General features: G+C 40.5%; 1 protein-coding gene across 1 annotated transcript; it reads left to right on the top strand.

Annotated features, from left to right (window-relative positions):
- Positions 1-2,985: 2,985 nt before the first annotated feature.
- LOC148032677 (uncharacterized) lies at positions 2,986-31,625 on the top strand. The gene is made up of 7 exons (XM_087683305.1): positions 2,986-3,320; positions 6,017-6,143; positions 6,242-6,361; positions 7,429-7,565; positions 7,852-8,254; positions 30,636-30,754; positions 30,926-31,625. Exons 1-7 carry the CDS (start codon positions 3,292-3,294, stop codon positions 31,032-31,034), a joined length of 1,044 nt encoding a protein of 347 aa, XP_087539431.1. The 5' UTR covers positions 2,986-3,291; the 3' UTR covers positions 31,035-31,625.
- The last annotated feature ends 31,509 nt before the right edge of the window (positions 31,626-63,134 follow it).

Below are 63,134 nucleotides of genomic sequence, written 5' to 3'. Positions count from 1 at the left end.
AAATTGAAACTTGACCCTGAATGTTACTCGCTATAGCAAGTCCTGATCCATCTTATGGCCTAAAATACGTGTTTTAGATTTAACACATTAGAAGGCTAATCCAATCCCATCTAGGATCTCTCTTTTATCGCTACATTTTGAGAATAGTTTATATGCACCTCAATGTTAGTGCATGTGTTTTGCATAGTATGGAGGCTTTTGCAGCAAACAAGAATGTGCCCATAGCAAGTGTTGTACAATGCACTCCCAATGTGCAGGTGTGATAGTTTTGGAATTCGCAGTTTCTATTTACTCTATGAAGTAGAGGTAGTTTCCTATTCGACTCACGTTTACTATGATGATCAATAAGTCACAAGGCCAGACTTTGTTTATTGTTGGTTTTTATTTAAAGGCACTTGTATTTACACATGGAGAGTTATGTGTTGCATTTTCAAGGGTAAAATCCTCATTTGGTATGAAAGCCTTGCTAGATGAAAATGATGAGGCTATGAATGCCATGACAAACATTCTATACAAGGATGTACTTTAGAAGGTGCAATTATATGGATTGCTTTTTTTGTAGAGATATATACAGATATGTATTTTTGAAAGGTGGAATGATATGTATTGCTTTTTTGCAGAGATGTATCTATTGAAATTTGATGGCTTTGTAAGGTCATTGCTTGGCACATATGTGAAATGCCCTTTATGCCATGTTTGATTGGCATACACTTCTTTGGTAGTAGTGGATTGTTTCATATACTATGTTTAAGTATTTACTTGACTTTTTCCTCCAAGTTGGGGCTATTATCTACCCTCCGAGTATCAAAAGTAATTGCAACACATCTTACATGTAGTAACAACACATAATATTGTAAGAACGCTTGCAATGGTCATTGAGTGTTTATATGATGATATCAATATAGAGATTTTACTTCCAATTTTTATTGAGGTGGTACATTGTGGATATACTCAGTGTTTTCAAGTGCATATGGGTGAAGTTGACTAGGATAAGAGCTTTCAATGATCTCACACTGAAAGTATACCAAGGGGATAGCCGAAGTATGAATTTAAGGACCTCGGTTATTTTGTGACAGTACATCAAGGTATGACAATGCTTACCAAGTGGTTTATAGATATTAGGCAAGGTACTATTATTTTGAACTTAAATAATCTTTGTCAATTGTTAGATGTACTTATATTTACATTGTGGCTTTCTACAATTTTAGGTGCAAGAAAGAGAGGAAAGACTATCATATCCCCTATGCTATCTCTAGGACAAGGGGTAGTGATGGGACCACTTCACTTGTACATATATCTCACATTTTGAGAAAGTGGAGTCATTGTTGCTATTTTCCAATCTCGCTGACGCATCCAAATCACCCGATCGCTATATTGGAGAATGAAAATTTTTCTAATGATTCCTCGAAGAAAAGAAAGCTTTATTTTGATTAGCCCACATGGAGAATTTTTACTTTTTTTATTCACGTTAGGGCCCTTTTTGTAACATTAGGATACAAATTGCATAGGGACAATCAAAGAGTAATGCTTTGTGCTTTGTTGATAGATATAAGATTTGTAATTGATTTTAGAATGATGTATACTTGGGTTTGTGGTGCAAAGTTTTTAGTGTAGCCTCTAGAACAAACTATGGCTTTAGGCTCTACTTAACCTACATATGTTATCCTTGAATATAAAAATAGATCCTTGAAAAGGAAGAAAGTTTTGTTTTGGTTGGCTCATTTAGAGAAAGTCTTATTTTTAATCAATACAAGGATTCTCTTTGTAATGCTTGGATATGCTGACTTTGTGGTGCATTTCATATATATTTCATTTATGGTCCATTTCAGCATAGCAATGTTATTTCTAATTGTAACATCCAAGGATTAATGTTATGCAAAGCAAGTATGGATACAAGTTTACAAGATTGGTGCATAAAAGGCATGAGGTTTGAAATTGATTTTAGAATGCCGTATACTTAACTTTGTGGTGCAAAGGTTTTAGTGTAGTTTCTAAAACAAACTTTATAGAGGAGAGGGATAAAAGGGGTAAGGGAGGGAGGGGTGGAAAGGGGAGGAGAGGACGAGATAGAGATTGCAAAGAGAAGAGAGATAAAAAAGAGAGGAGGGGAGAAATGATATGAGACAGGGAGAGAAATGGGTAATGAATATGTGAGAGATAAGTCACAAAGAGAGGAGAGAGTTGAAAAGGGTTAGGGAGAGAGAGGTTGGCAAAAAATAGTGAGAGAGAGATTCAAAAAAGATAGAAGATAGTGAGCAAGCATGTGATTTCTTATAGTCAAGGATACAAGATATGCATTTTGTATATCTTTCGCTTATAATTTGGTGCAATGTTATTCCTAGGATCATATAGAGCTACTTCTAGATGTCATGCTAAGCAAGTATGAATACAACTTTACATGTCTAGTGTATAAAAGGCCTTGCATATATATAAGAGTCTTTATACTCCCAAATGCAAATGCATGTCTAGCCTTTTATACATGCATGAGAGAGAGAGAGAGAGAGTGCGTGTGTGTGGGTGTGTGTATAAAAGGGGAGGGGAGAGATGTAAAAAGGGTGAGAGAGCTAAGGTTACAACTAGAGGAGAGGGATAAAAAAGGGGGGGAGGGAGAGGTGGAAAGGAGGGGACAGAGAGAGATAGATGTTGCAAAGAGAGGAGAGACAAAAAGGGGGGGAGAGAGAGAGAGAGGAGCAAATATGTGAGAGAAAAATCACAAAGAGAGGAGAAGGTGAAAAAAGGTAGGGAGAGAGGAGAGATTGGCAAAAAGTAGCGAGAGGGATTCAAAAAAGAGAGAACAGTGAGCAAGCATGTGATTTCTTATTTTCAAAGGTGCAAATGAAGAATATATATGCTTGTTATAGTTGTGTATATGAGCACATGTTACAGTTGTATATAGCCTAGTATATGATACTGAAACATGTGTTTTTTAACACTCAAGAAGTTATCGTGTAAGCGGGAAGCGAAGTTGTCGTGAGATGTGTCTTGCACCGCGCTTTGCGGCGGCAACAAAGGTGGATAACAAAGGTGGATAGTGTTCCTTGCACGCTTCCTTGAAGGCTAGTATGGGTTATGTAGAAAGAGCAACTGCCTTTCCCCTCTCTCGGACCCAGCCCAAAAAGAGAAAACGACTCTGTTTTGCTCCTCTTGTTTCTGGTTTTCACAGTTCCAATGGGGCGTCCATGGCCTTCCTTTGAGCCCGGCAACAGCAGCAGCGGCACCGCCATCAGCACCACCATCGCCTTACTTTGACTACCCCCGCCGCCGCCCCTTCTGCCACCACAGGGGTGCCTCATGCCGAAGAATTCACACCCTCATTCCAGGTAATCCTAAACTTTCTCTCTGCCAAAATGTCTTGCTCCTCAGAAATCGCCACAACATCCTTCGGATTCCACTCCATAATTGGATGTAAAAGAAAAAAAACAGTTCTTTGACTTCCTAGTTCTAAAGGCTTTGTATATAGTCTGATTGTATACATGTCCTATACTTTCAGGCAACCTTTCTTTTGAACATAGTCTTGGTGAGCGATAGTCAAATTTGTCCGTTTTCAGAACAGTTTTTGTGACTTTTGCCTGTGTCACATTCACTGAGGATAGAGTGACTTGGTTCGTCATGGTTCTGCAAAAACTGAATGGCTTTCCTGCCGTGTATCTGACAATCAGAAATTAAGACCTGGATTCACAGTCAGAAAATAAGGCCCAAAATAAGCAAGAATATCGGCGGATATAAAATGTCGCTCAAAAAACCTTAAGCCAGGAAAATTCCAAAATGTATAGGCAGGTGTAATTGGTTCGATTGGATGAGTGACTACCCATGAGGTTTGAAATACAGTCTGTGCATATGTATAGGCAGTTGTAATTGGTTTGATTGGCTGAGTCACTACCCATGAGGTTTGGAATACAGTCTGTGCATATGTATAGAAAGAAGATAAAACTCCTGTAGCCTGGGAATAAGAATTTCTTGAGGAGGTAAGGGAAAGGGCTGGCCACAAACAATAAGAGGAAATTCATTTTGCAGTCGCTAACAAAAGAGCAGAGAAAAGAGAAAAGAAAAACGTTTTTATTGGGAATAAAATTTGGGATTGTGGAACTACTGATTTTCTCAAAATTTCGAATGCTAGACAAATCCAAGTGACTTGATTTGGGTATTGTGATATTGGTCAACTCTATATGTAGTAGATTTGTGAGATTCAATGCCCAGCTCCACCAAGAGTGGCGGAAAAATGTTGAATTTTATTATCTTATATGGTGCTTGTTTAGGAAAAAAACAAGGAATGTTCCAAAGGTGATGGCCTAGTGATTGAAATTTGGGCTCATGATAGGTGAGGTTGTGGTTCAAGTCTTGCAAGTGTATCTCTTGGTTGGACACTTGTGTCACTTCATGTGTTTATGAAAGGCCAAGGTATTGCCCACTCAAACACTTGGTTGGTTGTCCTCCTCATTAGAGTGATTGAGGAGGAAGGTTCAATGTGATCAACCTCCTTTGCTCACTTGGCTTGTGAGCTATCCTATTTGCACATAGGAACAATGCAGCATGGCTCTTTCCCATGCTCTTGGTGATATTTGGAGAGGAGGCACCCCCTTACCACCATTTGGTTGTGCATGTCTTTTTTCGTGGGTCAGAGGAAGACAAGGAAAACTCAAGAAAACTTAGCTTTAAATAATATTGTATGAACATTATCCTAAAACTCAAAAAGTTGTAGTAAAACACTATTCCTAGCTCACATTTTGTGTTGGTGCATCTCTTCGACTCTTGAGTCACTCTGTCTTTATTCTTTTGCAGCTTAAATCTTGCTTATTATAGTGGGTGCTGTGCATGAGATTTCTCTAAGTAAGTAGTGGAATCAACTTAACATGCTTTGTCTTGTGATAATGTTTGCCACGAAGATGTGGGATTAAAAGGTCTAAATGTAAAGAGAAAGTAGACAAGGCCTTAGCACTATCAATTTGAGTTGGCATTTCGAGGTGACCATTCTGAAAGAAATACGAAGTGAGGTAGTTCCAATGTATTGTGAGGATTCGGTCAGTGATTGATGTTCGGGGATTGAAGACTACAAGGAAGGATGTGTAAACATGGAAAAATGCTTCGAAGACTACAAGCAAGGATGGTTGGGGATTAAAGAGTACAAGGAAGGATGTGTAAACATGGAAAAACGCCATTCAAATGCAAGGCCTTTCCTTGAAGAATGCTAATTGATGGCTTGCCCCTTGCTTTGGCCATCTCTAGAAGACATATTTCTAATGGCACCTACTTCTTTTGCACTACTAGTATGGAGTCTTCCTAACACAAGTTTATCTCTTGTCCATTGGCCAGGAAGATCTTGCCTCTCCTGTCTGAATCTAGCAAAAAGTGGTGGGACCTCTTATGTGTCTCTCTGGTTGGGTGTTTGGCAAGGTGAAATCTTCTACTCTTGTGCAGCCACACATGAAGATGATGTTCCATTCTCAGATTCTAGGGTTATTGGCATAAGTGGATCACCCAGAATACCTTTATTTTTTATTCTAGTTTTGGTGTTCAAGGTCATGTTGCTGGATTGAAAGGTCTTCTCCATTGGCAGTTGGATCTTGTTCAGCATGCAGGTCTTCTCCCTTGGGAGGATTTAGTTCCTTGGCATATGGCAGTTTCCTCAGCTGTTCTGCTGTCTCTTTGGTTTTTTTGTGACTCTTGTACTCTTGTACATTTACAATAATGAATATAATTACTTTTTATGGGAAAAGAAAGCCTAGAAATAATCTGGTGAGGAAAAGTACATGTCATCTTGGGTGATATGGCAAGTTCTATAATTTTGCAGATAGATGCCAAACCTCCTTTGTGGAAGAGGAAATTCATAATTTGGAGATCTGTGAGAATTCATACTGTTGACAAGCTGTTTTTTTGGTGACAATGTGTGCCCTGTTGTGCCAACCAACATGGCATCTTTCCTATTATAGCTCATGTTAGAAGCTTGTTGATCCGTTTCACCTTTCTAATTAGCAGGTTGAAGTGTTTTCCAATCTTTTAATATGCAAGTATCCTGCAGAATGCATGAGACGCCAGAGCAGAGGGGTCCAGAAACTTGGAACAAACAACCACGGCCACTTGAAGATGGGAACTGGGTCTGTGATGATCCGCATTGTGGAAATGTTAACTATCCTCGCCGTACAGAAGTATGGTAACAATATATGATTATGTTAGCCACAGTAGAACAAATAGCCTGGTTAGAATCTTAACTTCAAGCTTTGTGTAACCATACTTCTCTTTGCAGTGTTTCAAATGCAGGAAGCACCGAGGTCCCATGGGTGATGCTGTTGTCAAAGCCTACATAGACAAGTTAAAGTTGGTCAAGGGTGGATCACAACATATAACTAGAAATTTCCATTCTGTGGTAATGATAAACAAAATTTCCCGGGTGGTTTAAGAAAAACATTATCTGAAGCACATAGGAAAGTCTGTTTCTCCTAAGGATTCTGCAACTTTGCCAAATGTAAACTAAAATGGTGCAGAACTTTTGAGCTAGATTGTTGGCATCTACTCTTGGAATATGGTTGATACTTGATAAGGGTAGGGTATATCAAAGATCTATAATCATCTGCGTGCTAAAATGTAAGCCTTCAAATTCAGAAAGAAAGCAAGATGTAATCTGTTACAGCAACCTAGCCAAGCTGTATAGACAAAGTTTTTAGTCAGCAGTCACAATGCTTGGAGGGTGGGCTAGAGTTAAGCGCATTGAAGGAAACCCTGAAAGTATATTAGCTATTGGTTGATGAGAAAGTGTAAGAGCTCAATTTTAGACATGTAAGAGGATATCCTTTCAATTAAGTGGCAATCTATACGATTAATCTGCTGTGAGTGTTGAAACTTGATAGTTCTATTAGAGAAAAACTACAAATTTTATAAGGTTCTTGGAAAAATAGCTGCTTATTCTCACAATGTATTCAGGAATACACACTTTAAAAGGGCCTATTGGATTCTTTGCCCCCAATGATATTCATTTGTACTCTATCGTCTAGTCTATCTAATCTTCCCGTTGAAAAACAGAGGATTTGCAGAAATTTTAAGCTTCTCTTGCAGGCTGCAAACAATCATCCTGCTTATTGCTTTTATGCTCTGGCATTTTTGGTGTTGTACATGTCTTGTACTTTGACATATGGAAACTCATCTGTGCAGTTTCACCATGAACTATTCCTGTAGTTCTGCCTCACTGGATTTTACAGTTTAGCATACATTGCCATACAGTCTTTGTTTTTGTTCTGGTAGATCTGATTAAGCATCTTTCCTGAGAGGCGCACACACACACTCTCTCTCTCTCTCTCTCTCTCTCTCTCTCTCTCTCTCTCTCACATATGAAATCAGGATTCGTATTAAATTTTTGACTTTGTTTACTTCTTTGCCACACAAGGACTGTAATAGTTTTAGATGTGTGCTTCACTTTGTATTTTGTATATGCTGCAGAGGGGAGTTATTCCATCAGGTCCGGCTTTACTCAATGAGCTTGATCCATGGTTAGGACTAGGAATTGATCAGATGCAATTTGGATCTCTACGTTTTGATGATGAAAGATGCTATTATGGTCGTAGGCCTACTATAAGGTATGGTCTTCTTCTTTCTTGAGTAAGACTTAGCAGAGTTGAGAGACTATTTAATGGATTGTTTTTAAAGAGTCAAGGCAATCAAATCATGGAAAACAAGTTGTAGCTGGTCACACAGAAATGTCTAATTATTGCAAAATAGACATGTGTATCAGGTTTCATGCCTCGGGATTCTTTCAATCTGCAGTGTTGTCATTATGATAAGTCTAAACACCTTCATTAGTTCACACAATGCCTGATTACACAGAGATCTAAGTTCTGCAGATTTGCATGCTTATTTTCACAGTGCTGGAACAGAAGGAAAGCATCTGGCGGAACATTTGATTGCTTGTTTTGCTGCATCATCTGATCCTATTGGAGATGCAGGGGAATGTTTAGCATCTGCAGCATTGTGGCTTCAGACTCTGAAATCAAGGTTTCAGGCAGAAGAGCACACATTATCCACTCCACCATTGATGTCTACGGGATCTTCTCCTTTAGGAAACCTGCAAATGAGTGGAAACGGCCCTGTAAATATGCTTTCTCAGTCACATTTTGGAGCAAACATGGGTACTGGCACTGTGTTGAGCATGGGAAACCTGTTGAATCGCACTAATTCAAGTATGAGCAATTTTTCAAGTTCTCAAACATTACTGCCAGCTAGTTTAAGATGGGAAGATTACAAAGACAGACCAAGTGATTTCCTCAGGGTACTTTCAATATCTTACTGTTTCTTTTGTTATTTCTGGATTGCACATTAAAAGTTAGTCTTCAGAATTGAGGTTTGGAATAGAAAAAAAGTTGCACTATGAAGTGGACGGGCAGATTTTATGCATTTATATGCACAGTTCTACTTGGAAGCTGAACAGTGAACAAGAGATTTGTCCCTATAAGCTGTCTTACAGCCTCTGAATGCATCAAGTCTCTGAGAACATAACTGCTGGTTTTTCTCCAAAAATTAGCATTATTGAAGGTTTTCACAAATTGGCGCCAAAATGGTTAAGGATGATCTACTTAATTTGTAAAGACTAAATCACTTATGTTTCATCTTGTTTGTGGCTTAACCCCACCAATTGTTTCCTTTACTCACACAACCTTGCTTCAATCAACAGCATCCCACCTTGAGGTAAGCAGGCAAGTTTTCCCATGGATTAATTCAGCCTTCTCCAAGTCCTTGCTATTAAGACCAAAGGATGCTGAGCAATACATATATTCTGAAACAATGCCCACTGCAAGCGAACATGTGCATTCACACATCCAGCAGAGTTACTCCACTCATCCTTCAATAGAGAAATGGTCCCAAGAAACCCAAGCCTGACCCCCTCATGTTACCCTATTTCTTTTTTTCTAACCATGAAATGCATGGGCTCCATGAGCTTTTTGGACTGTAGTAAAGGTAAGAAAAGAGAGATCATGCTGATCATGATGAGGCATGAGCTGAGGCACCTACAAACGGCCATGTAATGGTCAAACTTGAGATTTCCAGTAAACAAATTTATGCTTATTCTTCCAGAAATCCAGTCCAACAAAGCCTGAATTGCTATGATGAATAATTTCCATTTCCATCCAATGGTTTTGTAAGGATTCCTCGGTGCAGCGCAAGAGGACTGATTCTGCATATGAACCTGCAGTGCTGCATATAAATTCCATGCATCCATAGCTTTGTCTATGTTCTCACTCTCTGCATGTAAAAACATTTATGAATCATCAGCCAAAGCATGCCCCACTAGTGCCTTCTAATAGGGAATCTGAAGCCCACAGTTTTGCCATCAAGTGACAATTCACCAAATAGACAGAGCAATAATGGACTGATTGGACATCTTTGTTGCAAAGCAGGTGGGTAGATGATGGGATCAATAACCCAACTATTCAGCATGACTGCATTAATGCTAATGCTATGCACAACCTTGTAATATATATTCAGCCTCTGTAATACGTAGTGCTACAATTTTCTGCAACCTTGAACACTAAGAAATAGCCTCACTAGCCAAAGTAAAGACATACCCACTGGTAGATTTTCTAGTGTCAAGATCTCCTGCCATGTCTGAATCACAGAATCCCTGCAACTCTAGTGTACCCTTTCCGTAGCATATACACTTGTCTTGTGTACCTTTTAAGTATCTAAAAATACATTTCACTGCTTCCCAATGTGGTTTGTAGGGTTAGACATGAATCTACTAACAACTCCCACTGCATGAGCAATGTTTGGATGAGTTGCAACCGTGGCGTATATCAGAGAACCACAATTGATGCATAAGGTATGCCCTTCATAGCAATACTAGATACATCATCTTTTGGGTAATCAGCTTTACTAAGCTTTATATATGGCAGGAAAGGCACACCAAGAGGCTTAGCATTAGCCATATTAAATCTGTCAAGTACTTTGCTGATGTACTTGTTTTGTGACTGCCCTCTATCTCTTTTAATGCGCATGCCCAAAATGTGTTCAACTGCTCCTAAATCTTTCATTGAGAAGGCTAAACTCAGCTGCCTTTTAAGAGCATGTAAAGTACTCTTATATGCTTTCCTGCAATCAATATGTTGTCTACATATAAGACCAGCACAATAAGGCTTGCATCATCGGTCTTTTTAGTGTATAAGCAGTGATCTGCATGACTACGTTTGAATCCATGGGTGAGCATAAAAGTATCAAACTTTTTATACCATTGTCTAGGGGCTTGTTTTAGCCCATATAAGCTGCGTTTCAACTTACAAACTAAATGCTCTTTCCCTGGAATAGCAAAACCTTCGGGCTGTTTCATATACAATTCTTCATCCAGGTCACCATGAAGAAAAATTGTCTTCACGTCTATCTGATCAACTCTAAATCCAAGGATGCAGTGAGAGCAAATAAAATACGGAGCGTAGTCATCTTCACCACCGGCGAAAAAACCTCCTAGAAGTCTATGCCTTCCTTTTGTGTATAGCCCTTAGTAACCAAATGTGCCTTGTATTTGGGCTTCCCATCAATACATTTCACCTTATAAATCCATTTATTAGGAATAGCTTTCCTGTCCCACTGCAAAGCTACAAGCTCCCATGTGTTATTTCATCTCTTCTTGCATAGCAAGCTCCCACTTTCTCTCGTTTTCACAAGATCGTGCCTCTCTAAATGTCAGCGGCTCACCTTCATCAGTCAATAAAATGCAATCCAAAGATGGCTGAAACCTCTGTGGCTGCCTTTTGACATGTGTGAACCTTCTTACCCAATGATCTGTATTGATGGGCAATGGGCCTACATCCTCAGGTATGTGCACATCATCATCTGGTGGTTGATTTTCAGCATTTTCTTGCTGCTGTAGCCTGTTTTCAGCATGTTCTTCTTGCTGTCCTATTCTATCATGTGCATCAATTTGTTGTCCATTATCTTCTCGTTGTAGCACACTAGGTTGTTGCTTATTTTCAGCATCAAAAGGGATAGAATCTTCAGCTAATGGTTGTTAAATGGTTGGCTGTTAATGCTGAAATTTGACCTCCTTTTTGTCAAGATCACTATGTGTAGCATTTTTCAGTAACTTTGCCTCATTAAATACTACGTCTCGGCCGCGTACTATCTTCCTATCTTGAGGAAGCCAGACTCTATATTCCATCTCTCCCTCATCTCCATATCCCATGAAGATGCCCTTGATGGATTTCATGTCTAGTTTAGTCCTCTGATTTACAGGAATATGGACAAAAGTATCACAACCAAAGACACGCAAATGGTCATATGAAGCAGGTTTGCCAGACCAAACCTCTTCAAGAATGCCATTTTCCAATGCACGATTGGGAAAGTGATTGTACACATGAATTGTAGTTTTAAGAGACTCTCCCCAAAACTACTACGGGAGATTAGTTGTGGACAACATGCATTTGACTCTCTCACAACTGTGTGATTATATCTTTTAGCCATGCCATTTGATGCAGGATTGTAAGGGGTTCTCAACTCTCTCTTAATGCCATGCATTTCACAAAACTTTTGAACTCATTTGAAACATACTTGCTTCCATTATCCATTCTTATAACTTCTAACTTAAGCCCTTGCTGTATGGTAACAAAACCATGAAACCTTTTAAAGGCATCCAATACTTCCTTTTTGCTCTTTAATACATATATCCATGACTTTCTACTAAAATCATCAATAAAAGTGACAAAATACAGTGTACCTGTCACTAAATTGATTGCTTATTACACAATCTCTATTTAATAAATTCATGTCAATAAATTAATGACTCACTTTTCTTTAAGTGTTGATGATGATCTAGCATGGCCATGAGACCATTTAGAGACCAATATTTCTAGTGCATCACTTAATGGGGTGACCAGAGCACTGTGACGGGGATATCTAGTATAGGCAGTACAAGTTATGAAGGGGAAAATAAGTATCTGCCAAGTGTAAGAGTTACACAAGAACCAAGGAGTTACACATAAATGAAGATGGATTAAGTTCTAAGAAGAGGAAGTGTATTAGCATTGTGTATATGTATTTATGTGTGTATCCGGGGATGCCTGGAAACGTTTACTTGTGTGTAATGAGCATTGCATTCATTTAGGGTCATCCTCTCCCTTACAAGTCAAGGTTTAAGGTCTTTTCTTTCATTAAGAAAGACAAGAGAGGTAATTCTCTCACTAAGAAAGACAAGAGACGTGATCCTCTTGAAGTGAGGAGAGAAGTGATTTTCTCTTTCTAAGGTCTAAAAAGACACAAGATTTTGTGTGGAAGTCAATCTTAAGGTTGAGGCCCAAGGCAATTTAATGAACTCTCCTTAAGGTGGTTATATGGACCACAAGTTAAGAGTACAGTTTGAGAAGCTGTTCTTTTAAAAAAAGACATGGTGAATCTATTTTTAAAATATCTCGCGATAGAAAGATGATCTCTTAAAACAGGCCGTGTGGGTTATCGGAAACAACGAGATCTACAACTTTCGTATTGGAAGTTTTTTCATCCGAACAACGCACAGAGAGATATCTCGAAATTAGTGCTCCAGAGTAGGTCCTGGAACAACCACATCTTGTATGAAGATCATCTCAAGTCTCTCTCCAAGAAGAGAAGCCCTTGAAAGCCTATAAAAGAGGAGGCTCTCCTTGGGTGTGAGAGAGGAAAAGAAAGCATCACTTTGCATGCATCCAAGAGGAGAAGAGAAGGTGCAAGTGCTGGGGAAGCTCTGCTGAAATCAAGTGCTGTGGAAGCTTTGCTGAAATTAAGTTCTAAGAGGAGAAGAGAAGGTGCAAGTGCTGCGGAAGCTCTGCTGAAATCAAACGCCAAGAGGAGAGCCCTACACATAATATTGTGTAGGAGAGAAGGAGACTCAAGAAGGATCAAAAGGTGCCAACTTCCAAGTTGTGTAAGTGTTAGCCGGTTGTATACCGTGCAAGGAACCTTGATCTTGTTTCCAAGATCTACAAGTAAGAACTGGCTTATGTGTAACGGAGGAGCTTGCGCCTTGTCAATAATATAACTCCACAAGGGGGGGGGACTGGCCCATGGCCCATCTTCCAGTCCCTAGTGTGTTGCCAATTTCTCTATATATGCATCTCTCTCTCTCTCTCTCTCTTTCTCTCTCTCTCTCTACATCTTTTTTTTCTCTCATCTATTCTCCCTATGTGCCAGCATAATATTCGCCATATATATTTTAAGTATATAAGAAAGTTGAGCGTGTATCTCGGATCTTATAACAGCACCCCCATGTGAATTAATAGGCATAGTGCACACATTAGAATGTACCAAGTCAAGAGCATTGGACTTCTTAACAACACTAGAGTAATAAGGAGACTTCACATATTTTTCATATATGCAATTATTACAAAAGTCGAAACCAAAGCCTTTTTCATCAAATTTCCCTAAAGAGGAGATAACGTAAAGGCCTTTCTGGATCATATGGCTAAGTCTTTTGTGCGAAAGTTCCATTTGTGAATGAACTTTAGCAATAGCCAAAAACTTGCCAAGTAATGCTTACAGTGCAAATAATACAAAGTCCCGCTTTTGCTGCCTTTAACAATCAGCATGGAGTCCTTGTGGACCTTCCAAGATCCACCACCAAAAGTAGTAAAGTACCCTTTTGCATCAAGTTGCCCAACTGATAGTAGACTTTTCTTTATGCTAGGTACATATCTAACGTCTTGCAAAATCAGCTCTTGACCATTTTCAAGGGCCAAGTGAATGATACCTACACCCTCTATTTCACATGCATAATTGTTGCCCAAGTAAACATTGCCTAGGCAACTTGTATTGTATTCAGAAAATGACTCTAAAGAGGGAGTAACATGAAAAGAGGCACCACTATCCACTATCCATGATTGAGACAGCCTATCATGAGCTGAAAGTAAGGCATCAATTACCTTATTTTTAGTGATGTGCATATCACTTGCTGCTGCCATAACATCTATATCATTACATGAGGCTGCGATGAGTATCTTTCTAGTGTCAGAGAGCTCTTCAATGACCACACTAGATGCAACATTTGCCTTTGTAACTTCTTTTGAGGGAGAGCTATCATCATCTTTCTTGTCATCCTTCTTTTTCTTTCCTTGCGGTTTCTTGCTCTTTCTTGTAGTAGTGACAATCGGGCTTTTTATGCTCTTTAAGTCCACATTGATAGCAAGTAACATCCTACTATTTGCCCTTGCTTTTACTCTTGCTTTTGCCTTTATTTCTTGCATTACCCCTCTTTTCTGACCTGCCTCTAAGATGATAGATTGAATCATTGCTTTCTTCATTGGACTTTCTTCTAATGGAACCCCAACTGGTCAAATGCTGCCCCAAATTTACAATAGATGGGCTGGCATTTGAAATCCTCACAATTCCACGAATTTCCGGTGCTGATTTCAGTGTACAATGCCTTTGACTGATGGCAAGGGTCCCAAGGTGGCTGCTAAACCCTAATTACTGTTGTAATTTAGGGTTTACAGTAGTAAACTCTTTGTTGTTCACCAAATTTGGCTGTACTCTACTACCAATGGCTGAGAATTGCCGAGAATGCTTGAGCATAGACTGGAGGAGATGAGAGAATGTTGTAGAAAGAGAGAAAATAAGCTGAAATGTATCTTTTGATTTGTAGCTCTGATGACAAATCTGATGGCACCAACAGCTTCAAAAGGGGGGTAAAACACCAGCTCGGTTGGCGAGCCCTTTTCTTCTACCGCCGCCTCTCTTGAGGCGGAAGAGAAATCCTACTGCCCCTTGGCCTGTTGCGGCGCGCGATCAGTCGTCGTCGCTTCTCAGAGCCAAATCTGATCACCTCCTCTCCCTGTACCAAGCTCTGAACGGCTGCAATTCAGCTTTCACCACCATCCATCAGCCTTCTCTCTAGTTGCATGGGAAAGTTTTACCAAGTGGCAGCCTTCCTAATGCATTTTCAGCCATTAAATTAAAATTTCAGAATTAATCAATTCTAAAAATTAATTTCAGCCCTTTTGACCACCCTGCCCAAAACTAAACATGCCTATCTGTAATGAAATTGGCTAGGCCATTTGGAACTTGGGGTGGTTCCCAACCTCTGTTGACCATTAGACTAGCATTAATTAATTAATTAATGCTAGTCCCTAGTGTCACCATTGACACTTAATGGCCAAACAATTGTCCTAGGGTCCAACCTGGCACCAATTGACGACCAAAACCCAGTTGGCATAACTTAACACAACTTTTGCCTTTAACACCCATTGCATCCTCGGGGTCCTTGGCCCGTTCCCATGAAATAACTGCCATGTGCATCACATGTGCATCACATGTGCTAAACAACCTTGCACATTTGATTAATAACTTAATCAAATGTTACTAGCAAGATTAAAGCATCTCAAAATTTCACGTCCCCGTGACAACCACTCTTGTTGCATTGGCCAAGAATGCCTTCATTGACAAGATACGTTTCAATGGGTCAAATTTTATCACTTGGTCGAACTATATGCAACAAGTGCTTGAGTCTCAGGGTCTTTGGGATCTCGTTGTTGGCCTTGATCCTATGTCTCTGACCCTCACCTAGCCCACCCCAATTACATGCGTTAATGGAGAGCTTACAATGCCATAGCCAATGTTGAGTTGATGCAGGGTTTGCTTCTTGAGTTTCTCTCTCAGTTACAACACTTCCCTCTCACATTGGAATGTTGGAGTCATCTCACCAACTGCTATGCGGCCAGAGATCGTACTCCATGTATAAATATCGATTTTGAGATTCAGGAGCTTTCCATTAAGGAAGGGGATGATTTGAAAGTCAAGTTAGCTGAATATCTGTGGTTACTTGCTGAGTTTGCCATTACTGGCTCCCCGAAGTCAGATGACAATCATGTTACGTTCTTTTGAACAAGTTGCTTGACAAATACCTTCATTTTATCCAGCACATTATCTCACTATCTAGATTGCCAATCTTCTACGAGCTTGAGTGTTAGTTCTTGCGTTACACGAGGCTGCATGATCAAGTCCACAAGAAGTCCTCCACATCCATCCATTCAGAGGGGCGAGGATTGTTTGCCTCTTCTTCGGGTGCGAAAACCAACAAGGACAAGAACTCGCATGATGTGAAGGCAAGCCAAAAGAAGGGTGATACCACTTTCTATGACAAAACCAAAGAAACGCGAATCCTTTGGCAGCAAATTCCTAAGAGAAATAGATTTTGCACACACTGCCAGAGGTCGAGCCATGTGGACGAGGTGTCGTACCAAGGCCCAAGGTTTACCACCTAAAAAACCACAACAGACTACTACGACATAGTCTAGTGGGACTATGCGTCCTGCTACTGCCCCATCCGTTCCTTTAGCCCCCACGACTGTTGGACATGTGGCCCATAGACAGCCTCAGCGACCATCCTTCTCTGCTCCTGAGGGATCAGATAATTGGTCTGCTAGCACCGATCCCATTGCACTTTATGCATCAACATCGCATTTGCCTCCTCTAGGTCTATCTCACTACCTTGTCAGGTGTTTCATTGGCAGTTACTTGCTAGTAGGCGTATGTGCTAATGGCCACTCTCTTAGCTTTTTCTCATTGTTGCACTCTTAGGACTTTAGGCTATAGAGTCGTGCCTATAGGAGTCTTGTCTTTTTCCCTTGCATTTTTTAAGTCTTCCACTACATTTACACACCGATACACATTTGCATTCTTGTACTTGTTCATTCAATTAAATTTTTCCATTTCCATTTTGTTTTTTAGAACATATCACTACTGACCTCTGTGATTGCAGATCTTACTCTCTTTTGCAGAATTTGTTTTCAGTGTAAGGCTAATACGCAAGTTTGTCTAGTCCTACCTGGGCTGGGTTGGAGACATAGAATGTGCCCGTTCCCTTCATGGTTTCATCTTCCTAGGAGTTTTGCTCTTCTACCAGCGTTGAGGCTTCCCCTTCCACGATGGATTGTACAACATCTCTCTTGATGCTATCATGGTGGATCCTTCTACCTCGCTCTTCCATTTGAGATGCTTTTTCTCATTGTGATTCTCGGCACCACATGAAGACCAACATTTGGCTCTTCTTTCTCCTTCGGCATCAACATTCAAGGTTGAGAGTATCAGAGCAAAGCAATGTGGAAGCGTGAAGAGTACGAGCGGAAGCAAAGAGAGCACACACGTCGATCTAGGTGCAGTAGGAGTTTGGTGAACAGTGAGTGAGTGTGAGAGTGAGAGTGAGAGTCGACATATAGGTGTGTACCAGTGTGAGTACACACAAAGAATAAAAGAATGTATTTATACTTAGGGTATGGTATACTTACATCCACAAGGGTGAGTTCACACGTGTAAAGTAATATACACACGGGAGTAGTGTAAGGGCCTTTACATCCAACAACCTCCCACTTAAAGGTCCTAAGCGAACCTTTAACCAACTTCCACTAGTCGAATGCAATGCTTATGTTGAGCCCTTGCAAGAATTTTAGTGAGAATATCTATAGGGTTATCCTATGTTTTGATCTTAGTCAGTGTGACTAGACCATCGTCAAGAACCTGTCTGATGAAATGATACCTAACATCAATATGTTTGGTACGTGTATGAAATATGGCATTCTTAGCTAAGCATACAACACTCTAGCTATCACATCCAAGTACAGGTGTTTTGGTGAGCAGCCCAAAATCCTTGACCAAACGACCAAGCCAAACAACTTCTTTTGAAGCTTCAATGGCTGAAATATATTCAGCCTCAGTGGTAGAAAATGCTACTATCTTTTGCAATCTAGAGCACCAAGAAGCTGCCCCATTAGTGAAGGTAAAAATGTACCCACTAGTAGACTTGCGAGTATCCAAGTCACTTGCCATGTTTGCATCACAATACACCTGCAGATCTAACGTACCCTTTCCAGAGCAAATATATTTTCTGTGCCCTTAAGATACCGTAAGATGCATTTCACTGCTTCCCAATGTGCTTTGCCAGGATTTGACATAAATCTACTCACAACTCCCACTGCATGAGCAATGTTAGGACTAGTGGCAACCATAGTATACATAGTGAACCACAAGCCGAAGCATTAGGAACACCCTTCTTAGAGGTAGCTGTCTTATCATCTTTTGGGCAATCTGCTTTGCTAAGCTTAAGATATGGTGGTAAAGGGACACCAAGTGGCTTAGCATCAGCCATAGAAAAACAATCAAGTACTTTGCTAATGTACTTTTCTTGTGAGAGCAACAAGAGATGCTGCTTTCTATTCTTGGTCACACGCATGCCCAAAATACGTTCAGCTAGACCCAAATCCATCATGGAAAAGGCTGAATTCAGCTGTTTTTTCAGTGAATTAATCTGGCTTTTATGCTTACTAGCAATAAGCATATCATCCACATAAAGCACAAGTATAATAAGGCTTCCATCATTAGCCTTCTTGATATATAAGTAGTGATGTGCATTATTTCTTTTAAACCCATGTGAGAGCATGAAGGCATCAAACTTTTTATACCATTGTCTAGGAACTTGTTTCAAACCATACAAGCTTCTCTTAAGCTTACACACCAAATACTCTTTTCCTTGTATAACAAGACCTTGTGGTTGCTTCATATATAACTCTTCTTCCAAATCACCATACAGGAATGCAGTTCTAACATCCATCTGATCAAGTTCAAGATCCATAGATGCTACAATGGCAAACAATACCCGAAGGGTGGTCATTTTGACAATAGGGGAAAAGACTTATTGAAAGTCAATGCCCTCCTTTTGTGTATAGCCCTTAGCCACAAGTTTGGCTTTGTATTTGGGTTTGCCATTCACACATTTGATGTTATAGACCCATTTGTTAGGAATAGCTTTCCTATCTTTGGGTAATGAAACCAAATCCCAAGTATCATTTTGATACAATGACTTCATTTTTTTCCTGCATAGCTAGCTCCCACTTTTTCTTTAATTCACATGATAAAGTCTCTTTATAGGTAAGAGGCTTACCTTCGTCTGTGAGCAAAATGCAATCCAAAGAGAGATCATGTAACCAGCCTTCCTCCTCAGATAGGGTGGTAAATAACGTGATTAAGCACTATTTACAGCAATTAACAAATTCACAAAATTGAAAAGTACACTTTACCATATAATCTTGGACATTGGACACCCTATTGGCTCCAAAACTGGCGCCCCTTTTGGTATTTATTTAACTTAGTTGAAGAAGAAGTTGATGTACAATGGGATGCTGTCCAAAATAACTAGCAAGTCTTCAATCTGATTTGCCCCTTGATTTGGGCAATCAATTGGCCTTCACTCGCTTTGATGAAGATGAAAAATGCCCCAAATTCAATTATTTGTTGGTCCCTCTACTTAAATAGACTAAAAACAGCTTCAACCCTGTTGAATCCAAGTCTTGGAGCTTCCAATTTCTGATACACTTCTCGAGATTGCTGCTAAACCCTAATTTTTGCTAGATTAGGGTTTACAGCAAAGAAATCTGAAATTTCTCAACCTTTGGTGATCTCAATGTTGCAATCTTTGGAGCAAGGCTGTAGAAAGGTTGGGAGATAAGAGAGAATGTTGAGGAGAGAGAAAATTCAGACTTTCTTCACGAAGAACCGAAGAAAATCTATCATTTACTGCTGCTGCGGTGTCTCAACAGCTTGTAGATACAAAGAACTGAAGAAAATCAGTTATTCACTGTTGCTGCCTTGTCTCAACAGCTTGTAGATACTATCTCATCTATTGTTGATTGGTCTTCTCTTGCCCCTGGTTGCCTCAGAAGGTCCTTCAATGGCTGCAAATCAGACCAACGACTTCTCCTCCCTCTCTCTTATTGTAGGCTAAATACACTAAAAATGCCTCTCTCCAGCCTCTAAAGACGTTTTTCAGTCTTAGATGGATATTTTTGACAAGTGGCAACCTTTCCAAATGGTTTTTTCAATATTATCTATAATTAAATATTAATTTTCAGTCTTTAAATATTAAAAATTAATCTAATAATTATTTCGATGCCTTGAAAAATAATCTGACTGGCCAAAAATTAAATTGGCTAGGCAACTTTCATTCTCGAGTGTCTCTGCGTCATCTTTGATCATCAGATTGGCGTTAGGTACTATTAAACACCACTTCTCTAGTGTTACCAACTGACACTTATGGCCAAATGAATGATCTAGGCCAACAACTAGCACTAGATACCACCAAGCACCTTTACGGCATAACTTATAACAACTTTTTCCTTTGGCATCCCATGATTTTCTCTGGTCCTGGGCTCGAAAATTTACTCTAACCCCAATTACACCTCACATGTGCAACATTACTCAACCATGTGATTAAAAATTAATCCACATGTTAAGTGAGGTTTCAAAAATACATGTCCTCATGATAGGTCAAACCTTTGTATAGGTCTTTTGACACGTGTAGACCTTCTTACCCAATGATCTGTGTTATTAGGTAATGGATCCACATCCAAAGGAATGTCAATGACCTCATTATTTAGTTGCTGAATTGCATGTTCAGGTTGCTGTGATGTATTTCCAAGCTACTATAATTCGTTTTCTGCATGCTGATTTTATTGCCCAAGCTGATTTTCAGCATCCCTTTGTTGCCCATATTCTTCTGGCTCAATAATGATACACTGATTATCATAAACATCATCAAATGGAGCGGAATTTTTATTGGCTGATGGTTTTCCAAGGGATTGATCATGATGAAATTTCACTTTCTTTTTGTCTAAGTCATTAGATGTGACATTTTTTAGCAGCTTTGACTCATTAAATACCACATCCCTGCTGCATAGTACTTTTTTCATGCTTGGAACCTTCATCTCCATAACCGTGAAGATGCCTCTATGAGATTGCATGTTAAGTTTGGTCTTGCTATCAATAGGTACATGTACATAGCATTTGTTGCCAAAGACTCTTAAATGGTCATATGAAGCAGGTTTGCTAGTCTAAACCTCTTTAGGGATACCACTTTAAGTGCATGATGTGGAGATCGGTTGCAAATATGCACCGTGGTTTTAAGTGCCTCTTCCCAAAATGATTGCGGAAGATTAGCTATGGATAGCATGCATCGAATCTTCTCACATAATTTGCAATTCATTTGCTAAGCCACACCATTAGATGACAGATTATAAGGAGTTGTAAGTTCCCGTTTAATTCCATTGGCATCATAAAACTTATTGAATTCTTTAGATACATACTCTCCCTTGTTATTTGTTCTTATGTATTTTAATTTTGAACCCTTTTGAGCACTAACAAATGCATAAAACCTTTTAAAATCATCCAATGCCTCACTTTTTTGCTTAAGCAAGTAAACCCATAGCTTTCTAGAATGATCATCAATAAAAGACACAAAATAATGAAAACCACTATGAGTTTTTATTGGCATGGTGCATACATTAGAATGGAGTAAATCCAAGATACATGCCTTCCTAGAGGCTCCATGAGAGTATGGACTCTTTACATGTTTACCTAAGACACAGTCATCACAAAAGTCAAGCTTTGAGTTTTTCACATCAACTCTTCCAAGTGAAGAAAGTGCTTGCATATCCTTTTGGCTCATGTGTCCAAGACGCTTGTGCCATAACTCCATGTGTGACTGCACTTCAGCAACTGCAACAAACTTTCCAGGAAGTGCCTTGTAGTAGAGATAATATACAATGCCCTTTTTACCACCTCTAGTAACTAGCATAGACTCATAAATATATGTATGCATCACATGGATTCAAAATAAGATACTTTTTAAATACCATTTTTATACATTTTTTACATACAAAATCTGAAAGAGATTCTTTGTATTAAATGTAGATGCACTACCAGTCATTTTCAGCAAAAGAAAACTGCAATAAAGTGCTGAATGCTTTCAGCCAATAGCAAGGTTGCTGAATGTAACAACAAGTACACACACTTGTACTTCTAGGATGTCCAAGAAGCAGATGTTTTGTTGCAATGTCAGTCTCAAATACTGATTACAGCATGTACACAAATCAAATCTGATACATTTGCATTGACGACAGCTCCACTTCAGTAATACATCACCATAATGCCCAAATGCAATAGCCCAAGTGCTGTATATACCATTGTTTCACTGCATAATGAGCATTCAGCAATACATATACCAAGAGAAGCTGCCCTTTACAACATTTGAAACATCCCAAGTTCAAATTTCTCCCACTCAGCAGTGAATCTATTGTAAGTTTCATTGTTAAGGCTCAAATCGATTCAAAGTGCATCATCGATGTGGAAAGGCCCAAAATTTTTGCAGTAAATCTGCCCCAATTGCATCAATACATCTTCCCGAGCATCAAATACGAGCAAATGTTGCAGAAATTTCACGAATTCTGCAAAAGCCCCAAATTTCGAGGTCTAAGAATGCACAAATTTCAATGAAATTGGCTCAACCGAGTAAAATTTCACTTACACATGAAAAGCCCCAAAATTTTCAAAGCCCTGCAATTTATGGGTCAATAATCACTATTATGTGTGTTCGGCACCAAATTTGGGAAAAACCCTAAATTTTAGGAGTAAATTTGCGCAGATTTGTGTTCTATGCTTGCTTGTGCGAACACTCGGTAAGATGAGGGGCCCGATTCTTCAAAATATTAAATAATTAAAAAGATGTCAAATCGTTGACTGTTCTGGCCTGTCGCCCGTTGCCTGACCCGTTGCCATCCGTTTGATGCGTGCAATTTGGTCACCTACCAACCATCAAGTTGACCTTCAGCTACGCCTATGCCTGCTGCTTGCCTGTCACGCCTGCGCCTATCGCTTGCCTGAGCTGTCGTGCAGTCCGCACCTCACCTGTCATGCAGTCTGCCAGTTCCTCGTTGTGCAGTCCGCCTGGTCTGTTAGTTGTCGAGTTGAGCAGTCTCGACAGATCCGCCAGTCTGTCACACATGTAGCAGGTGTTATCACAGCTGCTGCCTATTGATCACAAGACCCGCTAGTCTAACACACCTGTAGGAGACGTTATTGTAGTTGCCTGTCATGACTACGTGCTTGCACCGTCGTGCTTTGATACCAGTTTGAAGAGTACAAGCGGAAGCAAAGAGAGCACACACGTCTATCTAGGTACAACAGGAGTTTAGAGAACAGTGAGTGAGTGTGAGAGTGAGTCGACAGATAGGTGTGTATTAGTGTGGGTACACACAAAGAAATGTATTTATACTTGGGGTAAGGTACACTTACACCCGCAAGGAGTTCACATGTGTAAAGTAATATACACACAGGAGTAGCATAAGGGCCTTTACACCCAACAAAGCGAATGACCAGGACAAAGATTGAATAGAGACAAAAGAGAGAGAGAGAAAGAGACAGTGAAATGTAGAAAATCTGCCGAAAAGGTTGCTATATAAGGATGTAGAAATATACACGGGTGCAGAGAGAATGTCTGCATATGTATCCATGTCAAAGATCAGTCTCTGTCAGCCCTGAGGGTAGTCTGCACGGTTTGCAGCCTAAAATCCGGGAGCACAATTGTAGAGGACTGCAAAAATCAGGGCCAATAAATAGGCCAGCAAGAAATGGTAAAAAATACCAGGTTGACTGCATTAAATGCAGCCGACTGGTCAGCAGCCAATCTAATCAGCTTGTCCGACTACCATGTCAGCTTTTGCCGCTTGCATGTGTCACTTGCTCTTTTGCTCGAGCATGTCCAGGGAATGTCCAGCTGTCTAGCTCTAACACCCCGTCTCAGATCCTGGACATGGCAGAAGGCTAAGGGATCTGGAGTGTTGTCGAAGTAAAGCTTGGGAAGCACCTTGGTAAACAACTCCGCAAGATTGTCCTTTGTCTTGCAATAGACCAAGGAAATGGTCTCATCTAGAATCTTCTCTCAAATGAAATGGTACTGGATCTCAATATGCTTCTTCCGAGCATGAAACATAGGATTCCTGGCCAAGGCAATGTAACTCTCATTGTCACACTGTAGAATAGTAGGACCTCTTTGCGGGCAACCAAGCTCCTCCAAGAGCCTGCGAAGCCACACTACCTCACATGTAGTAGAAGATGCCGCCCGATACTTCGCCTCAGTCGAAGATAGGGCAACCGTGGATTGCTTCTTGTTGCTCCATGAAACAACACTAGCACCCAAGGTAAAGTAATAACCTATCGTGGACCTCTGATGATCCACATCGCCAACCCAATCTGAATCACTCCATCTTGTAAGTACCAAGTCTGTAGCACTTGTACCAACGGAATAATAGATCCCAAGGTCAAGAGTTCCCTGGAGAAACCACAAAATCCTATGAGCAGCTTGCCAATGCACCATCTTGGGGTCACTCATGAAATTGGCCAGCACACCTACAACATAACATACACGAGTATGAAGAAGCTAGATCAAGGAGCCAACCAACTACCTATAACGGGTAGTATCCGCCAAAGGAGAATCGGAATGAGCGGTAGCCTTCCAATTCAGGTCCATAGGAGTCATAAGAGACTTCATCCCTTGATCTCACACGTAATCAAGAGCTCTTGTACATACCGCTATTGGAAAATAAAGATCCCCCTCAGAGTTTGATAGATCTCACGATCAAGAAAGAAGTGAAGAAGTCCCATATTTGTTGTCTCAAACTGAAACCAGCCTTCCATCTCGGATAGGGTGGTTTAACCTGATTAAGCACATTACAGCAATAAGCAAATGAACATAAACTAAAATGCTTATTTAACCTTCATGAACTTGGACAGTGGACACCCTGTTGGCCCCAAAACTGGCGCCCCTTTTGGTATTTCTTTATTTCAATTGCTGATGGATAAATTACAAGCCGAGATTTCACGATCTCCTTGGCTGATTCAAAATCCCCTTGCTGTTCCAATAATCAGCAAAGCATTCGGGCAAATTGCCCCTTGATTTTCACCCAGGACTTGCTCTAATGGAATCCCAACTGGTCAAATGCTGCCCCAAATTCACAATAGATGGGCTGGCATCTGAAATTCTCACAGTTCCACGAATTTCTGGTGCTGATTTCAGTGTACAATGCCTTTGACTGATGGCACGGGTCCCAAGGTGGCTGCTAAACCCTAATTACTGCTGTAATTTAGGATTTACAGCAGTAAACTCTTTGTTGTCCACCAAATTTGACTGTACTCTGCTACCAATGGCTGAGAATTGCTGAGGATGCTTGAGCATAGACTGGAGGAGATGAGAGAATGCTGTAGAAAGAGAGAAATCAGCTGAAATGTATCTTTTGATTTGTAGCTCTGATGACAAATCTGATGGCACCAACAGCTTCAAAAGGAGGATAAAACACCGGCTTGGCTGCCGAGCCCTTCTCTTCTACTGCCGCCTCTCTTGAGGCGGAAGAGAAATCCTGCTGCCCCCTATCCTGTCGCGGCGTGCGATCAGCCGTTGTCGCCTCTCAGAGCCAAATCTAACCACCTCCTCTCCCTCTACCAAGCTCCGAACGGTTGCAATTCAGCTTCCACCACCCTCCAGCACTTCTTCCTAGTTGCATGGGAAAGTTTTGCCAAGTGGCAGCCCTTCTAATGCATTTTCAGCCATTAAATTAAATTTTCAGAATTAATTAATTCTGAAAAGTAATTTTAGCCCTTTTGACCCTGCCCAAAACTAAACATGCCCATCTGTAATGAAATTGGCTAGGCCATTTGCAACTTGGAGTGGTTTCCAACCTCTGTTGACCCTTAGACTAGCATTAATTAACTAATTAATGCTAGTCCCTAGTGTCACCACTGACACTTAATGGCCAAACAATTGTCCTAGGGTCCAACTTGGCACCAACTGACCACCAAAACCCAGTTGGCATAACTTAACAAAACTTTTGCCTTTAACACCCACTGCATCCTCGGGGTCCTTGGCCCGTTCCCATGAAATAACTGCCATGTGCATCACATGTGCTAAACAACCTTGCACATTTGATTAATAACTTAATCAAATGTTACTAGCAAGATTAAAGCATCTCAAAATTTCATGTCCTCGTGACACAAACTTCTCATGAAGTGTTGCCTTCGTCTGCTCGACCATCTGAGTACGGTCACCTGTCACAATCAAATTGTCCACATGAAGGACAAACAACACATAACCTCCACCTGAGGTGTATACATACAGTTGGGGGTCAGCTTTGAAACGTTGATACACTGATTTCTCCTAGAGGAATGAGTCAATCTAGGCAAGAACTACGTGAATAGTGGCCATTCAAGCTGTAGGGGCAAAAGTTTCATGGAAATCAATGCCTGGGCGCTGTGTAAAACCTTTAGCAACAAGGCGGGCCTTGTGCTTGTCCAATGTGCCATCGTTGCGGTACTTGGTCTTGAAGAACCACTTGACTCCAATGATCTTCTTATGAGGAGGCTTCGGCACAAGATGCCAAGTGCTATTTCTCTCAATCGATTCCAGCTCTTGTTCCATAGCTTTCCGCCAATGATCATATTGTAAAGCCTTCTTTGGGCTCCCGATCCTTCACGACATGAGTCATCAAACAGTAATTAGTGTAAACAAGCGCTATGTGGTGTGCTTGGTTCCTTCGAGAACACCGCAAGCCATCCTGCAGTTGCCACTCCTCAGGGACCCCCTTAATTCTTGCATCACGAAGAGTGTCAAAAGCCCAATGATGAGGAGGCTGGATCTCACCTTGTTGGTCTCCATTAGTTGAAGTTTCTAGAAGGTCCATTGATGACGAGGGAGCAATCAATGAATCCGAGGGTTGAGAACTAAGCTCCTCATCCGAAGAAGAGTCCTCAAGAGGCAAAGGCTCTAGAGGAACAACCACTAGCGCCCAACAATCACTGGGATCTCGAAGAATAGGGTGTTCCTCACCCCCCTCTGAGGCTAGAACCTTCACGAATCTAACATCACGGCTCGTGTAGACAACTCGCTTAATGGGATTATACAATCAATAGCCTTGAGATTGCGAGCTCTAGCCCACAAACACATGTCTTTTAGAAGCTACTTCAAATTTATCACGTTGGGTCTTCGGGATGTGAACATAGACATCACATCCAAAAACCCAAAAATAAAAAACGTTGGGTTTAGACCCAACGTATGCCTCATATGGAGTCATACAAATAGTAGCGGAAGTAGGGGAACAATTAAGGATGTGGATTGCAGTAGCCATAGCCTCAACCCATAAACACTGAGGTCTCTGACGGTGCTCCACCATCGTACGGGCCATCTCGATCACACTACGATTCTTTCGCTTCAAGATGCCATTCTCTTGAGGGGTGTTTGTATTGGCAAACTCTTGGTGAATACCACGATCTACACAAAAACGAGCAATCTCAATAGAAACAATTTCTTTGCCCTTATCCGATCGTAAGGTCTTCAGTTTCCGGCCCAATTGGTTCTCCTTAAAGAGCAACTAATCCTTAAACTTGGAGAAAGCCTCTGACTTCAGCTTCAAGAAATAAACCCATGTCATCCTGCTATAATCATCCACAATGAGCGTGAAATACAAGTTCCCTCTAAGGTACTCTGTCCACATTGGTCCACAAAGATCGGTAGAAACAAGCTCCAAGGGTGTTCAAGACCGCCTCGAAGCCTTGCTGGGAACAACATCACGAGTTTGCTTCCCACGGATGCAGGATACATAGGGTTGCTGGCTCACCACAATATCCGGCAAACCTTGAACAAGTTGTCCCTTCGATGCATTTCGAAGGTTACCATAATTGAGATGGCCAAACCGAGCATGCCAAAGCTCGGATTGAGTTTGTGAGGTAAGAAGAGAAGTCAAGGCAGAAGAAAACCGCAACTTGTAGACTCCATTCTCCTCATAACTTGAAGAAAGAACCTATCTTGATCCACGATCAAGAATCTGAAAAGAATCCACATCAAATTTGATCAAAAGGCTGAGGGCACAAATCTTGTGTACTGAAAGTAGATGGTACCCCAAGGCCGGCACATAAAGCACCTTGGATGTATGGGCACCACCTTGCCCATCTGGAATAAGATGCATGTCTCCTCGTGCCTGTATAGGAATAGATGAATAGTCACCAATGAGAATTTGGCCATGTGAAGGCCGCAAATGAGCAACACTGACTAAAGGAGTCATGTGCCGTGAGACACCACTATCAACAATCCACTTCCGAGTATATGGGGCCGTCAATGCAACATTAGAAGCCGTCAGGATCAAATCCTCAACCATCTCTAAGTGGAGGAAAGTAGCTGATGAGGGAGCAGCAACCGCTTTGGAATCCTTTGAAGATTTCTCCTTCTTCTCCTTCTTCTTCTCCTCCTTGTCGGGGCAATCTTTCTTCTAGTGACCTATTTTGCCACAGATATGACAAGTGGACTCCTTTTCTTTGTCCTTTCTTGGATTTATCCTCCTCCTCCTTTTTTTAGTCCTTCCCCTTTTTCTGAGAGGACTGTCCGACCAAAGCCTTAGATTTAGAAGCATTGGTCCCTTTCAATTGCTCCTCTTGGTCGAAGACCATAGGGACCAACTCTTCCCACCGAAGAGTCTAGATTGCCTTGAAGCAATCAAGGTGGAATAAAAATCATTGAAACGGGGCGGTAACTGTGAAAGAAGAGTTATCGCCGTGTCTTTAGAAGTGATTACCTTCCCTGCGTTTTGCACCCGTATTTGAAGCAGTCTCAACTTGTTAATATGCTCCCGCATAGAAGATGACTTGTTGCAACTCATGGTCTGCATCTGCACTTTCATAGAAACTTGCTTCATGATGGTCATTCGATTGTACATTTGATCAATCTCCCGGGCTATCGTTAAATGCTCAATATGCGAGGTAACAACTGAAGTACATGAGAGAAATAAAACTAGCGGATGTGAGCATTGAGTTTATCCCAATGTGTTTGAACCTTTGCCAACTCCACCTTATCACCATTGGAAGAGAGTTTGGACTCGTCTCGTGAAGAAGGACAATGAATACCCTTCATAACAAGCTCCGCCAAATCATAGGACTCCAAAATGGCAAGCATCATGACCTGCCAGATGTGGTAATTCTCGCCATCGAACTTTTGATTTGATGGAAGAGCCGGTAAGATGGGGACCTTCTAGTCCATGATCGCCTAAAACTCTATTTCAGTCTCAGAAGACATCTTCACCTACAATGCCTGCACAAAACACAAAAAGCAGCCCCCTATGATTGTGAGAATACAGCCTGCTAGGGCTCTTGACTGCTCGTCCTTCTCCTTCTTCACCCGCCAGAGGCGATGAAAAGGTAAAATCTGCACTTGAAGGCCCAAAACATGGCCTTCTTCCTTCTTTACAGCAAAAACCAATAGCAACTTCAGCAAATCATCTCCTTTTTGGCATGCCCACGCTCGCTTCAGCCTTGTTCAGATGCGCAAGCCTCCTAATCGCCCTAGAATGCTGAAAATGCAGCCTTGTGTCATGCTGAAATCTCCTCTTTATATGGGTCCACCCTAGGTTAGTCCTTCAATGCTCTGATACCATGTCAAAGTGAAGCAATGTGGAAGCGAATGACCAAGACAAAGAGTGAACAAAGAGAGAAGAGAGAGAGAGAGAGAAAGAGACAGTGAAACACAGAAAATCTGCAGTAAAGAATGCTGTATAAGGATGCAAAAATATACACAGGTGCAGAGAGAATGTCTGCGTATGTCTCCACCTCAAAGATCTCAGTCTCCATCAGCCCTGAGGGTAGTCTCCACGGTTTGCAGCCTAAAATCTAGGAGCACAACTATAGAGGATTGTAGAAATTAGGGCCAATAAATAGGCCAGCAAGAAATGGTGAAAAAATACCAGGTCACCTGTGGCTGACTGTAAAGTAGCCAGTTCAACCAGCATGTCCGACTGCCACATCAGCTGCCACCTGCCACGTGTCACCTGCTCCTGCTGCTCCTGTTGCTCCTGCTTGTCCAGGGAATGCCCAGTTGTCCAGCTCCAACAGAGAGGGGGTTCCTACATTTCTTGGTATTCTACAGGTCTTGGCACTTGTCTTCAACGTTGGCCTTCCCTCAGGCCCCCCGTGTTGTACCTTTCCCCTTTGCATTGCATGATTTCATTATCTTTGCACTAGGGTGCTTGGGCAAGTGAACAATTTCTCCAAGAGGGACGTTGTCCAAGTGGCACCTGCTGCATGAGCATTTCACAGCATGTAGCATACTCATTGTGTAGAGCACCACTAGATGGACCCTATGCTGTTTCCACCAGCGGTTTGTACACCATTCCCCCTTCATCACCATTCCCTCATCATTGACATTCTTGAGTGGATGGGTAGCTTGTCTATTTTGTGATAGGTTGGACCTAACCATCCCTTCTCATTCGCCCGTTTCTTCTTGTTACTCAATCGACCGCAAACCATCTTTCATCCACAAAAAAACAACAATAACAACAACAAAAAAATAACAACACAAACAAAAACATAAATCAAAGTTCATTATAGTTCCATTTGTAGGGCTTGGTAGGCCACTGGGCAGCCGATGACCACTCTTTGTTCGATGCCCTGCCCTCTCTGGGGTGACTACTTGGACTCCCTTGGTAAGATAACCATCGCCTCTATAGTCTTGTTTGCAGCGTTCCAATTGCACAAACCCGTTCTTTGAGATGTTTGAGCCAGTAACCATAATTGTGCTTTTAAGGGCAATGGGAGGAGACTTCTAACAAACAAATAAGAAGCATTTCCCTTGCTCTCATTTCATAGGCTGTTGCTTCAACATTGGCGTTTTCATGTTATGTTGATTTTGTTTCAAAGTTATGCATGGCTTTTTCTCATGCACATCGTTACAGGTTAGCCCTCCACTATAAAAAGTACAAAATATTTGCAGTTACTGCACTCCTCTTAACAGCTAGTTTTTGTGTTTGTGTACACATTTTTTGACATCTCTTTCTTGTTCACAGGAGTTTGGAGATCCTGCTGCTGTTAATGCATCTGCAGTTGGTGGGGGCATGAAGCCTCAACCTGGAGTAAATGGAAATTGGGAATGTGAAGATTGCAAGAATGTGAATTTTCCTCGACGGTAGGGAAGCCAAAGTATTTTTTGGCAAGCATAACTGCAACTAGTAACAGTCAATGAGTATTTCTTAAAAATTCATTCAGTTGAGTCATCCAAAGTTTTCTCATCTTGAGCTTCATATCTGACTTACATTTTCTGTATGATATGCTTGTTTTTTTCATATTTGGAATACAGAACAAGCTGCTTCCAGTGTCACAAGAAGAGGGGAGCAAAAGGGGATGAGTTAGTTCGAAACTATGTGCGAGGTTTATTTGATGATGCAGATACAATGTGGACTGCATGAAGATTGCAAAAAGAGATACCAAATGATTTTTTTTTCCCCCATTGGTATCCAAAGCAATTGTAATAGCAATAGTAATAGTGGAGGAGCAGGTCTAATTTAGTTGAGGGGGATGATATTTACCTGGCCAACATGTGGACTGCCCTCCAATATCAAATCAGGAGGGTTTTCTTTTACAATGGGTTTAAGGAAGTTTAAACCCCAGTTGCTGGCCAAATTTGTAGTTGAAACCTCACCATGTACCTTAAACAATCTAGTTGATCTGAGATGACAAAAGTTCAAAAATTGTAACATCTTGAACCATGTTGATCATCATCACTGATCAATACTGAAAGCCAAAGCTTTATTAGTATTTGGATCTATGTAATGATAAGTAGTCTTCTCAACAAAAAATTGTAGGATGCCAAGCTTATTTTGTCATGAGAGAGAGACTTGGAGTGAGAGTGGATTTGACACACCAGATATCTGCAAATGGAGTCCTGCGAGCTGTTCTACAAATATTAAATAAGACCATGTGTGTGAAGGGTTCAGGAAGTGACAGCTTGTGCAAGTCTCTCTGCTGCTTTGCACATTGTAAATCTCACTGTTAGCCTGCCTTGAGCTAGAATTTTTTTGTGAGAGAGAGTGTTTCATTAGTTGAATAATGTTAAATAGAGCATGATTTTCAACCTGATGGCATTTTCTTATCATGAGTTTACATGTTAAGTTCTAACCAAAGTGCCAGTGCATGACCAAGAGAGCTTTCATTCTTGAGAGTCATCTATATTTGGCACTACATGATGACAACATGGCACAGTTTGCATTTTTCACCTCCAACTGGAGCCTTAGACTTCATGATCATGTACAGTTCAAATCAGTCCTTTCAAGCATTTTAGTCTTAGTGCTATGTAGTGAATGAGGGCAAGGACCCAGGTTGGTATCAAGAAGACCATGGCATGATGTAATTGAAATGCTTGATGCAATTGAGTTCCTCTGTAGCAGGGTGATGAACACAATCTCAACGGAAATTGAAGTGGTTATATAGGACCCATCGCAACTCAGCGTAAACATGAGACCCTTTGAGGCTGCCATTATCAATGCTTGCGAAGTACATTACTGCAGTCAAGTGCAACAGTAACATGAGCACCTTATGATTATGATAGGGGATCCATCATGCGTATGGAGGGAGCTACAAGCAGTGCCACATGAGCCTGACTTTCTTTACACCTCATACTTTTTGGTGCTGCCAAAAGTTAGGATATAGGCAGTGGCAGTGTGTCCTTATTGAGCCAAAGTAATTGGAGCTAATCTAAACCGCAGCTTTAAAACAATTATGTGGACAGGTTCTACTCGGAAGATTAGTAATCTTTAGAGAGATCGGAACCTGGGTGCTCTCTTTGTCCTTCTTTTGTAGATCTTGAAAGACCGGGTGGCTCTTTGTTCTCCTTTTGCTGATCTTGAAAGACTCTGCAGCCCAGTAACTCTAGTGCTAGTAAGGTAAAAGGGATACGGATATGCTTGACTTCTATGGCGGTCAAGTTGTGTGAAGTTCCAAGTTGAGAACTTATGCATTGGAAAGTTGGAGTCCTTGCAGGCTGTTGTACTGCGCACGCGCGCGCGCACGAGAGAGAGAGAGAGAGAGAGAGAGAGAGAGAGAGAGAGAGAGAGAGAGAGAGAGAGAGAATATATGACAGGGACTGCTGCCGAAGTGCCTGACTTTCGGCAGCCCAACCTGCTGGCGATAGAGCTTCAGGCACAGGTGCAGACTTGCAGATGTGAATTGCAGACGACAGGGCAGTGTGCTTTGAACTGCAGGTGCTAGGGTTACGATTTTAAGCACAGGCGCAGTCCAGGGGAGAGGTGCAGCATAAGGGCAGAGGTTCACAGCAGATTCAGGGCAGAAACCTTCAAGCCAAGCACGCTGTTGAGAAGGCCTGTGGTGCACCAACCCACAGTATCTCGATTCTTGGCTATCCCCCGAAAGTGGATTCTAGCGTCTGCCGTGCGGCACGTTATGAGGATATGGCTACCAGCAACTTGCTGTTCTTTTGGGTATCTGAGGGTGTTGGGTGTCTGAGGGTGTCTTCCTCTCCCCCCTGGCTGCATGCAGGGGAAGAGGCGTCCTGATTCTGTCTCTGATGGCCCTGAGGAGGATAAACTCCTCAAAGCTAACCATGATGTGGTAATAGAACCTGATTCCTATGCTGAGCATGCCAGAAGGTCCCCGTACGATGCTGCTGCAGTTTTCAAAGCTATGGCAGCAGGCATTGTAGCATTAGTGCTGTGAACCAGCAGGTGGTGGCAAGAGAATGCATAAGTCTCAAATATCCCTTTCAATGGAAGGCATGTGCAATTGATATTTTGATTTTGCCACTTGGTCTTCATGTATTTCATGGGGAAGATCCCATCAGAAGAAGAATTCTTCAGGTGGTTTATGGGCACATTTCAGGCTAGATGTATGTTGGCTTACTTTTGCTTCATTGGCCATGGCTTTTTCCAAGTACTCCTGGGCTCTACTAAAGAGGAGTGGGTACTATCTTGCTCAATTGGTTTCTGCAGACAGCTTGTTCATTGCCCACCTTGGTTGGCAAGCTTCTCACCTGAAGGGTTCTTATAAAAGTGTCCCATCTGGATTTCTTTCCCTGGATTGCATATACTTTTGGAAGATGAAGTAAAACGATTGTTACATCCCTGGGTGAGGTGCTATATGTCCCCTCGCTGCCTCTTAACCCTAATGGAGAACAAAGGGCTTGCATTTTTTGGGACAGGCAGATTGAGCCTCCTGAAGTTCTGGATCATGTTGATAATGTAGGTATTGAACTGGTGTGTGCTGTTAAGTTCTCTACTTTCCTTGACTCATGCTATGTATGCTATGAGAGTGGCCATTTTGCAAGAAATTGTCTTAAGAGGAGAGGGAAGATGGCCAAAGAGAAGAAAGATTACATGCAGGTTGAGAAATCTCTGCAGGTGTCCTCTACGCCAGAAAAGCTGGACAAAGGCAAGGCAATTGTGCCAATGCAACACAATGAGGCGGTCAGCAAGAAGGCAGGTGAAAATTCACAAACCAAAGAATCTCTTAGCAAAGAGACCCCAAGGTTCAATAAAGCAAGCACAAATCGACCTCCCACTGGTAAGGAAAGTTCTCTACCTGTTGGTCTTGCAGACTTGCGGCAAAGTACTGCTAAAGCTAAGAATGGGGAACCTCCTTCTCTCGAGAGACTAACTAGGTGTAAGCAAGGATTTGTCAACATGTATGCACCTTCAGGTGAATTGGACTCTAATACTTATATTTGACATGAGAGAGTTAAGCCTAATATCTTGGAATGTGGAGGGTTTTTGGGGGGATGCCAAAAGATTTTAGGTACAAAGTCTAATTAGAAAAAGAAGAGTTAACATTTTGGCTCTTCAAGAGGTCAAGTGTGGAGCAGATTTTCCACTTGCTTTGAAAGATTTTTTAGTATTCTCGGGTGATCCATTTAAGGGCTTGGCTGGTACCATTCTGCTTTGTAGATGCTCTCTTAATCCTTCTCTCTTGATGGGTAGTGGCACAGGAAATTTGGTGGTTATCAAGCTAGTCTTTGTTGGTACTGAAATACTGCTTACATCAGCATATGATCCTAATGTCTCTTGCATAAGAGTAGAAGCGTGGGAAAGGTCAGCTCAATTGGAAGTAGGTACAGCTTCCATCTTTGTTGGTGATTGGAATATGGTACTCTTTTCTATGGATCGTTCTCATGAATCAGGAACCAAGGGTGTTGAGGAGATCGATGCATATGATTAGTTCTATTTTACCCATGATTTGGTGATGCTGCTTAGCTTGTTAAGGAAGGTGAGATTAGTAAAGCTACTTGGAGATATAAGCAATCTAATGCCTCTTGGAGAGCAACTAGGCTTGATAGAGTTTACTTGGTTAATGGTGCTTGGTGGGTGCACCCGGCTTCTAGCTTTGGAGCTTGCTTTGATGTAAATCTTTCTGATCATTTTCCTATTTGGGCCTCTATTGGAGTCCTTCGTGATCCAGTTGGGAAATTGGGGCCTCCACTGTTTAAGCTAAATATATCCTTTTTGATAAATCCTAAGTTTGTCTTAGTAATGGAGAAGATTTGAAACAAGAAGCTAGAAGAGGTCGACCTTGCAACATTCTGGAATAAGAAGATTGCTAAATCTATTTCAGTGGCTAAGGATTTCAGGAAGAAGTGTCCTAATGATGAAATGCTTAAGGTGTTTTTGGCTGAAAGTGAATTGTTCCTGCAAGTTTGTGAAGGAGAAGATCAAAAGGCTTCATATTCAAACTTGCAATCACTAGTTTGGAGTCGCTAGCTGCCCTTCTCCACACTTTTTCCGACCAGTAAAGCAGAAACACCTCCAAGAATTGATTGTCCAAGTGTCTGATCAGAATGGTAACATTGTTTTTGATGATAATGGTATAGCACAAGTATTTTGCTCCTAGGTAGATCGGCTGTGGATGCAAATTACCTTCAAAAGGCAGCCAATTTTCTTCAACCTGTTCCCAACATAGTTACTACTGAGAGGGCTCTCAATTTGAACAGATCCTTTAGCTTGGATAAACTTCATGTTGCGTGTTTCAAGTGAAGAAGGATAAGCATTGAGGTAGTGTTTGGCTTCCTATTGAAATCTTTAAATGTTTTTGGGATTCTTGCAAGTATGACCTATGCTCTCTATTGAATTGGATAAGAGATGGGAGTACCCTCTTGAGCAATATGAATAAGGGCATCATTAAACATCCCAAAAAATCCTTATAGGCAGACTTGCAAGGATTGGAGGCTGATAACCCTTTTAAATGCATCTTACAAGACTTTGGCTAGGGTGCTTGCAATTAGGCTTAAACAAATTTTGGCTGTAGGAATTCATACTATGCAGCCTGGTTTCATCTTCAAAAGGAATATCCATGAAGATGTTTTGAACTTAGTTCTCTCTCGTGATTATGCTTTGGCTCTTGACAAGGATTTTTTCATGAGACCTAGATAAGGCCTATGATAGAGTAAGATGGGACTTTACTTTGTTAACCTTGAAAAAAATGGGCTTTGACAAAGTATTGTGCAGAATGGTGAACACCTTGTTTGGTAATGCATCTTCTTAACTATGTATCAGTGGCTGTCTGAGAGGCTCATTTGAGTTATGCAGATCAGTCCACCATGGTTTCCCTTTGGCTCCACTCTTATTTACTGTAATTTTTGACCCACTGATTTGAAATCTGGATTTGCAAGTAGCCAGGAAAGCTATAAGGAGTCTGGCTCCTCCTGATGGTTCCTGTTTCACGGGTCATGTTTGCTGATGATAATGCAAACATCATTGAGGAAGATAACAAACGCATTTAGGCTTTGCCCTCTATCTATGATGCCTTAGCAAAGGTATTAGGATCTAAGATTAGCGAGGAAAACACTGAAGTACTCAAGGTCTCATTTACAAGATCCAAACATCCTAAACGATCTGGGACTACAAGATATGGATTTTGGGAAGGTATTTAGATACCTAGGCTATCCCCTAGGCATTGGAATTACCATAAAAGATCGATTTCTTTGGCTGGAAAAGAAGCTGTTTACAAAGCTGGCATATTGGGCAAAGATGCCATTATCCTTTGCTGGGAAAGTAGTTATCCTTAAATGTCCTACTCGATGTTTGTCTCTATGGTATTCCCCTTCTCCAAATTAGCTTGGTATCAAATTGAAAATAAATTCAATGAGTTCCTATGGTAGGAGGATCAGCATGCCTAGCATTTTGTTTATTGGGCTGAAGTGCAGTTTCGAAAATGCCTAAGTGGATTGGGGATAAGCTCATTGTTTGTGTTAACAGTTTTTTATGAAGGCTAAAGTCAAAGAATATCAAAGCAAAGTGAAAGCTAAAGCGTTGGATTTACTTTATGGTGGACTATTATTTTTGGAGCGCTTTTGTGATTATTTTTGGGCACTTGTATTATCATCGTACTTCATGGATACATTTTATTTGTGGTTGTATTATTTTGTGAGAGCTGAGCTCACTCTCAAGCACATTGTATCTATCTCCTGCATTGTATTTGTCGCACTTTGTTGCACATGTAGTTGTTGTGTTAACCCCATCTATGAAGGTGCTGCCTATTCTAAGAGAGGGGAAGAGACAGACAAGAATGGGAGTCATGAACAAAGAGAGTGTACTCACTCTTCTTATTCATTCATTGTGTAACTCACAAAAAGATTCTAAGTCACACATACAATGTATTCAAGTAGGTCACTAATTGACCATACATCTCTAACTTAAGTTTGATTGACTCACTATTGTGCAACACATGACTAGTAACGGCTACGTACAATTATATTAAGTAGAGTCGGTGTCAATACCATTGGTGAACTTGATTTTCAACACTTTCCCTCAAGCTCAAGTCAATTGCTATACTCCAAGTAGCTCCCTGAAGTAAACAAACTTATCTTTACTAAGTGATTTGGTAAAGATGTTAGCTACCTAGTCTTCAATTTTCATATAAAGCAGATCTATCTTTCTTGCAAGTACCATTTTCCTAATGAAGTGATAATGAACTTCTATGTGCTTTGATCTAGCATGGTAAACTTGGTTTCTAGCTAATTGCACACTAATGTTGTCACAATGTAGAGTGACCTTCCTATCCATCTATATATCCAAGTCATAAAACAGTTTTAAGAGCCAAACTGCTTCACATGCAGCTAAGGCTACACCTCTATACTCTACCTCTATGCTAGAGAGAGCAACTATAGATTGTTGACCATACTACTTCCAAGACTGAAAGCATAACCACTAGTTGATCGTTTGTCACATGCACATCCAGCCAAATCAGCATCTCACTGTACATTGTAACATTCAACATCTCACTGCCAACATCAACTCCAAGCTTTACTTTTTGATCTAGTGATGTTTTCATGGGCTTAAAATCCATCATTTTATACTTGATCAGTATATCTTATGCATACTGTTAACTCTACTCGTAACATGGATTTAATTTCAACAATACCATGGTCATCATCTCTAGTAATGATCAAGTCATCTACATAAATAACCAAGATGATATACCTTGTCTCTGTTTGCTTAATAAACAAACTATGATATGCATTTTCCATCTGAAATCCAAGTTGTAAATACAAGCCGATTTGAGCATTACATGCTCTCGGTGCTTGTTTTAATCCATAAAGTGTTTTTATAAGCATACACACATGATTTGGATAATTAGGGTGCACATAATCCTTCAGCTATTTCATATACATTTCCTCAATCAAATCTCCATTTAGAAATGCATTTTTGACATCCATCTGCCAAAGCTTTCATCCCTTAGACATTGCCAAAGCAATGATAGTTCTCATAGTTGCCATTTTTGCAACTGGGCTAAAAGTCTCCTCATAATCAAGGCCATATTGCTGCGCATAACCTTTAGCAATCAACCATGCTTTGTATCTCTCTAGAGATCCATCTACTTTGTATTTCACTTTGTAAACCCATTTACATTCAATGGATGTTTTGGCTTCAAAAAACCTGATCAAATCCCAAGTGTTCTTTTCAGCCAATGCAACATATTCTTCATCCATAGCTATGCATCAATTCTCATCACCAACTACTTCATTGAACTTCATAGGCTCTTTGTGATCCATCACTTTAGTCATGTAAGCAAAGTGTTGGCTATAAGTCAGTCTATCAACATGATTTCTCTCTCTGACCTTAACTGCGGTGCACTATGTGATGCTCTATCATGAGGTGATACATACCTGCTTTGCCTAACTTTAGACATAGTAATAGATGGTATACTAAGTACACTGTCAAGACTATCACTACCAGGTGACCCATAGCGAAAAGTAAGTGGCTCAGTAATATCTTCAAACATCTTCGCTTTGCCTTTTTCTAATCTCCCCCTCACTGACATATCTGTGTCAATGGATATAGAACCATGACTATGCAAGCAACTTGTCCATGGACTAACAGTAGAGGATGTGTATCCTATAGGTCTACTAATAGTGGTACTATCCATAGTATGAATTTCAGCACGAGTGTCCATCATAAATAAGCACATTTGGACCACCATAACATGAAGCCAACTCGTCAAATACTACACCCTTGCTAACGAATGTCTCATGAGTAGTCGAATTGTAGCATTCGTAGGCTTTTATGTCCTATGCATAGCCAATAAAGACACACTTAGTAGCTTTTAGATCTAACTTCTTTCTCTTCTTATCCAGTATGTGTATATGAGCAATACATCTAAAGACTTTAAGATGGTTGATATCTGGTTTGTGCCCATATTGTTTCTCATATAGTGTAAGATCATGAATACTAGCTGTAGGAGTTCTCTTCAAGACATATACTGCAGTTACAATTGCTTCATCCCAACTGTCCGATAAACTCTTCTCATTTAGCATGGCTCTTGTAGCTTCCATAAGCAACCTATTTTTTCTTTTTGCCATGCCATTCTGTTGTGGTGTGTAATTGCATGCAAGCTACCTTTTAATGCCATACTCAGCCAAGTACCTATCAAATTTACAAGAGACATACTCACCACCTCCATCAAATCTCAAGCATGAGATATAACATCCAAACTCTTTTTCAACATGTGTTTTAAAATCCTTGAAAATATCTAACATTTCACCCTTGTGCTTTAGAATATATAGATAAATATATCTACCAAAATCATTAATAAACAACACATAGTATCTTGCACCATTGAAGGATTCAGATCCCACACATTTAAATGTACGAAATACAATGGTCTAGTACTATTTTTGACATGTTTGACAAACAGAAGTCTTGCTCGCTTGCCAAACTGGCAAGCAGAGCATACATATCCTAACTCCATATACTTAAATTTTGGCAAACCAAGTACAATCTCCTTCTGTTGTTGTATGGTTTTCCAATGCACTTTTGTCGGATTTCCACATCTCTAATTGCTCCAATGTCATGAGCAAACATAGCTGCCTTTAATTTAGGAATAGTAGTATCTAAGGCAAGCATCCGGCCATTCCTTCTACCTTTAGCAGTAAGTTTGCAGCCATTTCCATACTCTTCAATAAAACAACCATCTTTATTAAATTTGACTTGCAGATTCTGATCTGCCATTTTTCCACTGCCATTTGTCCAACATATAATAACTTTTTAGTGATAGAAGATATATGCAACACATCATACAAACTCTTTTTCTTCCCATCATGCATGACTAGTGGTACAACACATGTATGCTTAAATGTCATGCTGTGTATCATTACTAGCACATACATAGCCATGAGAGCATGCAACCATCTTATCAAATCATTCTCCTTTTGCCTTTAGCAGTAAGCTTGTAGCCATTTTCATACTCTTCAATAAAACAACCATCTCTATTAAATCCGACTTGTAGATTTTGATCTGCCATTTTTTCGACAAACATTAAATTTTTAGTGATAGAAGATATATGCAACACATCATAAAGACTTCTTTTTCTTTCCATCATGCATGATTGGCGGTACAACACCTATATGCTTGATGCCATGCTTCCTATCATCACTAGTACATACATAGCCATGAGAGCATGCATTCATCTCATCAAATCATTCTCCATACGAGTTCATATGATTTGAGGTACTTGAGTCAATGTACCACTTTTCATTAGCCTTGCCTTGCTCAAGCATACCCTTCAATATATGTGTCATAGCAAATAGCCTATCTGATTGATCATTAGTAGCATTGCTAGAGGACGCATAGTTACTATGTTGTCCGCCTTTTGCTTTCATGTCAACTTGCTTTTTATGACAATCTTTTGTTATATGTCTATACCTACCACAGTAATGACTATCTTTATCTTTATTCAACTAATCATGAGATTGCTAAAAGCCACCTCTGCCTCTAGGTGATCTCCCCCTACCTCAAAAGGATCTTAATCCTCTTTGACCTTATGCATTTTGATTATACCAAGCATTTTGTTACTATTGTTCATAAGCACTTCGAGTATCACCATGACCTCGAGAGGCTCCACGAGCATGCCACCTCTAGCTCTCTGACTAGAGTAAAATATAATATATTTTCTCTGAGAGGTACTTGAACTTGTATTCAAACCAAGTTTGACTTTTTCATGTAGCAGCAATGCAAGTAACTCATCCCAATCAAGGAGGTTTGGTCATATAGAAATTGATGTGTCAAAGGCTTTGTATTTTTTTATCTAAGCCATATTTAGGGTAACTACAATCGTGTCATTATCCTCAATCTTTGACCAAATAAAAGTGAGCTGATCTGCAATGGTTTTAATTTCCACATTATAAGCCTGTACACTTTAGCCATTTCTTGACATGTTATTGAATTGCTGCTTCAGTTGAATTTTTCATGCTTGAGTGACATTGCCATAGTTTTTCATAAGAATCTCCCATGCATTCTTTGGAGTTTGAAAGTTAGTGATTTGCATGGACATAGCAACAGATATGTATAAGGAGGACCAATGCAAAAAAATACTAGCTCTTTCTACACACTGCTTATGAGCTCTCTACTGCTCAAGAGTAGGATTTCTCTCGGGCAATCTCGATTCAGCTTCATCTCTAGTACATAAATCCCAATAGCCTCTTTCAATCAAGAAGTTTTGTATTCTGAACTTCCATAAAGCAAAGTTCTGATTGTCAAGCTTCTCCCCCACAATTTGAGTGATATTATCACTTCCTTTTACATTAGTCATAATGCTACTAGTTCAAGACAATGCAACATCTTTTCAAATAGGCAACAACATTGCCTTCAAACAGTCTCCACAACCATGCTACAGTTTACTAGCTATAGCTATAAATGTCATCAAGTGCTCAAGGAATAAAACTATTGGGGGTAAAGACACCTTTGCCTAGCCGCCCGTGTATTACTACACTGACAGTCACCGCCACTGCACACTGCAGGTGGCGGGCGCCCATCACCGTCACTTTATTCTTTATTCTTTTAGTGACAGTTTGAATAAAGGAAGGCCCAGTCACACATTGTGACTATTGGAGTTTCCATTTCTAGTCTCTCCCTTCCTTGCTCTTGCTCTCCCGCCATAGCTCTCAAGTCCAACCTTCGATCCGTCGCTCCCTTTCAACTGGTATCAGAGCTTTGCTTTCCGACTTTTGAGCTTGGTTCGTGGCATTCTCAGCATCCCATTGACTCCCTAATTGCATTGGGTCTCCTTCCTGGCAGCCATATCCGACTCCTTCGAGCTCTCGTCACTCCCCGCCTTCCCGAGCACCTTCCCGGCATTGTTGGGCACCTTCAGGGCATTACGTTAGAGGTGTTTGATCATTTTCTTCAGGATTTACTTCAGTTCTCAGGTCTCACAGGCTGTAAAAAAGTTGTGGGCTTCCTTCACTTGGATCTTGTTTCCAGCCTATCAAGGCTTGTTGAGGCTTGGTGTAGGCCCTCTTTGGCCCTCATTTGTGCCCCCTTTGGGCCCCATTGTTGGCACGTGGGACAGCAAACCCCCCTAGCCAACTCACGTTTTTTTTGCGCCTGTTTCAAAATCTGGCTCAAAAATCACTCTTTTTGTCATATCTCGAGCATTCGGAACCCGATTCAGGCAAGTTCCACTTTCTTCGCCATTTTCCCTCGATTTTGGTGATTTTTTGGTCATTTTCTGCAGTAAACAGCAAGCAGTTTTGAACTGTCTACAGTCTTCCAACCTGCATTATGGCGAGTTCATCCCCACTGATCATGCTATTTTCAACATCACTAAGCTTGATTGTATGAATTACTCTTATTGGAAGAGCCAGATTTGGCAGATGTTGGTGCAAAAATCGCGGATCAAACCTTTGAGATTAAGCAGGCATCCGCTTGCAACTATGCCAGATGAGGAATGGCTTGAGCTTGATGAGTTATGCAAGTCCACCATTGTATTGTCTCTCACAGAACAGGTTCACTACAATGCATTTGAGGAAGAACAGAGTGCATGGCAGTTGTGGGATAAAATCAAGAATCTCTATGACAAGAAAAGTCCAACGAGTCAAATGTATTGGATGAAGCAGCTTATGGATCTGCGCATGAAGGTGAATGTGACTATGTCTGCTCACTTGAGCCAGTTCCATGCTATACTCAAGAACTTGACTTCTCAGGACATTACTTTTGCAGAGGATGTCACTCCTCTTTTCTTGCTTGATACTCTTAATGAGTCATGGGATGTATTCCGCACTGCATATGTGCCTCTACTGCTACCTTGAAATTATCTGATGTTGAGAGTGCTCTTCTGTAGGAAGAGGTTAAACGTAAGAATTTGGATGCCTCTCGTGTGTCTCATGCTATGACAGTTAGAGGCAGGAATTATGGATATGGAAAGCATGGCAGTGGTAGTGACCGTGGATGGGATTCTCAGAAATCTCGGTCCAAGTCTCGTGGGAAGTCACATAACAAATCCTGTGGTAGGAATGCAGATGTTACTTGTCACCATTGTGGGAAAAAGGGCCATATTAGGCCACAATGCCATGAATTGCGCAATGAAAGGCGCAAAGATAAGGGAAAAGACAGAATGTTGATGATGATGATTATATCATAGCAGCTTCTTCTAGTGCTTCGCAGATGACAGAGATACACTCTATGTATGCACAGTGTTGGCTCTTGGACTCAGGTGAGTCCTTTCATGTGACACCTTGCTGAGAGTGGTTTCATTCATACCGTACTGTTTCGGGTACTGTGCGCTTGGGTGATGACAGCTCTCTTGATATTGTGGGCATTGGTGATGTTAGGCTGCAGTTTCCTTCTAGCAGTAGTTTTGTTATGCAGGATGTACATCATGTACCTGCTTTGACACGCAGTCTCATGTCAGCTGGACAGCTTGATGACACAGGTTATCATGTATATTTTGGAGACTTTGCATGGAAGATCACTCGTGGCAGACTTGTGATTGCGAGAGATGCCAAGGCTGGCAGTCTCTACCCCTTGATTGTCTTAGCTTCTTCCCTTGATCATGTTTTGTCTGTGGGTTCTATCCCACATGTATCTCTTTGGCATGCCCGTTTGGGCCATATGTCTTTGAAGGGAATGAAAATGCTTTCTGGTTTGCAGTACTTACCGCCCCTTGATTATGCATGTTTTGATTCATGTGAGCATTGTCTTTATGGTAGGCAGACTAGGTCTACGCATAAGAAGTCTGGTAGGCCACCATAAGTGAGCCCTTGGCATTGGTACATTCGGATGTCTGTGGGCCCATGCCTTGTCAGTCTATGGGTGGCGCAAAGTATTTTGTTACGTTCATAGATGATTTTTCACGAAAAGCTTGGGCTTATCCCATTAAGCTGAAATCCGATGTCTTGGCTATTATGTGAAGGTACCACAGGCTGATTGTCCACAGATAGAAGAGCAGAAGGCCGAGATGGCCAAGATTCCCTATGCATCTGCAGTGGGCAGTCTTATGTATGCCATGATAGCCACTCGTCCAGATATTGCCTTTGCAGTTGGTGTTGTGGCATGCTATATGGCTACACCTGGCAAGAAGCATTGGAATGCCGTGAAGGGTATCATGAGGTACCTGAAGGGCACTGCAGATATGTGCATATGCTATGGTAGCTAGGATATAGGAGTCGTGGGGTACACTGACTCTGATTATGCAGGACATGCAGATAGTAGGAAGTCCACTTTTGGCTATGTATTCACCTATGCTGGAGGTGCTGTTTTTTGAATGTCCAGGGTGCAAAAATGCACGGCCCTTTCTACTACAGAGGCCGAGTATGTTGCAGCCACTGAGGCTTGCAAGGAGGCCATTTGGTTGGGTCGTTTCATTGCTGACCTTGGTATTGATGCTATCCCTACACTGCATTCAGATTCTATGAGTGTTATTCAGCTAGCCAAGAATCCGATCTTCCATGCGAAGACGAAACACATTGAGGTGAGGTATCAAGGCCCAGTCACACATTTTGACTGTTGGAGTTCCCATTTCTAGTCTCTCCCTTCCTTGCTCTTACTCTCCCGCCATAGCTCTCGAGTCCAACCTTCGATCCATCACTCCCTTTCAAAACCGAGTGTATTTACCACAATTAGTGGTTATATAATCAAGATCCAAGTTAGCAAATGCAATTCAAATTTTCAGCTTAAAAACCCATAAACATCTTCATACATATACATGACACCCAAAGATTTAAAATATCCATTGAAAGTACTTGATCACTATCAGACCTCTTCGTGGATGACATGTCAAGATGAGGGTTGGTTGTAAATTGTATCATGACAAGAAAATAACAATTTAACTAAGCTCAACACAAGCCCAAATTATCTCAAAAATATCTCAAGACATCACACAACATTTCAACATCAAAACATGTCTATACAAGCACCACTAGATGCATAAAACTCATGCAAACATGAAAAAGATCTTGCCAAGAGCATAATCCATCATAAGGCCTTTTAAAACCAGCAGTAAAATAAATCTAAATTGAGCAACAATGCTCAAGGCATCAGACATTGCAATATGGAAGCATTTGGAGTATGTAAAGAATAAATCTGTAGTCACTGTCAAGCATAAATCAATGTCTTCAATCCTTACCTAGTGAGATACAGTAGCAAAATATCATCCAGGAGCTCCAATACATTAAATGTTTACCATCCATAAGCATTCTTAAGTGTTTTCTAAACATTTTACTAACATCTCAAGCCAAAATGAGAGTGTTATTCACTTCATTAAACAACCTGTTTGCACAAGTCTGTGTTGAATATCTCAAAATCCATGTAGAATTTGGAAAAAATTTCTTCTGCAAAGTTGTAGATCATGTCAAAATAGTCACAAATGAACGGTCGTTTCTCCAAAATCCATTTTTGTAGCAAGATATGGCTTTTGCAAAAAAACATGTTGTTGTAGGGTTTTTCTTTGACTAAAGGTTCATAAACTGAAGGTCAAGTCCAACTCCATAACTCCAGCTTCCACAAAACCGAGCTCTGATAGCATGTTCAAAGAGAGAGAAAGAGACAGACAAGAATGGGAGTGATGAATAGAGAGTAGTGTACTCTCTCTTTTTCCATTATTCATCATTGTGTAATACACACAAAGATTCTAAGTCTAAGTTACACATACAATGTATGTAAGTAGGTCACTAAACTGACTAGACATATCTAATTTGGAGCTAAGTCTAAGCAACTCATTATTATACCACACATGATTGGTAACATCTAGCTATAGTTGTACTAAGTAGAGTCGGTGTTAATACCACTGATGAGCTTGATTTTCAATACAACCAAGGAACATCTAAAAGAAGGCACAAGCAAAAGTGAAAAATTAAAGAGGTGCAAGAAAGGTAGAACATAAAAATAGCTTGCAATTTTGAAATTAGAAAATTACATGGAATTAGTTTTGTATAAGAGCACTGATTGTGCAAATTATAACAATTAATCTTGACCAAGATAGTCAGTAAACTAGTAAACGAATGTAAATGGTGTATACTAGTGAGAGAAGGCTGGTTTAGGCAATGCAAAAGGAGGGTACCCAAAATATGAGGCCATGTGTAAAAACTGGAAAGTGAATGAATAAGCTCATTCTTGTGATGTGCAAACTTGTGAGCTTTCTTCTTTCTTTTTGCTTGTATTAGAGAGGGAAAGATTGAGAGAGAGAGAGAGTGTGTGTGTGTGTGTGTGAGGTAGAGTGACGGATGGGTTGGAGAAGCCCTTGTTTTCTCTCCTTCTCCTTCTCCTTCTTCTTTACGGAGCTTGTGTGGCGATCGTGTCAAAGGAGGTGGAGCTTACTTGAGATGTGTTGCAAGGTGTGGAGCCATCGACAAGCCTTTCATAGATAGACTATAATGAGAAGGTAAATTCGTGGGCTCATTACACTCATTTGGAGAGTTGCAATGGTTAGGTGAGAGCTAGCCATAGCCACATTGTTCAAAATGCTTAAAACAATAAGCCATATGTAAGCCAAGTGGTCTTGCTTGTGAGAGTGACAATTTTTGTTTAGTTGTTGGGACCAAAGGGATTGAACAACTAGGCGCATACTCCCTACATCGAGCAGTGGAATAGGAGCTTGGACTTCGAAACATTGCACGGATTAGCTTAAAATGAGTGAGTTGAAAGGCAATCAATTTGTGGTTTGGGTATTAGATTTTTGTTGGAATTTATAAAGCTTTAATTTTTAACGAGTAGAAGCCTAAAGAGCTAAGGTTCAAAAGTTTTTTTTGAAAAAAAAAAACTCTTAGTCCATGCATTGATAGAAAGAAAACCAGTAGTAGCGGGTTTAGGGAGTAGGGGGCTTGAGAGGAGTTTGTGGCTTGTTGAGTAGTTTTTGGCTTTTTCTTGTGCATCCATGCTTTAGTGGATTTTAGCTTGTGCTTTTTGTGTTTTTCCTATAGTAAAGGTTGGGTGACTGGTGGAGCTATAAAATCAAGGTGAGATGTGTGAGAAGACCATCACTCATGGAGGGAAGGCAAGGAGAGGATTTGCTTCACGTGGTCGAGCAATACAACTTCATCACCTAAAATTCTACAGGTACAGTCTCCATGTTTTATCTTGTATGTAGTAGAGTCATGGATGCTCTCATCTTCTACTCTTGCCCTTTCCCTCTCAAAACTGCTGAAAAGCTGAGAGAGAGAGAGAGAGAGAGAGAGAGAGAGAGAGAGAGAGAGAGAGAGAGAGAGAGAGAGAGAGAGAGAGAGAGAGAGAGAGAGAGAGAGAGAGAGAGAGAGAGAGAGAGAGAGAGAGAGAGAGAGAGAGAGAGAGAGCACCAAACAAGCTAGTCAAGTGCAAAGATTAGAGATTAAGAAAATAGATCACTTGAGTTAAAAGACCACCGAACTATAGACACTTCTTGGTCATACACATCAAGTTGTCTCGATTAAATTCAAAGTAAGCTACCAACACAAGCAATCTTGTATTCATCTTGACTTTAAACAATGAAATTTTGCATTAAATCCACCTATTTTGAATCTCATAACCTCTGATTTGGACCATAAAGCTATAACATTCATATAGACACTAAAGACTTGTAAATAGAACACTTTTTAGAATATAAGAGCTAGGTTGCTCTTGGTTCTATGGGGGGGGAGATAAAACCACCCAAAAAAAATGCAAAAAATTATGTCTTGTTGTTGTGCCTGCAACAACAAGGGGAGTGGGTTGTTGCTACCCCTCCACAACCCCCACAAAACCTTATGAAAAGGGGAGTCTTAATGAAGGGTTAGCATGGTTTGTAGTAAGCAACAACTCATATCTATTAATCAAGAGACGTTGATTAAAACCAACTACCATTAGAAATCAAATGAGTATAGTTTGTCAACCATTAATATCACAATTTTGCTCTTAGGGCATTGGATATTGTTGATATTGGAGATGTATAGTTGCAATTTGCTTCAAGTAGTATCTTTACTTTGCATGATGAATGTCATGTTTTAGCTTTGACCAAAATCTTACTCTTTGCTTGGAGAGTTGGATGATGCAAGTTAATTTGTATCTTTTGGTGATTCCTCATGGAAGATTACCCGGGGGAATCTTATCTTGTCACGAGGTGCCAAGTTTGACACCCTTTATTCTTTTGTACCTAGGTCTATTGACCATGTTTTGGTAGTGGTCACAGTATTACATTTATCATTATGGCATAATCACCTTGGGAACATGTCATTAAAGGGAACAAAAATGCTTGCCCATTTGTAGTATCTTCCTTGCCTTGACTATAAATATTTTGATCCTTATGATCATTGTCTTTATGGTAGGCACACATGTAGTTTGGATAAGAAGTCTAGCATTGCATGCATGGGCGAGTCTGTGGGTCTTGTTCATTTTGATATTTGTGGACATTACAAGTCATTAGGATTTATGAAGTATTTTATTACTTTCACTGATAATTACTCACGTAAGGTTTGGGCATAACCCATCAAGTAGAAATCAAAAGTTTTGGCTACCTTTCAGTGTTGACTTGCTCTTGTTGTGAACTAGTTTGGGTATAGGAGGATGAAATGCCTAAGATCATATAATGGGGATGAATATGTCTCTAAACCATTTGAGAAGTTTTGTGATGAGAAGGAGATTAAGCATCGATTGACCGCACCTTATATCCCATACCATAATGGTATTGCAGATTGCATGAACATGGTGCTTCTAGAGACAGTTCATAGTATGCTGAGTAAAGTAGGCCTACCACAACATTTGTGGAGTGAGGGAGTCACTACTACCATACACTTGATAAATAGATCGCCATGCACTATTATTGGCTCTTAGGTTGCAGAGGAGGTATGGTTTGAAAAACCTTCCTTATATGCACATATTAAAGTATTTGGATGTGAGGATTTCTACCATATATCCAAGGAAAAATGTAATACGATGGATCCTAAGTCAGTGAAATGCATCTTTATTGATTATGGGGATGCATGTGAGATGGGATATCACACACCTATGGGATCCATAGGTTAGGAGGGTCATCCATAGTGATGATATTGTTCTCCATGAATAGAAAATGTATAAGCATCATGAAAAGGTAGTTGAGGTACACAAGGTGATATTTCAAGAGGAGCCCCTTGTCACTATACAACCAACTAGATAGCTTGCAGTAGCTCGTGCTCTAATGGCCCATGACTATGATGTTAGACAAGATGTACAAATTCCAAATCATTTTTTGAGGTGGTCTACTAGAGATAGATATCATCTTGATCAATTTGTATCCTCCATGGATTATGTTATGGTAATAGATGATGCTGATGAGCCTCTTACCTATGATGAGGCCATGGGTAGAGGTGATAGTTAGTCTTGGGAGGGGGCCATATATTTAGAGTATAACTCGCTATAAAAAAATCGTATGTGGAATTTCATTCCTTTGCCTAGTGAAAAGCGTACTTTGCCATGCAAATGGGTGTACAAGTTAAAGAGTAGCCCTAGACACCCCAAGCTAACCTATAAGGCTAGATTGGTTGTTAAGTTTCAAGCAGAAGCATGGTATTGACTTTGATGAAGTCTTCTCTTCTATAGTCAAGATGACTATCCTATTCTTGGATTTGGGTTTGGTTGCTTTGCTAGATCTAGATCTTTATCAAATGGATGTAAAGACAACTTTCTTACATAGGCACCTCCATGATGATATTTATATACAACAGCCCAAGGGATTTTGAGAAAAAAATAACTAGTATGTAAGTTGAGAAAGAACCTTTATGGCCTTAAATAGGCACCTAGGGAATGTTACCATAATTTTGATTATTGCATACATTCATAGGGATATAGATACACTGATATAGATTCATGTTTATACATGAAGAAGGCTCGTGATGGCAGCCTCATGATTTTGGTATGCTATGTGGATGATATGATGATTGCTAGGAGAGATCATGTGATGAGTTGGAGGCCTTGAAAAATCAACTCAAGAAGAGCTTTGAGATGAAGAACATGGGACATGAAAATAGACAAGAGGGGAGAGAGGTGAAGAACCCAAGAGCACACATATAAAAGCAATGGAGACTTTAGAACATAGAGAGAGATAGGGCTAGAATCTTCTTCTTCTTCTTTCTTCTTCTTCAACACAAAGAAACTAAGTCTACAACATAATAATAGAGTAATATGAAAGTACCACAACGTGTGTACATAAATTCACTAAGTATAGACCCACTAAGCAAAGAAGAGATGGCATAATGAATATTCCATAACCAAGGATAGACTATGTGGGTGTAGTCTAACTATAGAATCATTGGTGCATCCTCATGTTAGTCACCTAATATGCCTATGAATAATATTCTACCACATCACCAAGGTGCATAATAAATGCCAACTTATGTAGAGCTTGATATCTCAACACTTCCCCATGATCTCAACATGAGCACATGAACTCCAAGCATAGTCTTGAAGTGTTGAAGCTTCTTAGCTCTCCCAAGGCCTTGTTGAAAATGTTAGCAGTTTGATCATTTGTGCTAACATAAACTAAGTCAATATCACTTGTCGGAATTCACTCCTAGATGAAATGGTAATGGACCTCTTTGTATTTGGTACATGCATAATACTTTAGGTTCCTAACCAATTGAATGCTACTAAGGTTATTAGAGTAGATGATAACCTTCTTGTCCACCTACATCTCCAAATCACCAAGTAGCTTGCGTAACCAAGCTACCTCACATGTTGCAATTGTAGCATCTCTATATTTTGCCTCTATATGAGACAAGGCAACTGTTGGCTATTTCTTTCTTCCCCAAGTAACAATAACACTGCCAAAGGAAAACATAAAACCATTGGTAGACCTTGTGTTTGAAATACTCCAAACCCAATCTACATCTTTGTAACTATACAAGTCCAATGGTATGCCTGTACAATAGAATAATATATAATCCACATAGACTTGACATAGCACAATATGCACTATACTGTATCTAAATGTGGCTTCTGTGGAAGTTGTATAAACTAACTCTCCAAACTAACTGTGTAGTTTAGGTCTAGCCTAGTGATCATGAAATAGATAAGGTTGCCAATAATCTTCAAATACATAGTGACCTTCTCAATCAAGCCACCCTTCATATGCACTAAGCTTAGCATTAACATCCAAGGGTATAGAAATAGACTTACAATTAGCCTTACCATGCTTTTTCAATATATCTAATACATACTATCTCTGTGACAACCATATACCCTTTGGAATCATGCTTATCTCTATGCCGAAAATAGGGTAGCTCTCCCAAATCCTTCATCTTAAAGTCAATCTTGAGGAGACTCTTCACATTATCAATCTCTATCTCACTATCATCCATAATGATAAAATCATCCATATATATAGTAATGACCATAATACCTACATCACTCTCACATACATAGAGTGATTGATCAGGTTGCACTCTATGAAATCCAATGCTGACAAGGTATTCTACAATACTATCATGTCATACCTTGGGTGATTACTTCATCCCATAAAAGCCTTACAAAGACTATATACATAATCTGGATGATTCTCATCCACCTAACCAGGTGGCTATTCTACACTTCCTTTTGTAACTCCCCTGTAAGAAGGCATTCTTAACATCCATTTGATACATGATCTAACCTTTGATATAGCCCCTGCTATACATCCCTGACAGTGGACATTTTGGCCATTAGAGCAAAAGTCTCCTCATAATCAATAATATGAGTTTGTGTGCATACCCTTTGGCAACTAGTCATGCCTTATAGCACTCAGTAGATCCATATGACTTGACCTTGTAAATCCATTTGTAGCCAATAGATTTCTTACCTTTAGGTAAAGGCACCAACTCCCATATGTCATTATTCTTAAGTGAAGCCATTTTTTCATCCATAGCACAATCACAATACTCATTATCCACTACATCCTCAAAATAAGTGGGTTCCATATCCTATATAACTTAAGTCATGTACGCATAGTTATGAGCTACATAGCTATCATATATTAATTGTTGCATTGGCTTTCTTACTCTACATGACTTGTGTGGACCTAGATCACTACCAAGTGCTTTAGCATTCTCTTCTACCTTTTTTACACCAAGTATTTCAATATATGGAATCCCAAACTCCTCATCCAACCTCTACTCAGAGCCATCTGAATCAACACCAACATGAGAGAAACTTGATAATACATATGTCATTATAGGTGAGTCCCCAACTTTCTCTTTACCTTTTCTTGACATCTGTGATGTACTTGGTGGAGTAACTTGTGACCTCAATCTACCACTCTAAGGTGTATCAATAGAACCATGAACCATGACTAGGAGACTATTGTGGTCCACTTAATGTTTACTGGCTATTGACTTGTTTTATGTAAAACCACTCTCATGTTCATCGACCCCAACTACATTCTACACATTACTATACCAGCTTTTAAAATGAGTGAATATCTCACTTTTCTCATGCATAAAGTAAACCCATAATTTTCAAGTATGATCATCAATGAAGGAAATATAATACTTGCAACTGCCCAAAGTTGCAATCTTTATAGAAACCCACACATCAAAATGTATCAATTCAAGTGGCTTCTTACGTACATACTTTTCATGTGGAAATGCATGCCTTGCTTGCTTTTGAAATTGATATGCTTTACATACTTTTTATATCCCATCAACTCTAAACTTGGGCAAACCATCTACAATCTATTTTGACTATATATGTATTTTAGCCAATCGCACATTTACATGACCAATTCTCTTATGCCAAATTTCAAATTAGCCACAAAACCTAAACCTTGTGCAAACATGATAGCATCCATTTTAGGTAGACTTACATCAAGAGTAAACAATTTTCTACATGTTTTCCTTTTGCGATTAACTTGCAATTATTTTTTAGATCTTCTATATAATAACCATCAAATGTTAACCAAACTTGCAATCCCTATTCTACCATGTGACCAATGTAAACCAAATATTTTGTAATATTTGGTCTATGTAGTCCATCAACTTAGTACTTAGTTTTACCATTATGCATAGTCAAAGGAAAATTTTCAACCTTAGTAATTGGATGAGCTGTATCATCTCTAACAGCAATTGTTCACTTCTATCATCATTGTTTTTGCCTTGCTGGATGCATAATTGTCTCGTTGATTTTTCCCATTTCCGATTTTACCCTTCTTTTTTAAGTAGTTTTTTAAAATATGGCCTTTCTAACCACAATGCCAACACTCCTTGCTACCACCAAAATTTTGTTACCTATTAGATTTTGCAAGTTAGCCTCTTTGACTCCCCCTTCCTCGGGATTGTCCTCTATTTTGTTGTGCATCATAACTTTGACCACAACCACCAACTTGGCCTCTACCATGACCTCTACCTCTACTAGTAGAGTAAAATACCTCTTTAGACGTGTTCTTGCTTTGTGAAGAAGAGGAATCCATGCAAAGGTTTTTCTCTTCAAGTATCAACATCGAAATCAAGTATGTAAATCAGGGTTATTATCCCTCATATTCACAGATGACTTGAAACTCTTGTATTCATCTCCAAGTCCATCTAAGCATGCATGCACAACATCATCATCATCAAATACCATACTAATAGATCCAATAGCTTCCACAATACGCTTGATATTCAAGGTAAAATCATTAATGGATAGGTTCTCTCTTTTTACTTGGTCCAGCTCTAACTTGTACTATAGCTTTTTGGCCTTTGTGTTTACTTCAAATAGTCTTGCCAAAATTTTCCATGCAATAATAATGGTATCATATTCTTGTAAATATCCCATCATGCTATCTATGACACTGATAGACAGCCAATACATGACTTTACTTTGTCTACTCCCAATCTTTCTTAGCCTTTACATATTCTATGTAGCATTTCATATAAGAACTTCAGATGCTACTACCATGTCTCGTATGTAATTCCAAACATCTTTGCTCTTCAGGAAATTTGTTATCCTATACTTTTATGCATGAAAATTGTTCTTATCAAGCTCACTGATAATCTAGCTAAAGTTGTTAAACATTTTGATAGACTAAGTTTCCACGGCGAGGATGGACTTACCCAAGGCCTAGATAGAGGAACCTTTGCTTGCTCAAGACCTCAACTATGCAAATAACCTGCATCTACTTCCAAAGCAGATAGCCCACAAATTGCATTAGGAGTTGACTCTTGAATATTGCAAGGACCTAGCATTAACAAGTATTTGGATATATACTTATCATGCATTGAAAAGTCTAAAAAGTTGGTTGGTTATGAGAAAGACACCTGCACCATCACACCTTAGTCTTGCATTGAACAATATTTGGTAGTATTGCCTATGTTCATGTTCGCGATGATAAACAAAAGAAACTTGTTCCTAAAGCAGAAAAGTATGTTTTCCTTGGATACTCATAGGAAAGAAAGGCATACAAGTGCATTGTTCAGACTACACGAGAGATCTTCCTTAGATGTGATGTCATGTTTGATGAGTTAGCATCTTGGTATGGTGCTAAGGAGGCTGCAATATATGATGACACTTCACAGAGCATGTATGTTGAAAATGGAAAGCAAGACACTATGTCTACCAATGCACCTACTCATGATGCATCTAGCAGTGTAAGTCCTCGAATAGGTAGGCTGCGAAGCCATGGGTCTCCATCCATTAACATAGATACATCAGTGAGGGGGAGAGATAAAGGAAAAGAGAAGGTTTTTGATGATGTTACAGGTCCATTGACTTCAGGATATGACTTTTCTAAGAGTCTAGATAGCAAGTTTGGTATACTTGCAGTGGTTACACCTGGAGTTAAGCAGAGATACATACCCCCTCATGAGAGAGTGTAATCTAGTTCACCTTCATGTTGCGAAGATCACAAAGAGAAATGAAGCCGATGGATAGGCTTACCTACAATGGATACTTGATGAAACATTATGCATATACAACAAAGGTGCAAAAATACAAAGAGAGTACATCTTTTGCAGAAACAATCAAGGATGAAAATCGGTGCAAGGCTATGGATGCTAAATATGAGGCTCCACTAAAAAATAGAACATGGGATTTGGTTGAGTTGCTTGAGGGAAAAATGCCTATTGGATGCAAGTGGACCTATAATATAAAATGTAAATTTGATGGCTCACTAGAGAGTGGGTTTGTAAGGTAAAATGTAAGTCTCTTGGCTCACTAGAGAGGTATAAAGCTGAATTGTTCATGAAAGGATATGCCCAGCAGTATGGGCTGGATTATGAGGAATCCTTTAGTATGGTTGCTAAGATGGCAGTTGTATAGACTATTATTACATTGGTTGCATCCAAAGGCTTGAATCTTAATCAGATGGACATAAAGAATGAATTCCTAAATGGTGATTTGGTGGAAGAGGTTTATATGGATCAGCTAGAGGGCTATGTGCATCCCAATTATCCTCATATGTATGCAGATTGAAGAAAGCATTGTATGCATTAAAGAAAGCCCCATGAGCATGGAATGCTAGGATTACTTTCTACTTATAGACACTTGGATTTCAACAAGGCAAAGCTTATCACAACTTATTTACCAGGAAAACAGAGATAGGATATGTGATTTTGGTGTTCTATGTAGATGATTTGGTAATCACAGGAGATGGCATACAGGGCATTGATGAATAAAAGATATGTTGCTAAGAGAATTTTAGATTACAGACTTGAGAGAACTGAAATTTTTCTTAGGATTGAAGTTATGTGTATACCTCATGGGATGATACAAAAACAATATGCACAAAATGTGTTGGAGAAGTATGGCATGTTGGAATGCAAACGCATGGATACACCACTAGAGCAGAATGTAAAGCTAGCTATTGATATAGGAAATGCAATAGAGAATGTGACTATGTATAGACAAATAGTTGGTAGTTGGTTGGTAGTCTGATCTATCTAACTATCACTAGACCGGATTTGAGTTATACAGCTAGTTTGATTAGCCAGTTTATGCAACAACCAAGGAAACCTCACCTAGATGTTGTGAGATGGATTTTGAGATATGTGAAGGGTAAATTGTCTTATGGGTTGTTCTATGAGCATGGTAATCTTGTTGAGCTTACAGGTTATAATGATGTAGATTGGGCTAGCTATATGTATGACAAGAGGTCAACCAGTGGATATGCATTTGGTCTTGGAAGTAGCATGGTTAGCTGGAGTAGTAAGAAACAACCTATTGTGGCTCTCTCAAGTACAAAACCTGAATACAAGGGTACAACATTAGTTGCATGTGAGGTTGCTTGGCTGGTTAAGTTATAGATGACTTGGAGATTTACATAGATAAACCAATCAAGTTGTATTGTGCAAACATGAGCAGTGTGCTCTTGGCAAGCAGTCCACAGTCTATCATGCCAAGTCAAGCACATCGAGATCCATTACCATTTCATTAGGGAAATGGTATTTAGAGGCAAGATAAACCTCATATATATATATATGAAGACAAAGTGGCTGGCATCTTTACCAAATCACTTGATAGAGAGAAGTTCACTCATTTTAGATTGCTACTTGGGATACAGGAAGTGACTTGAGCTTGAGGGGGAGTGTTGAGATATTCAAGCTTAGTCTACCTACTATCTACTGACATGATATCTAGGTGTGTGTAGTTTTCAATCATTTGTATCTTGAATAAGTCAATAGCTGATTTAATTAGAGTTAGAGTTAGTCAGTGGTTAATCACTAGACCTAAGTTGGATGTACTTTGTACTTTGAGTGTGATGAATAATGAAGATGAACACTGAGAGTAGACTGCTCATTTTTGCCCCTATCTCTTTCTCATTCTTCTAACAACATGTGTAAATCTTGTTATTACACATGGTGCTAAGTCTAGTACCCTCTATCCCTTGCTTATATTTGAGTCAGTTGACCATGTCTTAGCTATGGGACCAATTCCATATGTATCTCTTTTGCATCATTGCCTTGGACACATGTCTTTGAAAGGAATAAAAATACTTACTAGTTTGCAATATCTTCCACCCCTAGACTATAAGTTTTTTGAGTCTTCTGATCATTGTTTATATGGTAGGTAGACACTAGTATGCATAAGAAGTCTAGCATGAAGCATGTGGGTGATCCTTTGGCTCATTCATTTGAATGTATGTGATTCCATGTCCTATCAGTCGACTAGGTGGCAAAAAGCACTTTATCACCTTCATTGATATGAGATTATGCTACTAAGCAAAAATTGGACGTCCTATTGACCTTTTAGCATTGGCTTGCTCTTGTTGAGAACCAATCTAGGTATAGGGTGAAATGCTTAAGGTTAGATAATGGGGGAGAGTATGTCTTGAAAGATTTTAAGAAATTTTACAATAATCAAGGTATTAAGCATTAGTTGATTGCTCCCTATACCCCTCCCTAGAATGGTATTGCCAAATGCATGATTAAGATGATTCAGGAGAGACTCCACTTAGCCATGCGGGCTTAACACATCATTTTTGAGCTGAGATAGTTACTAATACTGTACACTTGATTAATAGATCCTCGTGCTCATTTGCATGTCTTTGGTTGTGAGGCATTATGCCATGTTTCCAAGGACAAGCACAATAAGTTGGAACCTAAGTCCATAAAATGCATCTTTCTTGATTATGGGGATGCGGATGAGATGGGTTATCACTTATAGGAGCCACATGCTCACAAGGTTTTCGATAGGCATGATGTCATTTTCCATGAGGAAAAGTATGCATAAGTAGCTTGAGAAAATAGTTGAGGTACACAGGGCAATCTTTCGAGAGGAACCTCCTACTCCTGTACAGCCAACTAGATAGTCTCTAGTAGTCGATACTCTCATGACCCAAGATCCACCTGTTGTGCAGGATCAACTTGTTTTGTGATGCTCTACTAGAGCTAGCTAAGTGCTTTATTCTCTCCTTGAGGATTATATTATGGTAACAGATGTAGGTGAGTCTTTGTCTTATGATGAGGCCATGCACAAAGATGATGGTCACCTGCGGGACAAAGCTATGCATTTGGAGTTTGAATCCTTATAGAAAAATCATATATGGGATTTGGTTTCCTTGCCTAGTGCAAAAAGGCATGCCATGCAAGTGGGTGCACAAGTTAAAAAGTATCCATGGATGACCCAAGCCATGGCTTATACTACAAGATTGGTAGGTATGGATTTCAAGCAAGAACATGGTGTTGACTTCAATGAAGTCTTTTCTCATGTGGTCAAAATGATGACACTAGCATTGGTTTCTCAAACCTTTATCATATGGATATAAAGTGGCTTTTGTACATGGGGACTTGCATAATGAGATTTATATGCAGCAACCTAAGGGCTTTGAGGAAAAAGATAGGGAACACCTAGTGTGCAAGTTGAGAAAGAGCCTTTATGGCTTTAAGCAGGTACCTAGGGAATGGTACCAGAAGTTTGATGCTTTTATGAATTCATAAATACATAGTTCTAGTACTATGGATTCATGTTTATACACGGAGGAGGCTTGTGATGGTGGCCTTATGATTCTAGTACTCTATGCAGATGATATGCTTATTGCTGTGAGAGAGCTCATGATGAGCTAGATGCCTTGAAAACTCATCTCAAGAAGAGATTTAAGATGAAGAATATGGGACATGCCTCACATATTCTTGGGATGCGCATCACATGCAATCCCTCTAAGGTGCTCCTTTATTTGTCACATAAGGAGTATATCTAGAAAGTCATTGAGATGTTTCATATGCAGGATGGTAAGCCTCTTGGCTATCCTCTACCTTCTCATGTGAAGGTTAGTCAGTTTGATTATCCATAGTCAAATGAGTGGAAGGATGAGATGGCCAAGATCCCTAATGCATTCATAGTGGGTAGTTTAATGTATACCACGATAGCCACCGTCCTCCTGACATAGCATTTGCAATGGGAGTTGTGGCACGCTACATGGTTACACCTAGTAGACAACATTGGGATGCTATAAAGAATATCATGAGATACTTGAAGGGCATAACAGCTATGTGTGCATGTTATGGTGGCCAAGATATAAGAGTCATGAGATACACTAACTTTGATTATGCGGGACATGTAGATAGTAGGACGTCCACAAAGGGCTATATCTTCAACTTTGCTAGACGTGTTATTTCTTGGATGTCTAGGGTGCAGAAATACAATGCTCCCTCTACTACCGGGGCTAAGTACATTGAAACCACCCCATAGAGGCTTACAACAAGGAGGCTCTTTGGTTAGGTCATCAGGTGGCAGTCCTTGGTATGACTGACATGGTCCCTATACTACATTTGAGTTCTACAAGTGCTATCCAGTTAGCCAAGAATCCGTCGGGTCTTCTATGCAAAGATGAAGCATACTGAGGTGTGTTATCACTTCATATCTCAATTGACCAAAATCCTACAAACCTACTTACGAAAAGTCTCTTAGAGAGCATTATACCTTCCTTAGGAAGTTGACAGACATTGAATGAGATGACATCTTTTCTCATTCTATTGTACTTATGTACATTTGTCCTTTGTCACATTTTTCTCATTCTCTCCTCACTAGGGGCAATTCACCTTTAAGTGGGAGGTTGTTGGGGGTAAGGTCTTTGTATCTAGGAGCTCATATATTACTACACTAATTGTATCCACACACTTATACACATTGTAGGTGGCAAGTGCCCATCACTATCACTTCATTCTTTATTCTTTCAGTAACATTTGAATAACAAAAGGCCAATTACACATTGTGACCATTGGAGTTGTTAACCTCATCACAAAAAAAAAAGCGGAAAAGTGGAAAGGCGCAAGCTAAGTCAAAGGTAGAAATGCATTCTTAGATACAAGGCACCCCTAAAACTTTTTGTAAAAGAGCTTGAGGCTCCCTCTTGTGCAAATTGTAAAGATAGATGGGCAATAGAAAGAAAAGCAAATAGAAGGCACATAGGAGGAGATGGAAAAAGGACCTTGCCACAATGGCTGGTCATGTAAAAAAGGGGAGAAGGGGATGACCACCCAAAAGGGATTTTGGATTTTGGATATAAAGTTGAAAAGTGAATGAAGCGCTCACTCTTTGTTGTGTGGCAACAAGAGACTCTTCTTATTCTCTTCTCTTTGCTTGCTTATGTGTGCTTGAGAGAGGGAGTGTGGGAGTGTGAGAGTATGAGGGAGTGAGTGTGAGAGGGTGAGGGATCAAGGAGGTAAAGGCCTCCACCATCTCCACTCTTCTTCTTCTCTTCTCTTCCGTGGGAGCTTTCGCTCAACCGCCAAGACCCACGGACCACTTATTTTTCAAGCATTCCAAGCGAGCTCTAATGGCTATCTCTCACCTAGCTGACGCGCCGTCGATCCTACGAGTGTAGTGAGCTTACCTTAATGCCCGATCGAGTACCCTCCTTTCTCTTGCACTCCGGTAGCTCTACGATTCTTGATGCTAGCTCAAGCATCCTCAAGCCTCCTCCATCTCCAAGCTCCATCCTCCATAGCCAAGCACGCAAGAGAAGAGAAGAGAAGAGAAGAAGAGAAGAGGAGATGGTGAAGAGCTTCACCCTCTTGATCCCTTACTCTCACACACACTCACTCCCTCACACTCTCACACTCCCTCTCTCAAGAGCACACACAAGCAAGAAGGAGAGAAGAAGAGAGGAAGAAGAAGACTCTTTTTGCCACACACCAAAGAATGAGCTTCTCATTCACTTTTCAACTTTATATACAAAGCCCTAAATCCCTTTTGGGCAGTCATCCCCTTTTCCCTCTTTTACATGGCCGGCCGTAGCCTAGGCCCTTTTTCCCATTTCCCACCATTCTAATTTATCCTATTCTCGGCTAATGCATACACTTTGCACAGGAGCGAGCCTGACACTCTTTTACAAAGATTCGGAGGCGCTTTCGCATTTTAATTCTTTTGTTGCCTCGGGCCGACACCGAAGCTCTCTGAGGGTCATGCCCGAACATTTGAATTTTTCAGGGACTGGCTACCGATCAAGGCGCCTTTTTCTGCTTTTATCCTGCGCCTTTTTTGCTATTTTCCTTTTTTTCATTTTCCGCTCCTTTGTGCTGCGAAAACACGGTAACATTACCCCCCTCCTAGCCAAGTGCCAGTCCCATGGCACTGCGGTGGGACGTAGTGGCTAGTTAGGTCGGCTGCTAGGTGGAACAGGTATGTGGGCGGTTGGGGGATTGACAGGGGATGGAATTTGGGGACGATGACTAGGAAAGATTCCGGCGTGCTTTAGGTTCCATGAAGACACTCAGCATCTATCACACGATTGTGGCGCTGGTTATGTAGTCGGTCATCTTTTGAGTATGAGAAATGCTTGAAGCAATAAGCAATCCCTTAGGATGATGGTATTGGAGGGATTTATTCTAGAGAAACCCCTCGAACGTTGTTTGTCTTGAAAACCCATGGCTTCGATTGAAGATCCTTGTCTTTGAGTTGAAGGTCTTCAGTTTTGAGTTAAAGGTCTTCAGGCTTGTGGAATCAATAAGCAATCCATGGATCTTGAGGCGTTGGGTATGGATCTTTGGACGATGTAGTTCCAAGATCTATGCCAATGGCAGTTCTACCTTGACTTGGTTCGATCATGGTGGCCATCAGCAACAGCAGGCGGATGGTTGGATGCCGGCACGTTTGGGTAATTGAAGGGTGCCGTGGGTGATCCTCTTCTGCGGGTAGCCATTTCTTGAGAGTCGAACATAACCTGCAAGAAAAGTTGTGCACTCCCTAAGGGGTGTGTCTACTTGCCGTGTAGTGTGTGGTGCTCGTGGCAGTGGACTGGGAGATGGGTCTAACCTTGGGCAAGCCCTTGGTAACGTCCCACACTTGAGGGCCCAGCTTGTGCTTCGTTGGAGGTGCGGTGTGAGCCTTAGGGTGACAGGTGTGAACGTCCTGCCCTTGATGTGCCCTAAGCATGAAGTGGGGGAGGGGGCTAGGGAGAACCCTAGGTGCAATGACTGTGGTGCTTCTTCTTTTTCTTCTCTTCTGTTTTTTTTTTTTGAAATGATATATAGGCCTAATTGTCTTGGTCGGAATGAGGAGGAGAAGGGGGTTGAAGAGACTTGCTCAAAAACTAGCGACTTTGCATGTAATCTTTTAGATTCATGCGGACATGAAGGGAGGTGGTGGAGAGAAAGGGGTGGTTGCATATAGTGAATTGGCTGTCGTTCATGTCCTCTAGGAGGGCTAGGCAAAAAGAGGGAAGGAGACTAGCCCTCATCATGAGACGAGCCATAGCGCAGTTGTCTATAGCATTAGGATCGAAGAATAGGGGAGGCAGGCCGCGCTCTTGTGGAGTCGGGTCCTACTTCAGAAGTAGCCTAAGTAACCTAAGATAATTACAAGTGGTTATAAAAGCGGGGTCAGGACATGAGGAAAAGTCCACAAGGAAGCGCATCATAGACTCATCTAGGCTTTCTGTGGTGGTAAAAAGAAGGGCATTCTCAAAGGATACTACAGTGGAGTTATAGATAACGGGAAAGTCATACTGCCCGTGGAGGGTGGCGTAAAAATCTACCCCTACCCTTCGAGGGTACACCATGTAGGTAGGGTCGTTCTGCTCGAATGGCAGGGTATTACAAAAAGCCATCCAGGCGAGCATGCTTATGTCGCATACTCGCCTCCTCCACAGGGGTTGGATCTTGTAGTTTTGTACAGTGTGGGGGATTTCAAAAACCTTATCTTGCCAGTAGTTGGCGGCCTCGGTGCCCCAAGAGGTTGGGGTCTTTTCCCGCTCTTCCAGCCATTTTTTCCCCAATCGGCCACCGACTGCGATCACCTCGTCCATCACTTTGAGGGGCAGGACCCTCCGCAGACTGTTGGGTAGGAGGAAACTGAAGGAGAATGGATTCTTTCCTAGTTTGTGTACCTCCCACACCACCAGTTCTACGTGGAATCCTGCGGGAAGATCATCTGGGCATGGAGGGAGAGGCGCTGACGGTAGCACGGCTGGCTTGACTCTCGGTTTCT

Source organism: Lygodium microphyllum, chromosome 8 (assembly GCF_053477565.2).
Source record: "Lygodium microphyllum isolate KBCC chromosome 8, Lygodium_microphyllum_v1.1.10, whole genome shotgun sequence".
Classification (NCBI taxonomy): domain Eukaryota; kingdom Viridiplantae; phylum Streptophyta; class Polypodiopsida; order Schizaeales; family Lygodiaceae; genus Lygodium; species Lygodium microphyllum.
Note: the sequence above shows the minus strand (reverse complement) of the source record. Positions and strands in the feature narration are given on the sequence as shown.

Coding starts and splice junctions, on each gene's coding strand:
- LOC148032677 (XM_087683305.1), top strand. CDS start 3,292: ATGCCGAAGAATTCACACCCTCATTCCAG. Junction 6,362..7,428: donor CTAGAAATTTCCATTCTGTG/GTAATGATAAAC, acceptor TATATGCTGCAG/AGGGGAGTTATTCCATCAGG. Junction 8,255..30,635: donor GACCAAGTGATTTCCTCAGG/GTACTTTCAATA, acceptor TCTTGTTCACAG/GAGTTTGGAGATCCTGCTGC.